The following is a 56,598-nucleotide window of genomic DNA, read 5'->3' on the forward strand; positions in this document are numbered from 1 at the left end:
AAAAAAAAAAAAAAAGATACTGTAGAGATGATCAACAAATGTTATAAATGGTAATTTGAAAATGTTATAAATGTTAAAATGGTAATTTATAAATGGTAAAATTGATAAACTTACTGTGAGTTTGATAGGGAAAGAAGAGAAAAAGCATAAATGGTTGTAAGAATGAGAAAAGGAATACTGATATTAATTTATAATTAATTGCTCTAATAGTTATAATTAATATAGATATTAAAAGATCATAGGAAGGTTCTAGATGTCAATTTTGTGCTAACATTTGAAATTATACATTAATCTCACTCTTCAACACAGATGTAGAAGTCTTAAGCCAAAATATTGGAAAACAATTCAGTAAGATAGAAAAAGGATAATTCATCATGGTGATGTTAAATTTACACCTGGTATTCAAATTTGTTTAGCATTTAAAATCAGTCAACTCCTACATAATATATTAAAGAAAATAGAAGACTTAGGTTCACACAAGTGTTCATAGAAGCATAACTCGTAATAGCTAAAAAGTGGAAACAAACCAGATATCTTTCAGAGGACGAATGGATAAGTAAAATGTGGTATATCATTCATACGATGGAATATTCATTCTGCCATAAAAAGGAACGAAGTACTTGATACATGGATGAACATTTAAAACATTATACAAAACGAAAAGAACCATCATAAAAGACTATATATTTTATGTTGTATGATTTCATTTATCTGAAATGTCCAGATTAGGCAAGTAGTTAGAGACAGAAAGAAGATTGGTAGTTGCCAAGGGCCAGGAATGTTTGGGGAAAATAGATACAAATGGGTTCAAGATTACTTTCTGGAGTGATGAAAATATTCTGGGATAGATAGTCCTGATTGTTGCACAGCTTGTGACTATATTATTATAAAAATTACTTATCTGTGCATTTTATTTTTATTTATTATTATTATTATTAGTAGTAGTAGTAGTTACAAAACAATGCAATAGTTATCCTTTTCACCCCTCACGTATAGTTAAAATGTCCATACTGCCTAAAGCAATATATAGATTCAATGCAATTCCTATCAAACTACCAAGGGCATTTTTCACAGAAATAGAAAATATCTGTGCACTTTCAAAGGGCGCATTTTATGCTGTGTGAGTTATATCTCAGCAACTCAAAAACAATGAGCATTATTCACCCTTTTAACAGAATAAAGGAGAAAATTAATATTATTTCAATAAGGAAGGCATTTGACAAAACCCAACACCCATTTTTGATTTTTTTATAAAGCCAGGCAAATCTGGAATACAAGGAAACTTCCTTAACCAAATAAGGGAAATCTATGAAACTTACTGTAAACATTACAGTTAATGGTAATTTGTGAATGTTTTCCCCCTTCTTCCTTCTCTGGTCTCCTATTTCTCCTCCTTCCCCTCATTCTTATTTAGAGTAGCAGATTCCTTGCTGAAAAACATTTAGATAAGCAAATTGTGTTTGCAGAGTACAGAAAAGGATGTCTGTTTAACTGGAGTGGGTGCTGGCTATTTTTCTAGAGGCCTCACAGAATAGTGTTGTCTTGTTGATAACACAGAGTTCTGAGTTCAGCCCTCAGTGTTCCAGCCTCAGAAATCCGACTCCTCACATTATAGTAAGTTCATTCCTTAGAGGCTGACTGGCACTAACCAAAATAGAAAGACTGAAGGAAAGTCAGAATGTTTATTTATAAATTTACTTTAAAAATATACCTGTTAAATAGTTTGGAATGCTTTCTTTGACATATGGGAAGGGAGCTCAGTGAACCTGGGAATGAGAACAAGAGTAGTTGATATAAATTGAACATTCAAGGACCATCTTTCTAATAAGATTCATACTTTAGTCACAGTGGCTTGTCAGAGTATGGATTGCAGTAATTTCCCTCAGATGCATAGTATATACTGAGCTTTGATGCTTTCATTTCTCTGTTTAATTTGCTGACCAGTTTTTTCTGATGAATACCTTAATTGTGATATGTTAAAACCTTCCATTTTACATTGATCCACAGAACTGGCATCAAATGCTCAAAATGTAGCTCAGAATCTGCCAAACAAAAATTCTTATGGACACAAAGGTATGAATGTTTAAATATTTAAAATATTTCCTTAGTTGAGAATTTTATAAAATGCTTACAGTATCTGCTATCTTCCATTTTCATCAAGGCTAGCTAATCCATCAGATGTTTATCATTTATATTTTTACAAGTACTAGATAAAATAATTATCAGCTTTTGATTATGGAAGTGTTTTTCAGATTGGTCTTCAAGGCACCACATATTTTTGCATCATTTTCCTTTTTTCTACATGGCCACCTTATATGTGCTTTTGATACACTATTATCAAGTTAAGTGGAACATTAAGCATACATCTCAAATTTATTGTTTTAAACTGAAAATCAATTAATGTCATTGAAGTTTTCATATATGTTTGAGGTATAGGCCTATAATGGGGACCAATCTCTTAACTGTAAAATTCTAATGTTCCAAACTAGGATTGGGACCTGACCCTGTATTCTTCTATATCTAAAGTCTGGTATTTGTTATAGTCTATTACGAGAGTCGGGTACTGCAACAACTTGGTCCTGGCTTCTGACATGTGGCTTTCTCCTCTTTTGCCTGCCATACCACTTTACCATGTTGCACTTCTTACAACTACATATGTGTCTGTGTGTGTGTAGGCTTCTGCCCGCCCAATTCTGCATGTCTAAGTTTGTGTTTTAATTATTTTCATAATACTTTTCTCTAAGTGGTAGGCCAGTCTCTTTACATATAATGTATAAGGAAGTATGTTTTAACTTAATACCATTGAATTGTACACTTAAAAATGATTATATAGTAAATTTTATGTTACAAGTATTTTACCATAACTTAAAATTTTTTGGAAAAGAAAGTGTGTTTTAAACTTTAGTATGTTTCTAATTTTTTATGTGTAGGTTTTTGTAATGCCTCATCATTGTTTCTTTCCCCTGGAATATCCCTTCGTTATGTATCTGTTTATTCATCTATTTTTCCGCCTTCAGTTTTTTGTTTTTTTTTAAAGATTTTTATTGGGGAATTGGGGGAAGGGGAAGTTGATGTCGTTTTGTTCTTCAGTCTAGTTGTGGAGGATGTTGCTTCACTGGCCCAAGTTGGCATCATCATTGCGCTCTGCTCTGGCGAGGCAGATCAGTCGCTGGCTTCTGGACGGCCGCTCACTGCGGCTACTGGCTGCTCACGCTGGCTGCTGGCTACATACGGTAGCCCATGGCAACCCACTGCCACAGGGACTGCAGCCTACGCTGTCGCTGGCGACTCATGGCAGCCCAGCTTCATTCAGGTTGAGCTGTTGTTCAGCATCTTAGCTGTGGAGGGCAGTGTCACTGGCCCTCACATGTGGGATCCGAACCGAGGCCCTCTGGCATCCCAAGCAAGTTCTTAACCATCGCGCCACTCGGCTGGCCCCGCCTTCAGGTTTTTTTGCTGTGCTTTATCTAACCCCATAGCTTTCTCCTACTATTCTAGCTTTCATTAATTTCTTTGCCTCCAAATTCCAGTGTATTTATCAGCTTCATGTAATTTACCATTCATGTGATTTATCCCTCACAAAATTTTTAATTGGCTTTCCAATGAGATATGACTTTAGTACCTAGCATTATGCTTAACATGTAGATTTTTAACCCAGTATTGGCTGGTTGATGATTGATGAGGGGGTTGTAAGGAAAATTCCACTATAAATGGTTTTCCTTTTATCACTTTAGATGCCTTGAAAGTGAAAGTTTTAGGAATGATTTTTGAGGCCTTGAAATTGTTCTGTGTCTTGATTAGAATATTCCTAAAACTGCTTAGTTCGAACCTGCTTTTTGTAGAATTTGTTAATCTTTAAATTAGAAAACTGTCTCCTATGATGAATTTGACAACATGAGCATAGGGCACGTTGGATGGAGGTGGCACCAAGAACACTAAACTGAGTTTAGTTGTGAACTTTTAAAACTTATACATGTAGTTAGAGAAAAGTCTGGAAGGAAATACATCAAAAGACTAGAGATTATGTATTAGTACTTAAAAGAACATCATATTGTAGAAAGAAGATAGAGTGAAAGGTGGGTGGACTGCTTGCCTTAGATTCATTTAGCCTCGCATACAGTGTGCTAAGTAAGAGACCTGTGCAGAGGTCTACAGAACAAGGTTCTCTAGCACCGGTTTCCAACAGAGACTAATTGTACTTTGTGTTTTTTTTCACTTAAACTATTCTTTCTACTTTTGTTAAAGAAAATATGTTAATTCAAAGAGATGTTATGAATTTATGTGCGTAAACTCATATTTGCTTTATGACATCTCTGGAGAAATTATGGAAACCATTTAAAGATATGAGGAGTGAGCCAATACAGAGGATCAGATTGCCAGTTCAGGTATTGAAATCTTTCTCTATCAAGCCTTACTATTAAGAGCTGAGCCTTGAACAACACAAGGGTTAGTGGTGCTGACCACCCGACGGTGGAAAATCCCTGTATAACTTAAGTTGGCCCTCTACATATGTGGAATTTCAACCATGGATTAAAAATGCTGTTGACCGCGGAACAACATGTGTTTGAACTGCACAGCTCCACTTACATGAGTTGTTCAAGAGCCAAAGGATACATGTAACGAAAGGCACACAAGAGCCAAAAGGCACACAAGAGCCGGGAGTGCATCTACCCACGTTCTTCCTTCCTCTAATATGCCCTGTGATCCACAATAATAGACGAGGTGTCTAAGTAATGTGTGTATGCTTTTCACACGGCATGTTTTCAGTTTGGAAACATCTCCCCTTTTTACCCATATAATGTCATGTCTTAGGTGATATTTTACAGGGAGCCATGCTCCATAAATCCATAGATTCTACATTTGTTTGCCTCAACCGATCCTGTTGTAAATTAGGGACATCCTATTGAAGGCATTCTATCAACGACTCTTTTCCTAGATAACGTCACCCATTTGTTTATGAGGTGGTTGGTTTTTAGGTTACTGACATGATTCCAAGAAAATTAGATCTGGCTACCTGCCTGTTTTTCTCAGGAGTGTGCCCCTCCTTCTCTCTTTCTCCTTTCCACATACAAACCTCATTGTAGGTCAGAAGTTCAACTCATTTCTTCCCATTGAAGGAACTGAATGAAAACATTCACAATCCTGCTTGCTGGGGGTGGTTATAGTTAATATTTTGGTGTATTTTAAAACCATTTTCTGTAGGTATGTGTTTGCACATATGCTTTAAAGTAGTGGGCCTATATTTATACAGAATCTCGAAGTACTAAAGTCATGATTTTTTTAACACCAATGTTTTTCTTTAAAGCTTAATTGTTTTATGGATGATTGTTCTCTGAGAACTGTTTGAGTATATCCTCTGTACCTGCTCATGAGGAATTGTAGCACCAGCCTTTATTATGAGCAGCATTAATGTTCAGCTTTGCTGGAGACCTATTACAAAACTACCCAGTGGAGCTAATATCTTATTAAAAAAAAAAAAGGACACTTCTCTAAATTTGATAATTCAGTAATTGACCTGAAAAGGTCCAAGGCAGACCTGCTTTTATTGAATTCTGTTCTTTTAAAAAATTCTTTATGTAAGGAATGATCTCATTGTTTAATGTACATGTTTGTGCTGTGCCCATACTATCTTACTCATGGTAGAATTGCCTGGATATGATCTACATTGAAGCAGAATTAATTTGAGATGTTGCTTTGAGTTTATGTGGATAGTACCTAGCCAAGTTGCATTTGAAAACATGATGAATTTTATTGAGAATAGATTAAGAACTTCATATTTCTTGGATTGTAAACTAAATTGCTAATGAGATATATGATAACATCTTGTGCAGTACACAAATAGAGAATCATTTGGAATCAGGTGATATTTGACTTTATGGTGTAAGCTTGATTGTTGTCAACAGGGGCCTGGAAGAATTCTGTGGAAGAGTGGACAACAGAAGACTGGACTGAAGATGTAAGTGTTTAGTATCCGATCAGACCCATCTTTCTTTGGATTCTGGTAGGGGCATGCATATTTTGAATAAAGCTTGACATATCATATGGTTGTTCTTGGCTCTTTTTCAGACATCTGTGATTACCATGTTTGATTTTTTTTTTTTTTAAAGCAGATGCTTCTCAGAAGGAGGTTGGTGTTTTTAGATTTTTAAGAAACTTGGTTTTAAAGTGGCCACGTAAAAATCACCAGGTGTTAAATAGGACTGAAATAATTTTGTAGCTTATGTTTGTTTTGTTTGGCCTGATAATCAACTAATGCTTTTGCCCTGGCCTGTAAACTATTAATTATTCTTTATAACACTTTTATTAAAGGGGAGAGTCTATGTTTTAGGTCACATTTGAAATTAACCTGAATAAGTCGTTCTGGTTCTAGGCCCAACTTCTTTCCCTTTCATCTAGACTGGCTCTTTTTTTGGTATTCATTTATTCCAGACATTTTTAAGTATACTATACTAGCTTCTGGGTAGTGTCAATCTTAAATAAGTTCTGGGTTTAGCACAAGCTGTTCTTTGATAAAAATATTTAATTTGAAAAAGAAAAAGAACTGAACTAGTGCTATACCATATTTTATACCATTTATCTGTTTGACTCTCAAGGTCAAGAACCAGATGCCATGTACATGATAGAGAGTTACAGCAGACATTGGGAGGGAGAAAATAAAGGAGTTACAAGCATTGACCTTCAAAATCACATAATTGACCCAGATTTTGAGATGATTTTTTCCCTATGTCCCATTTTGTATTCAAAAGTATTTAAAAACAAAACAAAGCACCAAACTGCAGTTACGCTTCCTTTCTTTTTTAGCAGCATTATATCTGGCTCGTCAGGAAGTGAGCTGGGTTGGGTATGAGGAAGGAGGAGAATAGATATGCTCATCTGATTGGGATTTATGACAGTTAGGATATATTTTCATTTCTGCCACATACTAACCGTAAGTTCTTGGAGTATGATGTCACTGGGCTTCTACTACCTGTAACATGAGGAAGCTGGACTAGATGGGTGGTTATTTGAATCACTGGAGGGATGGGTACCAGGGGTAAGAGGAAGGGAGAGCGAGCAGCCTGTGAGCACTTCTAAAGGTTTTGTGTTATTATAAGTTTTGCTGAGAGTTTGTTGGGAGAAAAAGATGTTCCTAGGTCTCAAAGCTTTACTTATGTTGCCTGTAGTCTGGGTCATAGGCAGGGTAGAAAATCAGCAGAGAGTCGGAAGGGAAAAGGAGTGGATTCAGATTCTAGCTGGGTTGACCTCTTGACATTGGATGAGGCACCTTTCCTTTCTGAGCCTCCATTTTTCATCTATACAATGAATATCGTAATACCTTGTCCTGCCTTACAGCGTTTTTCTGTGGGTCAGATGAGGTCTTACGATGAAAGTCAGCTAACAAGCAGTTTAAATGTACACACATAACAGAGATATTAATATTCTTCTGTATAGACCATATTGTATCATAATGTAATTTATAACTACTGAAAATAATTAGCATAGAGAATTTGGCCATCTTCTTAGGAGTTATCAAAAAAAAAATCTAAAAGTTTTTTGAGATGATACTAAGTAATGGTGATTGAAAGGTGAGTTGAGTAATCTAAAATGCAAATCCTAAATTTCTTCTAGAGTGTAGAACAATAATAACTATTCACCTCTTCTTCCTCCTCCTCCCCTTTTTTCCAAAAGAGATGAAGGAAACATTCCAATTTTCTGTGTTATATCAGTTAGATTGGATGTCAATGATTAATGTGGTTCTGTTTACCTTGAACTTACTAACATTTTGAAGACTTTAGATCTACCCTATCATTGCTTTTCGTTGAAGAAAAGAATTCCTCCTTTATTGCTTCTCTTTGTCTTAACTGTTTAATTTGTAAGATTCTTTAAGGCAAAAATGGATTCTTTGGGACTCTTAACACATTAAGGACGGGGCATTTAAATGTATAGAACCAAATCTGTGTCACCGATCCACAATGTGTTAAGATACTACGTTGGAATAGAGTTCAGTATTAAGCCCTTCTTGTTGAAATAGTAATCAATTCAGTACTTTCTGTTTTTATAGAAAATGAACACCTACTGTCTGCTCTGCTTCTGCCTGAATATTAATGTCCGAGGAAGTTGATTTTATATGTTGTGTCAGAGTTCTGAGATGTTTAGAACTAGTAAGAATTAAAGCAGTCTTTGAATAACATTTTCATTGTTTTTTTTATAGTATCTTATTAGATCAACATTTATCAGCCTTTAAAAAGCCCTGCCCCACTTTGAAATGTGAAAAGAGCCTACCTTTCTCTCAATAATGTCAATTGAGGTTTTAAAAAATTTTATCCTGTGTACCTTAAAAGTGCATTAAAACAATGCATGTATCTCAGAATAATTGAGTGAAAGAAGCAAAAAGGGGGGCATATTTTTCAAATCCACTTAAAATTCTACAAAATACAACCTAATCTATAATGACAGAAAGTACATTGATTGTTGCCTGGGGATGAATGTGAGTGGTGGAAGGGATTGATTGATTACCTAGGGACAGGAGCAAACTCTTGGGATAATAGGTGTCGTTCACTGTCTTGATTTGGTGATGGTTTCATGGGAGTACACATATGACAAAACTCATTTAATTATTCAGGTCGCATATTTGCAGTTTACTGTATGTGTTATATCTCAATAAAATTATTTTTATTAAAACAGCAAAAAAACTTCTGACTTAATAAAAAAGGAAATTGCTAGTAAGAGCTTGCTAATAAACAAAATACTAAAGCCAGCTATCTTTGGGGAAAGAAAACATCAATTATTTTGCCTTTTCAAACTTCTTTACTTTTTTTTTTTTTTTGGTGTGTATGGAGACATTGCTGGTGGTTTTACTGGTATTCTCATTTTGTGTAATGGAAAATAGAGGAGTGAGACTGGGACTTGAACCCTGGTCTGACCACTTCACTGTGTTGTTTCCCTGGTGTGAAATCCTTATTGTGGGCTTATCGATCATAAATTACCTTCAGCTTAAGAAAATTACTTGTCATAATCACCTGTATATTTCCTTTCCTTTAGACCACGTTTTGGGTGAACTATAATGAGAGTACAATGAGTAAAAATTGTCAGGAATTTGATATGTTTTTGATTTTATGTTTTTTAAAATATTTTTTCATCCCTTTCATACAGCTTTCTGAAACAAAGGTCTTCACTGCCTCATCTGTACCACCAGAGAATCACGTCACACCTGGGCAAAGGTAAACACTTTTTGCCACCATTTGTTATTCAAAAGCATAATTGAAATTTCTTGCCCCAGGAACATTGTTTTGGTTCTTGGGTCTCTTTTTATTTTTTTCTATTTTCTTGAATCTTTTTCTGTTTTCTCCCTTTTCTTGAATCTCTTTCTGTTTTCTCCCTTTCCGTACATGACTTTATCCCTCACCTACCTGATGCTTTGACAGAACCTTCATCATTTCCTAATGGTTGTATCCACTGATGAATTAAAATAGCAATTATGTTGATATTTGTGGCAGAGAGTATGTTAAACCTATTTAATGGTTCTTTTTTACTTTTGCAAACATGTTTTTTGACAGCTGAATGTAATACAAAATATCCTTTGGTTTCTTCATATAATACCATTATTTAGATCTTTTCAGGCTAATACAAACTTCTCATTTTGTATGGATTCTACAAGTTTTAATCTAATAATCTCATAGATTACAGAGAAGGAGCTTTTGGGGTAATACAAATGTTGTTAGAATGTGTAGAGAACTGAATTATTGAAAAGCATTTATTTACATCTTAGTTTACACAGAAACTCTAAAAACCTTTGATTATGGTTTCAAAATGCAGTGATCTAGGAGGATGAAAGTCATGATATATATGATACCTGAGAATTGAACTTAACATGCTCAGTTTCATGCTAAATGAGATGCTTGTAAGATTTTGTTATAGGGGAATAAAAACAATAAAAGGTTATGTCTTGCAATATATTGTTTTGTGAATTGCTCAGAATTTCTTGTTAAATGTATATAACTTCTTCATTGTAGTTATTTCTCAATGAATTTGAAAGAATCATTTTTATTAAAAAAATAAGTGGACTTCTTATGTGGTTATTTTTCAGAAGACAGTGCTTCATGTCTTCTGTTTCATGCATATATCTTATCAGTCTTTTGGAATAGAACTTGCTCTGTTTTTTTGTAGTAATGCAACTTTTGGGGGATGGGTCATATGTGATATAAGTACCCTGGATTTCTATCCCCGAAGTTAGGATATCATAAGCTAGAACATTACCCTGGAATCCAAAATGCTAGTCTGGAACTTCAACCTGGTTATGGGAAAGTGAGAGTGGTAGTGCATAGGGAGCGGAACTCAGGCCCAGGAAGTTTGCTCTGAATCAGGAATGAGTTGAATTATTTCACCTCTCAGAATCTGGTATGGTGAAAGTTTCATTTAGGAGAAGTGATTGGAAACTGGCCTTTGCAAGGGTTTAGTGGATCGAATTACCATGTTAGGTAATTCTGTGCCCCGGCAGGTCCTGTGGAGAAGTTATAACTCACTCACATGTCAGGTACTATATGTATCTGGAAGATCATTTCTTTCTCATGCTTTCAGGTTTTAGGCCACGGCTCTCAAATGGAAATATCTGTATTTCTGGGGGCATTACAAGAGTTGTAGTTAACAGAGTATTTGTTAATACAGTGTACATTTTTTCCTGAATATTTAAGAAAAAAATTATGAGATTTATACAAACCTAAATATATTATTGGATAGAAAGCAGAACTTATAGGAACATTTATGATAAATGTGAAACTGCTTCAATGGTTTACTGTGGCTGTGGTCCTCATTCCCAAAAATATTGGGTTCACTTTCCTTTGGGAAAATTTGAGACACTGGTTCCAAGTAATAAGAGGGGCAAAATATTCTAAAAGGAATGAGGTAAACTTCAGAAAATTGTTGACACAGTTGCTCTAGATTTTCAAATCAGTTGTCATTGTGTCATTTCTCTGGAAATAATCTCAATGTGCCTTTTTGTTTTTCTTCTCTGCAAAGTCCTGTGGCTTCATATGCTTTTTTTGGAGGCAATTGATGCCCACCTTTTGGCTCCCTTAAACTCCAGTTTCCACAGTTATTCCTCACTTAAATAATTTTTAGCATGAGCTTACTTTATATTGATTCACTTCTCAAATTCATTTGTTGGTAAGATTTGTTTATGACTTGTTCCTTCTTTGCTTTTTGTCTGATTAGCATTGATCTGGTAGCCTTGCTCCAGAAGCCTGTTCCTCCTAATCAAGCCTCAGAAGTCAACTCCTTTGAAACTTCCCAACAGCAGGGCTTTGGCCAAGCCCTTGTTTTCACAAATTCTCAGCACAACAATCAGATGGCACCAGGGACTGGCAGCTCCACTGCTGTCAACTCCTATGCTCCTCAGAGCTTGGTAACTCACTTTTATTTCAGTATGAGATTTTAAGGAATGTACCCATGAGCAAATGTATTCTAGAGTGACACGTGCCTTATAATTTTCTAAATATAAAAATGTCTGCAGTGTATCTCAGTCCAGAAAACAATGATGTCTTCATTTCCAAGCACATATCTGATGATTCCATGTGGAATTCAACTACTCTGAGCTTTCTGGATAAAGAGAAAAATCTTTATGATTAGTTGAAATATTTTCAATTGTAATCACTCAGACATCTTTCTTATTAATAATTGTTTCTTGGGTTTTATTTCAAAGCCTGTCTCTATACTTAAGATGTTAAAATTGTCATTTATTTTCCAATTTATTTAAATGCAAATGTTTGTCAGTATTGGCTCCAAGTCTGCGTAGGTGCTTATATTTTTTTGTATTTTTGGTTTTTTAGTCCATAAACTTAATGCACTTTTTCTTTTTCTTTTTCTTTTTTTTTTTTTTAAAGATTTTATTGGGCAATCGGGGAAGGGGAACAGACAAGTTGCTGTCCTTTTATTCTTCGGTCTAGTTGTGGAGGATGTTGCTTTACTGGCCCATGTTGGTGTTATCATTGCGCTCTTCTTGGGTGACACAGATTGGTCGCCAGCCACTGGACGGTGGCTCTTGGCAGCTCACTCTGGCTGCCAGCCGCTCACGGTAGCTAATGGCAGCCCACTGCAGCTTCACTGCAGCCTACGCCGTTGCTGGCGACTCACGGTAGCCCAGCTCCAGGTTGAGCTGTTGTTCAGCATCTTAGCTGTAGAGGGCAGCCTCACTGGCCCTGATATGTGGGATCCGAACCGGGGCACTCTGGCGTCCCAAGCCAACTCTTAACCAATGCGCCACTCGGCCGGCCCATGTTGTTCACCATCTTAAGCTGTAGAGGGCGCAGTGTCACTGGCCCTCATGTGGGATCCTTACGGAGGCCCTGCTGCTCAGAGCTGGTGTCCCAAGCCAATTCCTAACCAACGTGCCACTTGGCCAGCCCAGATCATTTCTGTTTTTGATCTTTTAGGTAGTTTTAAAAGTAATTTTTGACAAAGAACTACCTTTTCAGAAACTGAATGATTTTGATAATATAAAAATGCAGTTTGTCTGCCACTATGTTCTCTAGTCACAGGCTTTCATTCTCGTGAGATCTTGATATCTGACCTGACAGGATAGATGGGGAGGTGTAACATTGTCTTTTGTATGCTTACTTATAGAACGTATTTGGTGTTTTAGTCATCTAAATTAGTTGAAATAAACACACCAGTTTCCACGGTATCTGTTCAATACACAGATACCTTCTGTGTAATTCAGTGTCTGATTTTGGAATACTAACTTTTTAAGTAAGTGCTGTGACCTGGTTCTGGTCTTGTAAGCTGACCTCATGGCTGATCTTTTTTTGTGATCAAACCTATTCTAATTATTAAAGGTGATTACTGTTCCACACATTAAGAAAAAACTATTTTTGTTTTATAAGCTTGTCTTTATCATTTAATTCATGGTATTCCTCCTTAGTTTAAAAAAACAGTAGTATTTTGTTCGTGGATTTGTGACACCACTTTTTAAAAAAGTCAATTTCTTGGGCCGGTGGAGTGGCGCATTGGTTAGGAGTTGGCTTGGGACGCCAACTCTGAGCAGCAGGGCCCCGGTTCGGATCCCACATGAGGGCCAGTGACGCTGTGCCCTCTACAGCTAAGATGCTGAACAACAGCTTGACCTGGAGCTGGGCTGCCGTGAGTGGCCGGCGACAGCGTAGGCTGCAGTGGGGCTGGCCAGCTGGTGTGAGCTTTCGTGAACTGCCGTGAGCGGCCGTCTAATGGCCGGCGAGTGACTGTCTCACCCGGGAAGAGTGCAATGATAATACCAACATGGGCCAGTGAAATGATGTCCTCTACAACTAGACTGAAGAACAAAAGGACAGCAACTTGTCTGTTCCCCTTCCCCGATTTCCCAACGCTGTTCCCCTTCCCCAATTGCCTAATAAAATCTTAAAAAAAAAAAAAAGTAAATTTCTTAAAATCCAGAGAAAATATTTGCCTTTCTTTTAACCTCTTATATCAGAATCAGGAAGGATTGCTGGATTTATTTAGTGAGATCTTGTTGCATAGTAATATTTCATGTAGTATTTATTCATATGAGTCTTACTAATTCAGATTTTTGCTCTAGGTTATAGTTTTTAAAATCCTTGTGAAAATACTTGGTGTGTTTTAAAGCCTGGGGTAGAAATTCTGTATTGCTGAGGATTTCTGCTTTCTTTTCCTTTAAAGTCATCTGTCCTCGGTTCAGGATTTGGAGAGCTTGCACAGTCAAAAATGGCAAACATCACCAGCTCACAGATTTTGGACCAGTTGAAAGCTCCGAGTTTGGGCCAGTTTACCACCACCCCAAGTTCACAGCAGAATAGTACAAGTCCCCCCACAACCACTTCTTCTTGGGACCTCAAGCCCTCAGCTACCCAGTCCTCAGTCCTTAGCCATTTTGGTAAGTATACATTTTCTCTGGTGGTTTGCCCCCCAGTGGGGACATGCAAGACATTAGCAGAGCATGTTGATTTCTGAACACTAATGTGGAATTTGTCCAGAGATTTTTTTTTTTTATAGCAGAACATTGCAGAGTTTCTGAATTAAGTCAGTCAGCTTTGTATTGTATAAACAACTGCACTTATTTGTTGTTACTGTTGTTAACAGTAGTACATACTTTGAAGAGATGTATGAAAGCATGGTAAGGGCATGCAAATATAAAGAAACAATACTTTGAGGAAATGTCTAGACAGAATTTCCTGAGCTGTATTAGATAGAATAGGGTGTTGACAGAAGGTGGAATGTAGACAACATTTTAAATCACACCCCTTAGGTTGTTTTCTCATTCTAACGTTTGCATGTATCCACCACGACTTGGTCCAGCCTTACTATCTGTGGTTTATAATTTAAAGGCACCACGTGTAAGTTGGATGTTTTCTAAACTGTACTCCCAGAGACTTTGTGACATTAAGCCAACATTTCCCACCAACACACACCTCACTCTGTATTAAGGAATTTCTTGGCTGAATGAAATAACTTACTGGAAGTACCTGAAACTGTTCCCAGATTTGAAGTGATGTCTACCAAGGAAATTCATTAAAGACTCAATTCCTAAGATTCTTACTGGGGGGCTGGTTACGTAGGCACCCTCTGCCTAGTACATGCCAAAATTTCACATTCCCAAAAGGAAAGCAAGTGCTCAACATAAACCACGTTGTACAAACATTGAAGGCAGAGAGTCACTTTTATCGGTTAGAGTGTTGGCATCCCTTTCCTAGAACATACCAGCCAAGAGCCAGTCTTGCAAGCCAGCATTTCTGATGGCAACTCTAGGCTTCCTGTGTTAACTTTTTCCTACACACTTACTGAGTGATGATGAGTTTTTAGATTTGAGCATGCTATTTCCATATGCTTTACAAAGCCTGTCTTTTTCATAGATGCTTCTAATATTAAGTCCAAAAGTAGATTCATCTAAGATGGAAATATACTAAGTCATATGTTGGCAAACCTTCAACTGGATCTGCCACCTGTTTTATAAACACAGTTTTATTGGAACACAGCCATTTACATATTGTCTATAACTACTTCTAGTCTACAAAGGCAGATTTCAATGGTTGCTAACAGATGGCCTTTCAAAGCCTGAAATATTTACTATCTGGCCTTTTGCAGAAAAAGATCTATAGAGGTAGCATTTGAAACCAGTGATGTAAAGGTGTTTATTGCTCTTGGATATCTGGCTAAAAAATGAAGTTGTATCCCTAATACTTACTCTAAACTGAAGTGCCAAATAAGTCAAATACTGAACATAAATAGTGAATCTAGAACAGTAATAGAGAAAAACATAGGAAGATTTTAATATGCTCTATGTGAGGTAGACCTTTCTAGATACGATAGAAAACACCATAACCAAATCAGAAGAGACAAACTATGAAAAAATCCTTGAAAATCATATAGACAAAGGGCTAACTTCCTTAGTATAAAAAGAATAACTAATCAAAGGAGGACCAACAAAGTAAAAAAATGGTCAAAGAGGTATGGACATGTCAAGTTCATAGGCAAAGAATACCTAATTATATGAATGATGCCTAAATGAACTTAGATCATTTTATTTTGCATCCTTTATACCATTTCCCATCAGTCAAACTAGGAAGGATAAAAGTTTAGCATTAAAGTATGTTAAAAGCATTTGTTCTGTCTGTGGATAGGAATTTTGAAGTGTTAGTCAAAATTTAAAATATCGTTATTCTTTGAACAAGCAATTCTATTCTAGCATCTGATTTTGCAGGTATACTTGCATTTAAGCAAAATGTCTTACATAAAGATACAGTCATTGCAGCATTGCTTTTCCTAGCAAGAGATTGGATGGAAGACCTGAAAGTCCATTAATTTAGTAGTAATTAAAAAAAAAAGATACCTGTGTACACTGGATTACTATGTGGCCATAAAAATGAAGTAGCTCTTCACACATTAATGTGGAACCGTTTCTGAAACTTAAATGGCTTGTAAGGAAGCAAGCGATTATATAATATATAAAAATGTATGTGTGTGTGCGTGCGCATGTGCGTCTCTTTATATTTATAGTATGTGGGGATACAAGAAACTGGGTATAAAAAAAAAACCGGGTATAGTGTTTGTCTCTGTGGAGCGAATCTGGGGATGAGGTAGAAGGGTGATTAGTAGTCATCATATACATTTTTTTACCTCTTGGATTTTGTAATATTACATGGTACTTAGTGAAAAAAATTAATAAAATAATTTCTAAAAGTTTAGTAGAAAATCCATAAAGCAACAAAAATATAATTTTCTGTTAGCTGAAGGCCAGGTGGTGTGTATAGCAACTATCCTTACCCACTCCCTACCTCATGTGCTTTAGAATAAACTGAATCTTCTCTGTGCTTAAGAAATTTGCTGCAAACCCATTCAGGAATCCTTTTTCATTCATCATATGGGAGGGGCACTTACGGGATAGAGCTAGGAGATGGTTGGGAGAAACTGGTGGTGACTGTAACTCCTCACTGCCAGTGATGGTGGACAGCCCATGGGCCTAAATAATTGATTGTTGCTTGCTTTTTTTTTTTTTTTGTACCCCCCTCTTTACATATTTCATAGACTTTAAATCTCAGCCTGAACCCTCCCCAGTTCTTAGCCAGTTGAGCCAGCGACAGCAGCACCAGACTCAGGCAGTCACTGCTCCTCCTCCTGGGTTGGAGTCCTTTCCTTCCCAGGTAAAACTCCGAGAGTCAACACCCAGAGACAGCACCTCCACTGTGAACAAACTCTTGCAGCTTCCCAGCCTGACTGTTGAAAACAGCCCTGTGTCTGCCCACCAGCCACAGCCTAAACACATCAAGCTCCCTAAGCGGCGGATACCTCCAGCTTCTAAGGTGGGTATTCCATTGTAAAGTCACAGTCCTAATGGTGAATGTATTTTAACATTTAGCTCAAGTGTTGGGTTAGCAAGTCTGAGAAACTGTGAATGTGGTATTTTTCAAGCACATAGCTTACTGTTTTATGAGGAATTGGCTGTTTCTGAGTGAATGGGCTAATATCAGAGGGAGTAATGGGTTTATGCTGAGAGACCGAGACTGTTAATTCAAATTACAGGATCTGGCTCAAAGAGTCTGATGGTCTTTTGCATTTAGCTGTGTCCCCTAGATAGAGGATGAGTGGGTCTTTGCCAGGTAATGCTTTCATCAGAGGCCCACTCTCCTTCACTCATCCATGACCATAAGCCCCTCTCCCATATTGCTGTAAGAAGCAGGTGGTAGCACTGACCATTTTCCCGTTAGCTTTTAATTTTTCTTTGCTCTTTTCCCTTTTCTGTATTTAAAAAAGATCCTATTCCTTTTTCCTTCCTTTAGGCCTCTTGTTCCTCAGGCCTGCCAGCAGTGCCCTGGCTACCCAGTGCCCATTTGGCTCTGGGAGTTGGAATCCCTGACCTCTGTTCTGACATGGCGGCTTTGCTTTTTCAGATCCCAGCTTCTGCAGTAGAAATGCCTGGCTCAGCAGATGTTACAGGATTAAATGTTCAGTTTGGTGCCTTGGAATTTGGATCAGAATCTTCTCTCTCTGAATTTGGATCAGCTACAAGCAGTGAAAATAGTAACCAGATTCCCATCAGCTTGTATTCGAAGTCTTTAAGGTACACAACTTCCCACTTCTCTGGTTTTGACTGAATTAAGTCTTTTATTTGCAAGGTAAAACAAAATAGAGCCTAAGAAATCACCTGGTGGAGACAGTGCACCCTGTGGTAATAGGTTTGTACAGCCATCCCCAGTATCTAATTCCAGAACTTTACTTCCATCACCCTAAAAGGAAACCCTGTGCCTATTAGCGGTCACCCCAGTTTCCTCCTGCCCTCATCCCTGGCAACCAGTAATCTGCCTCTGGATTTTCTTCTCAACATTTCATACAACTAGAAGCATATAATTTGTTGCCTTTTGTGTCTGCGTTCTTTCACTTGGCATTGTGTTTTCAAGGTTCATCTGTGTTGTAGCATGTATGCGTTTTGTTTTGAAATAATATTTTATTGTGCAGACATACCACATTTTGTTATCCATTCATGAGTTGATGGATATTTGATTTGGATTGTTTCCACTCTTTGGCTATTATGAATCACGCTGCTATGAACATTCAGTTACAGATTTTAAGTGCTTTTGGTTCTTAGGAAATCCTCTGTTATATGTTAACTCTTATATTTAACCATTTGAGGAAGCATCAAACTTTTTCCATGGTGGCTGCAGCCTTTTACATTCCTACGAGTAATCTCTGAGGGATGCAATTTCTTCACATCTTCCCAACACTTACTTTCCTCCAGTGGAATATTTTATAGAGAAGCCCAGATTTTAGATTTTATTTTATTAGTTAATTTTCCACTTTCCAGAGTCCAAATTCTGATATTTGCTTGGGCTCCCTTTGTAAAGATGGTCTTAGATCTGGATTCCTTAAAGATTCTTCAAGCTGTCCCTCTGCCTGTCAATTAAATAGGTGCGTCTAGCTTTTTCGGGGGGTTGTTTTCAATCTTAAGTGCATTGTTAATGCATTTAAAGAATGCAGTAGTATAAATTTATAGTTATAGATGTGTTTACTTAATTTAGAATATGACAAAATGATGAAATAGTTCTACTTCATGAAGCCAGGTAAAGGGACGCAAATTTGTGTCTCATACAAACTTACGTCTAATTTTATTCTTTGTAGTGATTCTTTGAATACCTCTCTGCCAAGGACCAGTGCAGTACAGAACTCCACCTATACAACTTCAGTCGTTACCTCCTCCAGTCTGACCAGTTCATCCCTGAGCTCCACTAGTCCAGTAACAACACCTTCCTCCTATGACCAGAGTTCTGTGCATAACAGGATTGCATACCAAAGCTCTGTAAGTCCATCAGAGTCAGCTCCGGGAACTGTCATGGTGAGTGGTCTTTCAGCTTTCTTCTCGTCCTGTTTGGAGCTAAGCGTGTAGTTGGGGAAATGAAGATTTTTGGGTGGGATTTTTCTTTTATTAAAAAAAAAATATTTTTTTTTTAAAGATTTTATTGGGGAATTAGGGGAGGGGAACAGCACTGGGGAATCGGGGTAAGGGGAACAGACAAGTTGCTGTCCTTTTTGTTCTTCAGTCTAGTTGTGGAGGACGTTGATTCACTGGCCCAAGTTGGCACCATCATTGCGCTCTTCCCAGGCGAGGCAGATCAGTCGCCGGCTTCTGGACGGCCGCTCACTGCGGCTGCTGGCCGCTCACGCTGGCTGCTGGCTACACACGGTAGCCCATGGCAACCCACTGCCACAGGGGCTGCAGCCTACGCCGTCGCCGGCGACTCACGGCAGCCCAGCTCCAGGTTGAGCTGTTGTTCAGCATCTTAGCTGTAGAGGGCAGTGTCACTGGCCCTCATATGTGGGATCTGAACCGGGGCCCTCTGGCGTCCCAAGCCAGCTCTTAACCAACACGCCACTCGGCCGGCCCGGTATTTTTCTTTTAGAAGTTGGGTCTGGTTTTGTTGAATTTGCTAATAGTGAGCATCTCGTTTGAGACATGCATTTTAAGCACCATACATAGAAGTGTGTGAATGGCCCCAGAAGTTTGGTATGAGGACATACCCCAAATTGTTCATAGTGGTTTAGATGGGATAGGAGGGGACTATAATCTTTTTTGTAAGATTTCAGTTTCCTGTAAGTTAAAGACATTTAATCATTACTGGTGAGAGCTACTTTAAAAAGTGGATGGGAACATAAAAATATTAAAAACATGAATTGGCCTAGCAGAAATTTAGGTACATTTTCTAAATTTCCTTCTAAACAGGAGATATTTGTACATCTCTACTTTAGAGTGGTTTTTTTAGTCTCCTTCCCTTTTGTTGTTTTATATTTTAAGTTAGATGTTTTCCTCAAATGTCTGGTGATACATGACATTAAAAGAGGGCTCTGTCTTGGGGTGGGGGTGGGGGTGTAGGTTTTTGAATGTGCTTTGATGTGGGACAACATGGGTGGGCCATTTCTTTGTGGGTGGGAAACGCCTTTGTCAGCCCCCTTGGGCCCTGTGGTTGAGCTTGCTTAGATTCTGCAGGGACTGTGCTTCCAGTCTCTTCCCTGTAGGGCCTATGCCTGTCTGACAGTGTCCTAAGAGCCTAGTGGGAAACGAAGGCTGCCCTTGGAATGCTCGTTTTGTCTACATTGACTTGATTCATCTCCTTTTTACAGTGCTTTGGCCATGTGTTACCTTCTTGATAAAGCTTAGAGCCTTGGGAAAAGGTGGGAGGGAAAGAGGGGATCTGGTTCTGTGTAGTCTGTGCAGGAGTGGGCTGTGCATATCCTCCTACACACAGCTCTCACTCCACTCCCACTTTCAGGGTTATCTGGTATAGAGAAATACTGAGTTGCTTTGTTTTCTGGTTTTCCCTACTATTGGCTTAGGGTTTGGTTTTACAGGGTCAGCTAAGTCAGTTACCATTTTTTCATCTGTATTTGTCTTTCTGGGTTTACATATTTTTTTTAAAAACATGTATTCTTTTTTTTTTTTTTAGCTGAGCCATCTTGCCTGTTGGCAGCTCAGTGGCAACTCAGCTCGGGCCGGGCATCGAACCGCTGTTGCTCAGAGCTCAAACTCTTGCACAAGCTCTTAACCAACTGAGCCACTTGGCCGACCCCCAAAAAAACATGTATTCTTGATCTATCATCTTTAACAAGGAGCTTATTCCTACGCTTTCCAATACGGTAACCACTAGCCACCTGTAGTAGTTTATTTAAAATAAATAATTATAAGTTTAGTTTCTCCGACACACTAACCATATTTGAATGCATATCCAGATACAGTTAGTGGCTGTAATATAGGACCATACACATACAGAATATTTCCATTTTTGCAGAATATTTCCTTGGACAGTGCTGGTCTGTGCATTTTCTAAAACATCAGTCAAACTACTTGCTATCCAAGCTTAAATCTTTGTCATCTCCATGGCATCTCAATTCCAGCTCTAACTTTACCTCTTGTTTTGCTTGCACATATATGTCACTGTTTACCTCATTCCTTGCTTGGCTAGCTGAACCAAAACCCTTGTAGATTTCTGATCTTCCCTGACCATTTGATACTTTACTTTTGTTACCACCATTTCTTTTGCCTTGAATTTCCTCCACCACAAATAATGTGGCCCCTTTGTTGTGTCAGTTTGTCTATTGTTTATGTTTTTAAAATGATTTTGAAGGTGAAATGAAATATTCCTCAGGTCTGATGGCTGCTGTTTCCTGTTTTGAGTAGACTTCTTTGTATGTCAGGGTTTGTGTTGTTCAGGATGCATATGCTCAGTGTCATGTGTCTATATGTTCAGTGAGTAGTGACCCTCATTTAGAGGGAGGCAAAGGAGTACAACTTTGAATGCTTCTCACCCATCTTTATGTATTGGTGAGGTGTGCTGTTTCCCTTTCCTTGCCTTTAACCTTTTAACTTTTTATCCCCCCCCCTACCCCCCAGCAATTTTGTTTTATTGTTTACATTTCTTGTAAATAATCTCGGGCCGGCCGAGTGGCACGTTGGTTAAGAGCTGGCTTGGGACGCCAGAGGGCCCCGGTTCGGATCCCACATATGAGGACCAGTGACACTGCCCTCCACAGCTAAGATGCTGAACAACAGCTCAACCTGGAGCTGGGCTGCCGTGAGTTGTCGGTGACGGCGTAGGCTGCAGCCTCTGCTGCAGTGGGTTGCCATGGGCTACTATGTGTAGCCAGCATGAACGGCCAGCAGCCACAGTGAACGGCTGTCCAGAAGCCGGCAACTGATCTGACTCACCCGGGAAGAGCACAATGATGGTGCCAACTTGGGCCAGTGAAGCAACGTCCTCCACAACTAGACTGAAGAACAAAAAGGACAGCAACTTGTCTGTTCCCCTTCCCCCAATTCCCCAGCGCTGTTCCCATCCCCCAATTCCCCAATAAAAACCTTTAAAAAAAAATCTCAATTTAAGAATAAAATGTGTTGTAAATTACATTTCATGCAGAAATTGTAATAGATTTGGGTTAATGTAGAGGTAATGGCTGTAAGGTTTGTCTTTTCCTTTAGTCATTTTGACATTTGTAAGAAGGAAATGTCTGTTAGCAGCTTCTTTCTTCCATCTAGGGACAGTGTCTGAGCCTTGTAGGCTTCATTATCAGGCCCTCTCTGTCCTGTCTCCCCTGCTCAGTCTGGAAGCAAAAGTTTTCCTTGTGAGTCGGTTCCCATGAAATACCTTATGGTTAACTCAAACCAGTTGATTTCATGTTCTGCTCTTTTTGGGACTACCACACTGTCCCAAACCAGTGTTTCCCACCCACTTCAGAAAAGACAAGTTTAATAGTAACATCCCTTTTTATCTGAGAACCATTTTGCTATTAATATAAAATGTATTCCCTATAGGAAAGATATCTTTGTTATAATTTGGAAAGTTTTTCTTTCCTGCATGAGTGGTCTCTCAGGAGACAGAACATACATGAGACAAGAAAGTTTTCTGGTGCTCCCAATGTAATGAGAGTTCCTAAGTTCTTTGTACTGCTTAATAATTTTTAAGACTGTTCTCTTGCTTCCTGTGATTTGGGTCTTATGTTGTGACCTTGTTACTTTCCTAAATACCCAGTCTGATTCTCAAAAATGTCAGCTCCTTGAATTTATTAAGAATTTGTCATATTGCCTTTCCTTTTATGAAAACACAAAATGAAACAGGCCACTGTTCCTTGATTAATTTGTATTTCATATGTTTTTGGATAAATCCAAATAGAAAGTCATGTAGTTATCATTTGATTTTTGTGGGTTTACTTACTTTCTTTTCTCTTTTTTATAGAATGGACATGGTGGTGTTCGGAGTCAGCAGACAATAGACAGTAAGTGTATAAGCTAATTTTGTTATGATTGGTAAAAAAACAACAAAAAAACTAAATGTGATAGGGCAAACAAATTGATAGCTAATTCTGCAAAAATAGCCCTTTTAGGTTTTTTCTGATAGCTACTTCTGATCTATTGTTGGCACCCTTTCTTTGGCAAGGTTTAGAAGTTCCACTAGAGATTCTCATGTGACCAGGTTGTAGCTGGTGTTGTTATTAGAAATACCATAGCCCTGAAAGGAGGTGATACAGTCTCACATTCTGCCCTAGCCAGTCTACACCCAGAGTATTGTTTCAAAAGATGCTTTGCTCAGAGTGCATGTTCTAAGATGGTCAGAGGGCTCTCACTCCAATACTGTGAAGGACTTTTAAAGCTAAAATTGGTGTGCTAGTTCAGGAAAGACATGCTTATTGCCTATAGGTTCTGATGGACTGACTATTGCTAGGAAGAGGGATAAAATGCTGCTCCCTGTAAACTCTTGGGAGAAAATGAGGGGATTCCCCCTACTGCAATTCTGGTACAGCTCAGTGATCACTGGAGAGAGTGTAGGTGACTACCTGTTGTTTCTTTCCTTCGCTCTCGGCTACCTCATCTGTGATTGTTTATGATGATTTTTGTTGATCATTCAATGAGGCAAATGGGTATTGGGTATGGAAACCAGAAAAACTTTCTTTTTATTTACCATTATTTTTGGAGTGCGGACGTGGAACTTGACCAGACCAGGACTGGGCCTCGGGTGGAATTGAGAGGACACATGCGATTCACCCAGAGTTGGTTTTGGTATTGCTGGGCTACCAGGGCTGTTGGAGATACGCTGGTAGCTCTGAGAATGTGGGATGTCAGAGGAGGTCCTCACTCCACAAGCTGTGGTGGTCAGTTTCTCTTGTCCTGACATGGGGGTTGAGAACACATAGAGGCATACTAGATGATTTGGAGATTTTAAAGGAGAGAATGAGATACGAGATGTCTGGAAAACATAATGTACGTTTTAGATAGGCTTTTTTTTTTTTAAGATTTTTATTGGGGAATTGGGGGAAGGGGAACAGACAAGTTGCTATCCTTTTGTTCTTCAGTCTAGTTGTGGAGGACGTTGCTTCACTGGCCCAAGTTGGCACCATCATTGTGCTCTTCCCGGGCGAGGCACATCAGTCACCGGCTTCTGGACGGCCGCTCACACTGGCTGCTGGCTACACATGGTAGCCCATGGCAACCCACTGCCACAGGGGTTGCAGCCTACGCCGTCGCCGGCGACTCAACGGCAGCCCAGCTCCAGGTTGAGCTGTTGTTCAGCATCTTAGCTGTGGAGGGCAGTGTCACTGGCCCTCATATGTGGGATCCGAACCAGGGCCCTCTGGTGTCCCAAGCCAGCTCTTAACCATCGCGCCACTCGGCCAGCCCATTTAGATAGGCTTTTATCTCTTATGCTCTCTTCTTCCCCCATTATCTTTTTTCACCCACATACACTTGTTCTTTGAGAAGCTTTTCATGGATCTGTTAACACTGTGATCTAAGACCTAGGGAGGTGACTTTTGGGGTCTGAGTTTTGAGTCCGGGACATCTGTGGTGTCTTCATTTGATTCTGTAAGAATAGGTGTCACGTTTGGAATGGCCTGTCAGTAAAAAGCAAACCTCAGGCGTGTAAAGGCTGCTGTAAGGATTGGCCGGGCTGTGTGTTGACTGTGTTGCTGCCTGTGCTTATTTTCGAATTGTCCTTTCTCTTAGAAATGAATGTGTTTTCCCCTGGGCTCCCAGGGAGCGCTGCAGGAGGGTAAAATCGCCTCTGCTTCCTAAGTGGAAAAGACAATGATGCTTTATTTCCAAGCACATATCTGAGTTGTATGTGTGGATGGTACTGAAACTGAGTCTTTTCTGCAGTTAGCATTGATTGCACTCATGGTCTTCTAAGAAGCCCAGCGTGCTCAGGTTGTTCTGTTCAAGCACATGTGGAGGAAATAAATGCTCACTGTGCCTTTGAAAGGAGGTATTGGATGTGTATTCTTGCTGCAGATTTGAGACATATGTTACTTCACAGTGTATGTACCCTGGGCTTTCAGCCCCCACCTGCTTTAACCTGGCTGTGAGCTCTCACAAGATCAGCCTGATTTGATAGAAGCAAAGACCTCGCTAGCCCCGGGTGGTCTTGCCCACCCGATTTTCACTGGTCCTTGTTGTACCTTTTGAGGAAATTTGCCTCACGTTATAATTATATAAATCAATCTTAGAGCCTCTTGCACTTTTCGGGTGCGGCTTAGGGTCCGGTTCCTTTAGTTGGGAGAAGTATGTCTACATCATAGGACAGTTTATGATGATAAAGATGTCATTTCCTACTCTTTGCTTGAATCCTGTGCATCTGACCATCGTGTGTCCTTTTGATCGTATCTAACAGAGAAGAGACTGGTGACATGCTTGGGCATTTTCCATGGGGAATGTAACTTTATATATGTCTAAACCGAGCCTGACATGTCCCAAAACATATATTTCAGACGTTCATGGTTGTTTCTGGAGCTAACAGATCTGTTTCTTTCAGCTACTTCCTCCGTTCCAGCTCCAGAGACAGCAGACCCTCCCTGCGCGCCCCCGCCTGTGGGCCCCCTGCCCAGTACCACCTCCTGCGCTGTGCTTCTACCCTCCGCATCCCAGCACACTGCCACTTTGCCTGCCTTGTCCCAGCCTGGTGACCTGTCCAGCAGCTCTCTCTCTCAGCTTAGCAGGTATGGGGAAAATGTGGGTCCAGAATGAATGGTGCACTGGGGCACATAGTCCTGGAGCCCTTATAGAAGGCTCTTCCCATGAACAAACCCCGCTTGCTGTCCCGAGCGTGATGTCCTGGCCTTTTGCAGTAGTGCTCTAGAGTAGGTTTTGGCTGCATGGGGACACAAAAGCACTGGAGATGAAATCTGGCATGCTTGTAATGCCTCTGCTGTTACAGAGCACTGGGCTTCCTGGGAATGGGCTGGATCCAAGGGGTTGCTGCTAACTCTTCCTTGACCTTCAGAAGGGTGCCCCTAGCTGAGCCTTTCCTCCCAGCTTTGGCCTCTCATGAAGAGTGAGAATGATGTTGGGTTTCTGAGCAGGTCTCTGATTTGCACTTGTCATGGCTTCAAAGATCAAGTCATTAGACTAGGGTGTAGGAGAATGGGATTTGTTTTGTTCTCACTCTGTGTCTTTTGAGTAGTTTACCTCTTTTCCCCTTTAGCCAGGAGCAAAAGCACCTGATCTGAATTCTGGATTTGATGGGAATTCTGGCTGTGACTCTGGCAGGTGGGGTTGAACATAGGAATTTTCTTCCTTCACACACAGATATAATGGGGACTCCAAGGCTGGCAGTGTTTTTAGTGCAATCCTGTTCTTTTTCCAGTCTAAAGAGCAAATGGTCATAGCCGACTGAAGTTGGCTCTGGAGGTTTCCCTAGCTAGTGACCCCTTAGGTCATTCTAACCACCAGAACACCTGGAGTGGGTTCCAAGGTGATGGGTGGCAAACTTACATCATCTAGCCCATGTAGACACGTAGGCCCCACTCCTGTGGAGTGTCTTGGTGAGGTGGACACACGTGGTACTCTTGTTTTGTCTTCTAGTTCACTCTCCAGCCATCAGAGCAGCCTCTCCTCTGCGCATGCGGCCCTGTCCTCCAGCACGTCACACACAGTAAGTGTTCCCTGGGCTCCCTTATCCTTCCTGCTCAGTGAGCTCAGGGCTCAGTCTCCTGCTGGGTGGCCTTCCGCTCGTGGGTTTTAAATATCTGAGATAATCTCGAATTCCTTCTCTGTACTGCCTCCATTGAAGTACATGGTTTGAGCTTTTGATTTTCTAGGTACCATGGAAGACATCTTACTTCCTCATTAAGTTCATGCCTCTGTGAAAGAATTGTTTCTCCAGACCTGAGATGTGATGGGCAGGGCTGTCAGGTGGTGAATTTGTTCCCAAGAATTCGCGGAGCTCCCTGCCCGTTATGGGAGAACTTTCTGTCTAGCAGAGGTGATTTATTTTTGGGATATGTTATGTTGAGGTATTTGCAAACTTTTTAGAGGGAAGTGGGCTCATGGCTAACTTCATCTTGGGCTCCACTAAAAGACAACTTTAATCAAGAGCTTTTTTCCTGGATAATCCTCTTTCTTTGTGAAGGCCACTGTAGATAAAATTCTTGAAGGGAAAAGGGAGAGCTTATGTGAGAATATTCATCTGTTGCCATGTACACATGTGTATCTCTCTCTCTAGGACTCACAGCCCTGGTTCTTAACTCCAGTCAATGTGACTGCATTCTAGTTCATATGTGGTCATGGGGACTGTCCTGGTCGTGGCATTAGGTATTCTGGTCACTCTTACTTCGGGCCATCTCAGGCCATCTTCCCCAGCTCAGGCAGAGACTGGGGAGGCTGACACTGAAGAAAGAAGTCGAGAGTGTGGAGAGGCAAGAATGGAAGCAACAAGTGGGTGCCAGCTGCAAGTGCAGATGCGAGAGAGTAAGCCTAGGTGTTCAAGTGTGGCTGCTGACCGAGTGAAGTTGGAAACATGGTCTTAGTGGTAGGTGTCAGTGTAGATTGTAGTGGGCTGAGGAATGAGTGATTCTGAAATGGTCAGGAGGCAGGGTAGTGGGAGGGTGCTTAACTAACAGCTAGAGAGAGACTTGAGCATAAGGATCAGTGGAGAGAAAGGTGCTTGAAAAGAACAGAATGTCCCTCCCAGAGACAGGAGGCTTCTGGCACGGCTGAAGTGGGTGGGTCCCCAAGCAGAGAGGGTGGTTTGGGGGTACAGATGAATGGGAGAGCCAGGAAATTGGGGAAATTTGTTTCCTCTGAAGAAGAGATTAAGTCGTTTGCTGCAGAATTGGGTGAAGGAAAAGGGTTCAGTTTTCACTTCTTCCATCATGATCTGGCTAACATTGTGGCTTTCAGACTCTGCTTTTCCAAGTGAAATGTGATGCATAATTCTTTGTTGTAACACACACACAGCACCATCTTCGTAGCAGAGCACAGTGGATTCCTCTGCCCACCTACCTCTGCCGCATTTGGCCCGTGGGAGCTGTGAGCGGCCGGTCGTGAGCACTGTACAGCCTACCTCCTGTTCCCCGGGCACTGCTGTGTTGGCAGCCAGTGCTCTCGTTTGCATGGGCTCGCTGCACTCTGTCTTAGCAAGAAACTCCAAACCACACAGTGCAAACGGCTGTAGCCAGAATTACCTTGTTCAGGGACTCCTGCACTTTGTCAGTGTGACAGAACTGCCACATGGCTAACATAGTTATAAGATTCATTAATAAAAGATAGAAAAGCTTTTCAGCATGTATCTTTTTATGTTTCTCATCTGCTTAGTTCTATCCCCCTTCATCCTATTTGCTTGATCCTCTAGAGCAGTGGTTCTCAACCTTCCTAATGCCACAACCCCTTAATACAGGTTCCTCATGTTGTGGTGACCCCCAACCATAAAATTATTTTCGTTGCTACTCTATAACTGTAATTTTGCTACTGTTATGAATTGTAACGTAAGTATCTTTTTGTTTTCCTATGGTCTTAGGTGACCTCTGTGAAAGGGTCGTTTGACCCCCAAAGGGGTTGCAACCCACAGGTTGAGAACTGCTGCTCTAGAGATTTTTTTAACCAATAAAATAGAAAGTGTATACATAGTCATTTCCCCTTTGCTCTTTCTTTTTTACTTACAATATAAATGGGAGTATTCCATATGTAGTGTCCTTCAAGGTTTTCCCCCACTTAACAGTGTATCTTTGAAATGTTTCTATGTTGCAATGCAGTTCTCTGCTCTTTTTCCACAGCTTTCCTACATTAGTTATTTAATCAGCACTTTACTATTAGAACTTCAAGGCTGTTTTCAGTTTTGACACTACAGTGATAACCTCCTACATGTGTCGTGTCATTATGCAGTAATATCTAAGGGTAAATCCTAAACGTGGGATTGCTAGGCAGTGGTCCTTGCCTACAAATTGCCACATTGCCCTGCACAGTGATTAACCTATTTACGTCCCACTGGCCATGAATGAAATGTCCTATTTCCCCATTGCCTCATGAAATGGTGTTATCGAACATTTGCATTTTTCTAGTGTGTTAACAGAAAAATGATCTGTCAGTATAATTTTTGTTTTAAGATTTTTATTGGGGAATTGGGGGGATGGGAACAGTGCTGGGGAATTGGGGGGAAGGGGAACAGACAAGTTGCTGTCGTTTTGTTCTTCAGTCTAGTTGTGGAGGATGTTGCTTCACTGGCCCAAGTTGGCACCATCATTGCGCTCTTCCCGGGCGAGGCAGATCAGTCGCTGGCTTCTGGACAGCCGCTCACTGCGGGTGCTGGCCGCTCACGCTGGCTGCTGGCTCCACACGGTAGCCCATGGCAACCCACTGCCACAGGGACTGCAGCCCACGCCGTCGCCGGCGACTCACAGCAGCCCAGCTCCAGGTTGAGCTGTTGTTCAGCATCTTAGCTGTGGAGGGCAGTGTCACTGGCCCTCATATGTGGGATCCGAACCGGGGCCCTCTGGCATCCCAAGCGAGTTCTTAACCATCGCGCCACTCGGCTGGGTCCCCACCATCTTTTTTATATATCGGAAACCGTCATATTATATTTCCCTTTTTGGTGAGCTATTTATATTGCTTGTTCATTTTTCTGTTAGGTCCTTGATGTCTATCTATTTCTAGGTAGTCTATATTCAGGAGACTAGTAGGTAGCCCTTGATGATGGAAGGTGCAGATATTTTCCCTAAGCTTGTCATTTTAGAAATATTTTTTATTTTTATTTATTTTTAATTTTATCATTTAAAAAAAAAAGATTTTTATTGGGGAATCAGGGGAGGGGAACAGACAAGTTGCTGTCCTTTTGTTCTTCCGTCTAGTTGTGGAGGACGTCGCTTCTCTGGCCCATGTTGGTATTATCATTGTATTCTTCCCGGGTGAGACAGTCACTCACCGGCCATTGGACAGCAGCTGATGGCAGCTCACGAAAGCTCATGCCAGCTGCTGGCCAGCCCCACTGCAGCCTACGCCATTGCCAGCGACTTACGGCAGCCCAGCTCCAGGTCGAGCTGTTGTTCAGCATCTTAGCTGTAGAGGGCGCAGCGTCACTGGCCCTCATATGTGGGATCCAAACCAGGGCCCTACTGCTCAGAGCTGTTGTGCCAAGCCAACTCAACCAACGCGCACTCGGCTGGCCCATTTTTTATTTTTATATAGTCAGTTGTATCAGTCTCCCTTTCATGGTCTATCATAGTTAGATTTCTCTTACTTTAAGGTTATGAAGGAAATCTCAGTGTTTCTTCCTGACCTTCGTGTGCTGTGGAAGGTTTAGTGCAGCTGTGCTTTTCTGGGCTCATTGGATGGACTGAGTGAGCCATTTAAATGGGGTGGAGGCCAGTTACTCCAGCAGCTTGCTGCCCTCACGGATCTGGGAGCTGAGGGTCAGCCGGGGTAGGAGAGGCTTGCTAGATGACCCTTAAGTGCCTTTCAGCAAACCAGGAGTGAGTTCTTGAGCAAGCGGCTCTTGGTGGTCAGCCTGGACTCGTGCAGAGGAACGTAGAGCCATCTGGCTGGGCTGGGCCGGAACAGCCTTGACCCTGCTCGTGGGCTCCTTCACCCTGGTTCTGTCCCTCTGGGCTGAAGGAGCAGGAGTCCGGGGGAGCCCCAGGAGACCATGATTTTAGCTGTCTTCACCTTGCTGAACCAGTTCTGGATGTTAGGGTCCTAAGGCGTGTGCTCAGGTGGGCAGGGCAGCCTGTGGGGCTGAGACCTGCACAGAGCCGTCTGTGTGATAGGAGGCAGGGTACATGGTGGCCCCCTTTCTCCTGAGGCTCCCTTTTCTTTGGCTTCTCTTCCAGGAGTTTCTAGGCTTATTTGTTCTGCACACGTTTTGGTTTGGAGGCAGGCCTCGGTCTTCTAGAGCCTTTCCCTGCCTCTTCAGGCCTTGCTTTGCTCAACCAGGTACAGCTCTTCTACCCACCTCTCAGCCCTTACTACTGTCTGGAGCTGGGCGGCTAAGCAGGATTCCTGCAACTCAGGCTCTTCAGAGCTTTCTGCTGGATTTCACCCTTCCTTCCTAGGTGTATCTTGTCAAGTAGGCATAGGGACAGGTGATGCCCTTTAGGTAGGCCCTCGTTGCCTGAAAAGTGTTGTTACGTTCTGGAGCAGAGGCCTCTCTTGGCCACTCGTGACTTCCCCATCAGAGTAGCTAAGAAGCCCAGTGGAAGGACACCCCTAGAAGGCTCTGACTTGGACTGAGCTGCCTGTGGCCTCGTGTCAGTTGCCCTGAGATTACTTGCTTTTCTGCGAGGTGGGTTCTTACCTCATATTCAGATGGTCTGTGTTCACTTAAGATTTATTTGGAGTTTCTGTGCCTTGTTTCAGATACCAAAGCATGAGCAATAGTAAGAATTTTTAGGAGGGTTTTGGTCATAAAGTTCAATTTTAAATAGTCTTGATACTTAGCTGATGTGTCCCCATGGCCTAACCTTCCTGCAGTGTGAGCAGCCGCAGTGAGCGCTGAGCACAGAGCCCCCTCGGTCAGAGCTTTGAGGCTGCTGGCCCAAATGCCAGGCCAGATTCTCTTACACGCGTGTGCCTTGCCCCCAGATCCACATGTCCTGGCTTTTTTATTTTGCCAGCATGCCAGTGCGGAGAGCACCCCTTCCCTCCAGTCCTCATCCACCTTCTCAACGGCGACAACCTCCGCCTCGAGTGCCATGTCCTCAGGGCTCAGCTTGCCGAGCAGCAGCGTGAACACCGTGAACAGCGCCCCCAGCAGCAGTACCAGGGCCACGCCCTTGGTGACCTCAGGTGGGTATCCAGAAGCCTTTCCCACCCACCCCGAGCCCCTCAAAGGTGCAGCTTGGCTTCCCAGGGAAGTTGCCCAGAGGCGGGCAGTGCATCTTGGGCCGCCACACACATGAGCTCAGTCTCTGCAGCCCTGCCATTGCTTGCTTGCCCGCTTTGCTCCACTGACCTCTTGAGGCCTGGTCCTTTCAGCACTGATGTGGGGCTGCATGAAATTGGGTCTTTTGGGTGGGATCCCCTGGGCAGGATTCCTGGCAGCCTTTTTGCTTCTAGCTTCACAGTCTTTTCTGTCCTCATTCATCCCTGTAGCTGCAATTACATGGTGACATGGAGGGGCCAGGGAGCAGCTATCATTGTCTCCTTCTGGTCATTTTGTGTGATTGATTGCCTGTCAGTCAGACCTGGGCAGTTCGTGGGCAAAGCAAACTGGTTTGGTAGAATCTGCTAAAACCCCCCTATGACATGTCCTGTCCCTCTCCTGGCTCTGCTTGGCCTTCTTTCTGTTCTGAGGAGGCAGGTTATTCCTGTGTCCAGGTTTGCGCACTGTAGTGTGACCTTCAGGAGTGGGTGAGGGACAGTGTTTCTGTTCAGGCATAGAATCCTCTGACATTGAAACAGCCTGTAATGTGGGGCGCGTGCTTTCTGGCTCCCCACTTCTCAGCATGGCCCTCTGTATCCCTCAGCTGCTGTCCTTCCCTCTTGGCTGCAGCCCCTCCTGTGACAATGAGCTCAACACCCCCACCCCCTCTAATAGCTGAGGACTCTCACTCTTTTGTGGTGACCACTTCACTTTGATTTTGTTTTTACAGGCAAAGCACCCCCCAACCTGCCCCAGGGGGTGCCCCCCCTGCTGCACAACCAGTACCTCATGGGTCCCGGAGGACTGCTTCCTGCTTACCCGGTGAGTGCCCGTCTCCCCTGGCCTCAGGGGCTAGCACTTGGCAGGACCGGGTGAGGTGGGCTGTGGGTTGCTGCTGCCCAGACCCCTGGTATTGCTCTTCTATCCGGACTCCATCAAGGCAGGGTTGTCTTCTCACAGCAGCTCATCCAGGTCCCCTCCTGAGTGTGTCTTATTCTCCAGCCTTGTTTAGGCCCCCACACGTGCCTGGGCTTCCCAGGGGATGGTGTGTGGTCCCTAACACCCATTTTGGTCCTCACACAGATCTATGGCTATGACGAGCTCCAGATGCTGCAGTCACGGCTGCCAGTGGTGAGTGGGACGTGGCAGTGGGGTGGGTGGTGATTCAGGCTCTTTCACATGTCCTTCCTCCCTTGCCACCCTGCCTGGCCCTCAGGACACTCGGCCTAAGTACGTCCCTCCGCACCATCACTAAGGAAGTTGCTTCTATTTGGTGCTTGTGCCTGGTGCTCATCCCTGGGGAACTTAAAGACCACTAGAGCCTGGGGCCCGAGTAGGCAGTGCCCCTACTAAATGTGGGTCGCTCTTCCTTCACCTCCTACCTTTTTCAGAAAAAGAACCATATGACACGAGACGTGGGGTTGCTTGCCTGCCCCTGGAGTTTTTATAGTCTTTGAAGTGCCATTTAGTATCTTTGACTTCTAACGGTGGCCATTGGTAACACTTGTGTTGACACCATTGCTCTTCTGCCCCCAACTGAGGGAGCGGCTAGAGCTGAACTCTTTCAGGGCCCTTGTGGGTCTCGCCGGCCATCACAGTTTGTAAGAATGCTGGCTCCACATTCTCCCTGGTTGCTGCAGCCTCACACTGAGGCCAGGGCTGCCTCTTTATTATGATCCTTGCTTTTTTTTTAAAGATTTTATTGGGGAATTGTGAAAGGGAAACAGCCAAGTTGTCCTTCAGTCTTAGTTGTGGAGGGAGCAGCTAGCTCAGCTCCAAGTCCAGTCGCCATCCGGCCGCCCGTTGGCAGCTCCCAATCGCTCAGCTCAAGGTGCTGTGTTCAATCTTAGTTGCGGGTGGGCATAGCCTTCTTGTTAGGTGCACGTGCTCTCACTAGCTCAGCCGTCCTGCCTCAGCTCGGGCGCAGCTCACTGGCCCATGTAGGAATCGAACTGGCAACCCTGTTGCTCAGAGCTTGCGCTCTTAACCAACTGAGCTGCTCAGCCGGCTCCTGTGGTCCTTGCTTTGAAATTGAGGCACTAGGCTTTCCCTGCCCGCGTGAACAGGACGGCAGTGGAGAAGGGCTGTGGGAGGGCTCCCTGCTCTGAGTCTGCAGGCCACTGGGTGTCTGGGTGTTTCCTAGACTCCTGGTATTTTTCACAGCCCAAGGCATCTGTGTATCATATTGCTGGGAAGTAAAAAGTTGTTTTGTCCCCTCCACTGGATGTGGTCTTTCCTATTCTCCAGGGAAAAGGTGTTCTCCCCATTGAGGTGTCCATCCTCAGACTCCTCACCATTGGTGTTGCCCCCCTGCCCCCCACCACAGAGAACTCAGGGAGCTGCAGGTATCACCTCACTTCCTAGGCCGTGGCTGAAGCTCTCGTCTCTCAGGAGAACTGTTTTCCATCTGCGAAGTATTTCCAGAGGCAGAGGCTGGTAGCTGGGCAGTTCTTCCTCCATGTGCAAGCCAGTGGCCCATTACACTGCTGCCCACAGGGCGGCTGGACTGTCCAGCTGTTGCCCACATCCCCCGAGGACCCCCAAAGGATGTTGAAGACATGGCAGGTTTCTAGGGTGGTCAAGAGAACTTAGGGTCTGTGGGGAAACGGGAAGTGGCCCTCGTCCCCCTGATGCTCATGAAACCTCACAGCCATCTGGCCCCGGAGCCCCAGAGCATCACAGATGGAATGCAAGAGGTGGTCCTGAGTGAGTCTGCATGTGGGTCCTGGTAAGACCCCCCAGGAGTGGCTCATTGGGACCCCAGCTCTGGGAGTCATCTGCCTCATATTCCGTTTATCGTTTTGTGCCTTAGAAGAAATTGCTTCTGGGTCCACCATCTGAAATACAGTGCTTTCATTTTCCCTTTGGTTATTTCCTAGCAACTTTGGCACTTTCGTGCCTAGTTCCCACCTTTGGATTTTCTTTTCTTCTGTGACAGGCTGTTGTCCTGTATGCCCCCCTGGACTTTCTCTAGGCCTGTCCCTAGTTGTGTTCCTACTAGCTCTGTGTTTTTCTAGCCCTGCCGCCTCCTGGGGTTCTGGGCTGAGGATGCTGAGGGTTTCCTGGAGGTTACCTGGAGATGAGGCTGAAGGAGAGTGTGTATGTGCCATTCCCAGCCAGGATGGCTCCTTTCTGGTTGTGACCAAGTAACTGTTGCCCACGAGGAAAGCAGGGGGGCTCTCCCTTGGCTCAGAGGCCAGGGTGCAGGATGTTTGGGACTGCAAAGCCCTGGATGTAAGGGTCAGAGCAGGCCTCCCCTTTCCCATAGAACTCCACTGTGTTTTGCCCTCTTGGTGTCCACACTTCCCCTGGTTCCTGTGTGGTATCAGTGTTGCATGGCAGAGTGGGTGGTGAGAGGCAAGTTCAGCACCTCACCTGGGGTCCTGCTTATACTTGTGCCTGCCTGGCATTGCTGCCCTGACCCATTAAACCCTTTAGGCACCTCCTCTCCTGTTGACTCTTTCAGGTTTCTACAGTCCAGTCAACATTCCTAGCTGCTTTTTAGAATCTCTCCCACAGAAAAAGCCTGTAGAGTTGGTTGAGCCTGTGGCATTCACCAGCATCCATCTTCAGTGCGAAGTGGATGTGTGAGGTTGGGCCCCCCAATGGCTCTGCTCCTGGGAGATTGAGGAATTGGCCAGTGTGTCTGCATGCTGTGTGCTGTGGGGCGGCCACATTGCACAACTCCAATGGGCACCATTTACTTTACGTTTTCTATGAATGCTGCCCTCTGGAGCTGTGCATGTGATGTCCCTGCAGTCTAGCATTTCCCGGGAGTGTGGCGTCACTTGGAGCGCCTGTGCTGCCTGCTGGGCCTGCTCTCCTGGGAGTGGGGGGAGGCTGCTCTGCTTATTGAGCCTCCCGGGTCTCTCGTAGGATTACTACGGAATTCCCTTTGCTACGCCCACAGCCCTTGCCAGCCGAGATGGGAGCCTCGCTAACAACCCATATTCAGGTTAGTCTGCTCAGGGCACAGGGAGGGGGGTGGGACAGCGGATTGGCCTAGAGCTAATGCCCGGCACCTGAAAACAGGCAGAGGGCTGCAAGAGGCCAGCTAACTTTCTGTGGTTGAGCTGGCAGCCAGACCTACTCCTGTTCGCAGGACCCAGCCTGGCTCTTTTCTTGGTTGGATAAGGGGCAGTGATTAGAGTCAATGCTCCTCTTCTCGTAGGTGATGTCACAAAGTTTGGCCGAGGTGACTCTGCATCCCCTGCGCCCCCCACCACACTGGCTCAGGCACAGCAGAGCCAGTCCCAGGCCCACCATACAGCCCAGCAGCCCTTTCTGAATCCTGCACTGCCACCTGGCTACAGCTACACTGGCCTCCCCTACTACACAGGCGTGCCCAGTGCCTTCCAGTACGGGCCCACCATGTTTGTGAGTGTTTGTGGGGGTTATTCCAGCTCTGGGGAGCAGAAGCAGGGAGGGAGGGACATGAGTCCACTTAAGAGTCTCAGTTGGGGTTGGCCGAGTGGCACGTTGGTTAAGAGTTGGCTTGGGACGCCAGCTCTGAGCAGCAGGGCCCCGGTTCAGATCCCACATATGAGGGCCCCAATTCCCCAACAAAATCTTTAAAAAAAAAAAAAAAGAGTCTCAGTTGGCTTTCAGGAATGTTTTAAGCTGGGGGCAAGGCTACTTGCCTGTTTTTAGATCCCACGTGTTATACTAATGGACACAGGTCCCTTGTGATTGTACCACCTGCTGCCTGAAGCTGAGCAGGGTTGGGGAGTGGGTTGTCACCTGACCCGCCCTGCCTGTGCTGTTCCTCCACTGATGCCTCTTTCTTGCCCCACCAGGTCCCTCCGGCCTCAGCCAAGCAGCATGGTGTGAATCTCAGCACCCCCCCCACCCCTTTCCAGCAGGCCAGTGGGTATGGCCAGCACAGTTACAGCACAGGTGAGGGGTGCTCCCAGCACGGAGAGACATGGGTAGGACAGGCTTGCCTAGCTCACACATGCCTCTTGTACCCTGCCATGCTAGGTTATGATGACCTGACCCAGGGGACAGCAGCGGGAGACTACAGCAAGGGTGGCTATGGTGGATCATCGCAGGCACAAAACAAGTCTGCAGGTTCTGGGCCTGGCAAAGGTAGCGTCTCCCCCTCCTTTCCAGGACCGAGGCCCAGAGTAGTTGTCTCCTCCCTGACACCTTCTCAGGCAAGGCTACCCCAGAGTGCCCTGGATGTGGGGGAGGCTCAAGCTGGCCAGCTGTTGTGGGAATAACTGCTTTTCCTTCTAGGCGCGTCTGTGTCTTCAAGCACCACTGGCCTACCTGATATGACTGGTTCTGTCTATAAGACTCAGGTGAGGGAGGAACAAGGGGGTGTGTAGGTTGGTGGGAGGTGCACCCCAAGCTGGCCCTCACTGTTTTTTTCTTGGTCCTGTAGACTTTTGACAAGCAGGGATTTCATGCAGGGACTCCTCCCCCGTTCAGCCTGCCCTCGGCCTTGGGCTCCACCGGGCCCTTGGCCCCTGGAGCAGCCCCTGGTTATGCGCCGCCACCGTTCTTGCACATCCTGCCCGCCCACCAGCAGCCGCCTCACTCACAGCTGTTACACCACCACCTTCCACAGGATGCCCAGGTGAGCCCAGGGATGGAGGCATCGCCCTGCCCTGGGTTGGGGCTTCTGCTCCAGCCTGACAGCCTTCTTCTCCTCCTCCTCAGAGTGGCTCGGGTCAGCGTAGCCAGCCCAGCTCCCTGCAGCCCAAGTCGCAAGCCTCCAAACCTGCCTACGGCAACTCTCCATACTGGACAAGCTGAACCCTGAAGAGGGGTGGGATGGGTTGGGGCTTACCCTGGGCAGAACACGTGGAGCCCCATTCTGGGAGCCCGGTGCCCTTTCCTAGAATTCCTGAGACGTGTAACTGTGTCAGCGGAGCCTCTGTGGGGAGCCTGCCTCCCAGTCTCGCCATTGTATGTAATGTATTTATGTATGTATTTGTAAATGTGACAGAAGTCTTTGGGGAGGGTAGGGGGGGTGCTGCAGCTGCTACTCTTAGGTCTGTTCTCCCCACTCAAGCCCCTTCTCGCTGTAGCAAAATAAGCCCCTTCCCCCTTCTGCCTTCAGGCCTTCCACCCCTCAGCCAGCAGGCTGCTAGGGGCAGTGTCTGGAAGGGCTACTTTAAAGCAGTTGGGTAATGGGGCCAGGTACCAATGAAGAATCACAACTTATCTTGTGCCTGTGTAAACCATTATTTTTCTTCCCTGTGTAATTACTTTATCCTTCTGTTTTTGCGAAACTGGTCCTTATGTCATTTGTCATGTTCTTTTCCTGCCAAATCTTAATCTGGGGATAGCAGAGATATCCCCTGTGCTCAACAAGTGTCACCTGTTTGTCTTCATAGAGCAGGGGCATCTGCTTCTGGTCTGGTCTGGTCCCCACAGACTTATCTTCCTCTGGCTGACAAATTTAATAATATTCTAATTTTGTGCTCAGAGATGTCTGGCTAGTCAGCTCCCTTTTAAAAAAATCAAAGATATGCTCAGTGAGAGCACGTCTCCATGCACAGGCTCCTCTATTCCAGTTGTCCTGAACCAGGTGGGCGACTGCTTCAGGGGTTTTCTCTCTTGCCCAAACTCCACCTAATAAACTTCTGAGAGCATGCACGGTCTCTGTGTGGTCTGACTAAGGCGTAGCTCAGGGCAGAGGCCGTCTTCATTCCGGTTCCAGGGACTCTTGGACTTCACAGGGCTGAAGTAGAGCTCATGTGGTCCGTTTTTCTGACAACAGGTGAGAGCTTAAATCGGTATTCTTCTTTGCTGGGTTCTTCTCTTGCCTTGGCCCCACACAGCATCCATGGAATGAAAAGTTAAGTGATACAGCTGGAAAGACAGCAAACCCTCCTGACGGGGCACAATATTCTTGCAGCTCCGAAATAGACTTACAGGATAGGCAGTCTCTTACGGGGCCTGGTCAGCAGGAATACCAGGGCAGGGTAATTTCTTTTCCAAAGGAGCAAAGGTAAGAACTGAGAACACAGTTCTAGTCTTGGGAGAGTTTGAACAGCTAAGGCTTTCCTCTTCATCAACCAAACACAATTAATGGGCAGTCAAGGGCTGTGGTGGAACAGATGACTACTAAGTCAGCGTGGTATCACGTAGGTAAGTGGGTCCTGGGCTAAATATCTGCTCCAGAAAGGTCCATGCACCCGCTCACCTGCGACCAGGATTCTGACTTCCCTGTCAGCCAGTCCAGCGCCTCCTGCTTCTAGGCCACCAGTCAGGGAGATGCCGGAGACATAACTATTCCTGTGTGTGGCAGGAGGCAGGTGTCCCCACTTGTCTGTGGTACAACTAGGCTCCAACCTGGCAGGCACGCAGCTCAGGCCTAGGTGTTACCTCATTTCAATCCTAAGTAACCCCTTCAGACGAGGCTAAATAAGCAAACAAAATGAGTGTTGCTTTAAGTATTGGTCAAGTAGGTATGCCAGAGCCAGCCCAGAGTCGTACTTTTTTTTTTGCTTTCACTTCTAAAATTAATGGTCATTTCATCAGATGGGACACGTGCTGCTGTTAACCCACAGCCTGGGATCCTGACCAGAAAAAAACGTAAGTGTTTGCAACCTGAAACTAAATGGGAACTTTTATTAAAGTAAACTAAGTGATCTGCCTGATCCCTGCTTTTAGCAGGAAGTTTGGAAGATAAGCGACAATGAAAACCAGTGGCCTCCTAAGGAGGGCAGTGGAGCACTCCTCCATCCCTCCCACTGACCTACTTGTACTGGCAGATTGTGCCCTATTTCAGAATTAAGGTTAACAAATGTGGCTATGTCTTTAATAACCTTTCTTGAAAGATAATAAGGATTGGGGATGTTTATTATGCAAGGTGAGCTAAGGCAGAATGCCATAAAAGGCAGGTCAGCAAGATTTGTTTTTTGTTTGTTTTAATTTTTCAGTTGAGTCCTGGGCATAACCTGCAAGGGAACAGTGGAAATATTCAGACCACCTTTTAGTTTTAACATGAGAAAAGAAAGAAGAGGGTCATCCCATGGGGAAGTAGCAATACAGGTATATTTTATTTCACATTTTATTAGTAGACAGATGGGCAGAAAAAGACAAAATAAACCACTAAAGGAGAGGTTCAACACAAACGCATCAGATAATCTTTTCTCATAAGTTAAACTGAAGAAAAACATCTACAATTTCAGCTAGGAAAACTATTAAAGTCAGGTGTGTCCTGCTGGTTTCAGAATAGTTGAAAATTGCATCTGAATCTTTTTGTAAATGTAAACCTTTTTATCAGGATGGGAGGGGTGGAGAGTTAATTTTCAGTGGAGAACTACACATTTTCCCCTTCAATTTCATATATATATGTCCCCCAAAATAAGGAAACCAGCAAATAAAGAAGCAAATAATTACCAAGAGGAAAGAAGGGACTACAAAAAAAGGTCTGGCTAATAGAAAAGAACTCTGGAATGATATGAAATAGAGGGGGGAAGACTTTGAGAAAAACAACGGAATCATGATATTATACTTTCTCCACCCAGCCTCAAAAAACACAGGCCTGAAAAGCACCCAGAGAGGCCTCCTAGAATCAAAAGGAATCTAAAAATGCAGGGTTTTGAGTTCATGTTACACCAAATGATCAGCACAACTGTAGTCACAAGGTTCTGGCTTGAGCCTGAGATCTCCACTCCTAATAAGAAAAGTGTTACATGCTCAAGTTTTCTTTTGCCACAGGATGTGTTATTCTCAGGACAGAGCTCTGGAACCAGCATCTGGGTTTTACAAGTTAGTGTGAGCTATCAGAATGTCTACCTGTTGGCAAATCAACACACCCCAGTCTTTTCTGGAACTGATTGTACTCTTTTATCAGAGGCAAACCCAGCCCTCAATAGTAATACCCCAAAGGGCTGAGAGGTACAACCACCTGGCTCTCTGGCTCCCTGAGTCAATGTGCAACGGAGGCCAACAGGGCCTAATGGGACAGGGCTGAGCAGCATAGCACCTCCCACAATGCCAAGGTGCCTGGCCTGCCCTGGGAGAGAAATGCTTTAGCAGTAAGGGAAAAGAAAAGCTTAATTTTAGGGCTCCAAAAGAGTAAGACCAAGCTACTGGCTGTAAACGTGTGTGGTGGTGGTGGGGTTTTGGGGGCATTATGAGAGACTTTGGGCTCCAGAATATTTGCAGGTTATTTGGAAGCTATATACTTAAGAAGCGTGGGGAGTAAAAAGCTAGTTTCAACATCCTTCTGTGAAGAGTTTGCAGTCAGAGTGTTTGGTCACAAAGGGCTGTTCTCTGAATCTGACTAGAGTTACTAGATTCAAGGGTCCAAATGACCCTGACCCCATGTGGTTTGGACAGATTCTGGGACCAGGCTCAACACTGTCCCATATGAACCTTAGCATATTAAATGTTCTCACTAATACTAGACCAAACTTGAGAGGCCAGAGAGGCTTGCTGGGAATTAGTCAGCAAACATTTGTAGAGTCTGAAGAGTGAATGAAAACCCTGAGATCAGAAAGGAAGGAGGAGCTAAGGAAGTAAGCATCACCTACTCTGTCCTAGGATCCATCCTACCCTGTCCCTCATCAACTCTTGTTTTTTCTGAGCTAAGATCTGAAGAAAAGGAGTTGACACTAGTGCACAGGGATCGAAGTAGGATTATAGTCTTTGCTGTATTTTCTTTCCAAAACCTGTGATTTTACATTATAACGATTTTCCCCACTGAAAGAACACTGCCCTCCTATGAACTGGCCCACTCCCATAAGAAAGTCACCGCCAAGTTCTGAAGTCCCTGGTTGGTGAAGGTTGATGGATCTCAGTATTGACTGAAGTAACACATGATCAAGACCCGGGAAATCAAAGCTGCGGCAATTGCTTGGCAGGAAGATCTAGTGTCACCAGACAATGCCTGCAGCCAGCTCCCTCAGCCCAGGGCAGGCTCCGTGCACAGCTTCTGCTTGTAATCCGCAGCCAGAGTCCATTGAAAGGAGAGAAAAGTCCAGGTCACATCCACTGAGGAAAGGTAACCGGTCACTCATGTCTCACATATATCCACAGTTATCACTAGCTCAATGAAAACCAAAATCTTAACACATGCACCTAGTATTAATACTGAGTAATCAAGACTGTCTGCTTAAAAAAAAAATCCTCATGGTAAAGTTGTATCTTTTAGGGAAAGGCCTTGTTAAATACATAAAACATGTTTTCATGTTTTCTCTCCCAACAGTGGTCACCAGTAGTTTTGACTTTTCCCCCCAGCAGCATCGACCAGAGTTGGCATAGTGATTTTTCACTGTGTTGCCGTCACTAAGATTCCACGCCACTAATCCCCACTCTCCCCTGACTCCCTGGGGAGGGAGGGAGACCAACTCTGCCTTTAAAATAAATAGCAATCAAGTGCTCAGTTCTATGTAAAGTATGAATATTTATTTCAGGCTTTAGATCCCAATCGATTTCAAAAAACAAAATCTGATTTCTCTCCTCAGAGTACTGAGGCCTCTGTGTTAGGATGATTTCCTGAAGGCTGAAGGGGCTCTGCCCTTAGGAACACATTTCATCAGGCTTAGCACAAAGTCCCTGACGCCCACTGTATCCCAGACTTAAGACAGGAAAGAAACGAAATTTACCACCATGGGGCTGAACAAATGCACACACACTAATGTAAATGGAGCAGCTAAACCTTGGCAAAATATTTTTTTAAAGTTTGTTTTGTGGGATTTTGTGTTTTTTTTTTCTTCCATTTTCTTTTGCTACCCAGCATATGCAGCGCTTATGAACTCCCAATGGGTTCTCAGCTTTAAACACATTAAACGTCTTGTGAATGACTAATTCTTCAAGAATCTAAAAACAGACCAAACGTGTTTTGCTGTGAACACTTTGTAGACACAAAGTGAGGCAGGGGTTTGGATTGAAAGGAAAAAAAAAATCAATACAGTGATGAAAGGGTAAAGAATGCAAGAATTCGGACATACTGTGGAGGATTACCTTCTCTCCATTAAGAGGTCCATAAAAAGGAGCGAACTGAGATCCATAGGGGAGTCAGCAGGAGCTGTGTTTGTTTCCCCACCCCCATGATAGGTTGTTGCTGAGGGGCCACTGCCAGGTCCCCACTTGCTCCCCTCCCTTTGGCCTGAGACGGCAGGGCAGTACAGGGGCATCCATGGAGCACGTCACGACTCCTCATTCCCAGAATCATCATCATCATAACAGTCGGCATCTTCTTCCTCCTCATCTTCATCATCAATGTCATCGTCGTACAAGTCGTCATAAAGCAAATCTGAGCTGTTGTCATTGGAAGGCACTTTAGTTTTGATGCAGTATTCCGCCAGCGTCGTGGGGACTTTCACTCCATCCTTTTCTGCTTCGGCTTTAGTGGCTGAAACCTGTTTCCTGCAGGGAGGATATAGATTAGTAAGTCTTGGATTTATAATTGGCCTTTCTAAATAATCAAGATGACTCAGGTTTCTGAACTTTAGTACCTGCCTGAAAGCACCTGACAGCCTCTGCTACACCACTCTCAGCCTATCAAGTACCGTTCTGAAGGACACTTAATAATGACCTCAGATTTTTTTTTCACCTAGTTGTTTTTTTAAGACCTGATGCCTCTCAATTTCCTGAATCAGAATATACATTCAAGCAATGTAAAACTACTTAAAATTTTCTTGACATGCCATGCTATCGTACACCTGTTTTTGGCAAACATGTTTCTCTCCCTGAAGAGGCTTTTTCCTTCCCTTTTTTACCTGAAAAATTCTTATTTGTGAGGCATTATCTCTCCTAGGAACCCCATAACATTATACATTCCTTCTACTGTATCTTCTTTAAGCCTCTCTTATTGTGCTCATTATATCACATGGTCAGTCATCTGTTTGTTTACAAATGTGCTCCCCTGGGAGAAAGACTGTATGTGCTCCTTAATGACCTAGCACAGTACCTGACACAAAGCTGGTGAATAAATGTTCAAAGAAAGAATGACAAAGAAACCCTTAAATTAAGAAATATGAAGAATACAAATATCTTGGGAGTATTCATGCATTCTTCACTTATTAAATCCTACCTTTCCTTGAACATGAGGCTCCCATCCTGTTTCATGAAGCACTCCCATTTTTCAATCCTCAATCCGCTCCCGCTCCTCTAAATTTCTATAGGTCCTTACTATTTATACTAATTATCTTCAGTCTTTGGTATACACCAGTAACCTTGGTGGCTGATACAAAACACTGATGTCTAGATTCTATCCTCATAATCCCACGGAATGGCTGTGGATTTGGGGATGGGGGGTTGCTCTAAAGATGTTTGCAGTGGGCAGAAAACTTTGACTACTGCTGATCTATATTATTCAGCTATCAAATGACATGCATTTAAATCTCTGCATGGTTTTGGGGTTTTTTAAGATATCACATGGTATGCTTTTTGTCACTCAAACCTGAACTTAAATATCACCTTCGAGGAGGCCTGTTCTGACAACCCAATTTAAAGCAGCCATCTCCTTCGCATTATCCCACTTATCACTATCTAGTATTTTTTAATTTTGATGATGATCCTCATTTGTATCATGCTTACTAGATTTATAGAGAGGGACACTATTAGTATAAATTCTAGTGCTTACTAAACTCCTATGCACATAATGTGCTGGAACTGTCCTTGGGACTGTCTTTTAAGGGTATAAACATACAACTGTTAAGAACTGAATTTATAACAATCCAAGTACCAATTCTTGGGTGACTATTTTGAAAACCTTATGTATGTCCTACTCAGGATATAACCGAGAACCTAACGCCGTCTACTTTTTTTCCTTTTACACAGATGGGAAAACTAAAGACCCAAAAAGTTAACTGATAAAAAAAAAGGTCACAATGAAGAAGTGTGGCAGAGCTAGGAGTAGATTTCAAGTCTCCTGATTCTTACTCTAGGGTTCTGTTAGACCGTATACTGACGCTGCTGATAATGAAGACACCCAGAAGATACTTGCTGCTATGGTCACAAAGGCCAGTAAATAACAGGGCTTCGTTAATAAAAATTTTGAAACAAAAATACATGGAATGTCTGGAATACATTGGGTGCTTACTACACTTACTGGGCATATGGAAATCCACAATCATCCCTAAAATGACTAGGAGGGAGTTTGCAAACCTGACTGGCTCAGAACCTCGAAGTTCTGGCCGAGGAAATCCGAGCTGTGGCAGTGCTACCTCGTAGTGTGTGTGTGTGCTTGCTCAAAAGCCAGACTCATTGGGCTCAGGCACAAATCTCCTCCCAGACAATCAATCTAATTGAGAGAAATGGAAGTTCAATTTAACCCCCTGCCCTGGTTCTAGGACATTACTTTGGTTCTAAGTATAAAGACTTGAAAGCACCTTACCTAATGATTTCAGCATATTCTTTGTCTTTTCCTTTACTGTCCCTCCATTTCCTGAACATAACTGAAGCATCCACATTGGCTGGGGAGAAGGTGTTGGGCTCATTAAGCAATGAGATTACACTTAACAGGATAGTCCTAGAAACAGGAAAAAACGGTCAGCTGTAAATACTCATAGTCACAGGATTCAAAAGTATTCTTTTAAGACTACAATATTTGAGACCTTAGGGAAATGGAAATTGAGTATCATAAAATTTTGTTTTCAGTACTCAGTTAACTGGGAGACAAAAGCAGAGGCAATAGTAAGTCTAGCATAGGATCTTAACAGGGCATAAAACTAGAAGGCACTGCCTTAACTGGCTACATGTTCCAATCTGCAAAAAGTGGAGGTCTGGAAGCTTTTCAAATTAACACTTTAACAATTAAAAGTGCAATAGGAAGAAGAAAAGCAATTTTATCTAGCTTCAAGACAATCTTTTCGTGGAAGAGGGTAAAAATGATACTACTCCATACATCCAATTCTAATCGTGGCTGCTTAGAAGATCTAAAAACCAGTATTACATATAAATGTATTTCTATTCCATACTTTTAAGGGAAGAAAGACAGAGTTAAGCAGAAAAATAGAGGAGATACAAAAAAAGTCTGAATAACAAATCTTTATTCAAAAATTTTACTAAGTACCTACTATGTGCCAGAGGCACGAAGTGAGATGTTGGGTGTACAACAGTGAACAAGCTAGATGTCATCCCTGCTCTCCCAGGGCTTATAAGTCTCGTGGGAGTTATTAACAGGCAATTTTCATCCACAGATAAAAACTAGACACCTTAATCACGGGGAATAAAGTTTGTTAGATAAAATAAGTAGAAGAGCACAATAGGCTCCCAAAATATTCCAGATTATTCCCAGGCTTTTTTTCCCTAAAAGCTGTGTGCATGTACGTAAAGAGAATAATGGGAGGAAAAATTAAATTTCTCTACCTTTTCTCATTGGTGCGAGGTTATAGATTGTGTTGTTGCAAAATAGCCTTTTGCTCCTGGCCCCAAGCAAAAAATAAAGGGAGGGAACCAGGCAATTAGATGTTTGATTTGATGAAACCTTTTCCTAAAAAGGGTAAAGAGTTTCTGTTATGTGATTATACAATATTATGACAAAGGTACTTTTAAAGAAAACTTCCCCATCCAGTTAAAATCCATCTCTCTCTCGCTCTCTCTCTCCCTCTCGCTCTCCCTCTCTCCTCTCTCTCTCTCTCTCACACACACACACACACACACACACACCTTTCTATTACGTTAAGAATAATTCCTTGCCCCTCCTGCCAAGATCCTTCTGGATGTCTCCAAAAATTACATTAAAATAATTCAAAGAAAGTCATCCCTGCCAATAATGGGAAATGGACATAACACCCCAAAAGCAAAAGAAAAATGTAGGTAGAAAATTCCATAAGGGTTGCTTCAGAAGAAAACATAAAACCTGTTAGAAAGATAAGCAGGATAAGGACAAAGTGTGGTATAAAGAGAAAAAAAACCTAATGGTTTAGATCAGCACTGTATACTTCCAACCTCCTGTGATGATGGAAATGTATAATCTGTGATTTCCATATGGTAACCACTAGCCACATGTGGCCATTGAGCGCTTTGAAAGGTAGCCTGTGCAACTGAGGAACTGAATTTTTAATAATAAGTTTAAATAGTCACATGTCTAGATGAATCATATTAATTGAATCAGGAAATTTTCCCGACGAGTCAGTTTCACTAAGTTGATTTTCTTATGTCGTGTATATTATTAAAATACTATATTGGGAAATACAATTTTCAAAAAGTGAATCATCCATCCACTTCTCCCAAAACAAGAACGTACTTCTACCATGTACTCATAAACTGAAATCCATGATGCTTTCAGAAGCAACAGGTTCTATAGTGGACTGTGATAACAGTTAACCCAGCAGGCTTTAATTCCTCCATTTGGAATGCAGAATCTTTTTTTGTATGGGGAACCCATTCCATTGGTCAGGTGGGTTTAAATCTCCTTCCCTTACTATCATGCCACACCTTCAAACAAACCACCTATCTATATCCACAGCAGTAGATACCGTACCACCAAGTGCTGGCCAAAGGAGTCTATCCATCTTGTCAAGATGGATTGGGGGCTTTGCATGCAACCCATGCTGGGGCAATCAGAACCCGGTGGGAAATACGATGGTTCTAAACTAACAGCAGAAAAGCAATTTTTATTCTTGATTGGACTGATAACTGAGAATATGGAAAGTGTAAAGCTGGTGGCCATCTTTGTCACCAAGTGGTGAGAGCCTGCCTTATAACAAAGCCAATATATAGAGCAAAACAGAATTGCTATTTTTTTCCTCAAAGATTAGAATTCAAAAGAATATAATTCAAAAGCAACATCCTATTCAAAACTTCCCAACCAGTATGTTGTGGATGGGTTACAGGTAAATTATGCCTGTATTGTTCACTCAGGCAGTTGGGTGGGTCAAACCAGGAACAACTTGAGTCTCTGGAACATCAACTTTTGGCCAAAGGATCATCTTCAGTTTACTACACTGTGATCTACAAATACTATCATTCCATTTTTTTCTATGTTCCATGACTGGAAAAGGTTTGGAGAAAATGTCATATGTAGTTTAAATTGCCTAACCCTTGTACCAAAATAATTTAACACAGGCATTACACTTGTAGCATAGTAAACAACTCTGCTAGGTTAAGTATTCTAATTTTTATAGAATGGAAAAGCCAAACTGTTAAGACAATGCTGGCAGAATGTATAAAACATGCTTTCCTTTGTTGCCATCTTTTGCTATTGTTTGTTTCAGTGTTTAAAAATCTATTCATTTTTAAAAATTTTTCAGAAGAAAAAAAAAACCAGAAGGTACAGAGGATTAACAATATGTGAAAAGAAGGGAAAGAATGACCAAATAATGCAACTATCAAATTAATATTCCCCAATGACTAGATTACTCAAGCCCACTGAAGGGACTGGTTTCCTGCAGATCATGAACAAAGGGGAAAGGATCAGGAAAACAACAGACACTCTTTCTTAGTCTTATTCTAGCCATATGAAGTTCACAGTTCCAAGCTCTGGGTTTAGCAACAACATTGAGTTGTGTTTGTCTATTTAGACAATATTGTGGCACTTGGGCATAAACTTTCTGGATTAGAATAGATTCTGAGGGTCCGTCCCCAGACTCTGTGCTCATATAAAGAAAAACTCTGGGGCTGGCCGAGTGGCACATTGGTTAAGAACTGGCTTGGGATGCCAGAGGGCCCCGGTTTGGATCCCACATATGAGGGCCAGTGACACTGCCCTCTACAGCTAAGATGCTGAACAACAGCTCGACCTGGAGCTGGGCTGCCGTGGGTCGCCGGCGACGGCATAGGCTGCAGTCCCCTGCTGCAGTGGGTTGCCATGGGCTACCGTGTGTAGCCAGCAGCCAGCATGAGCGGCCATCCAGAAGCCGGCGACTGATCTGCCTCACCCAGGAAGAGCGCAATGATGGTGCCAGCTTGGGCCAGTGAAGCGACATCCTCCACAAATAGACTGAAGAACAAAAGGAGAGCAACTTGTCTTTTCCCCTTCCCCCAATTCCCCAATAAAATCTTAAAAAAAAAAAGAAAAACTCCGTTGCCCTTCTCTAGGTATAGAACAGGTTTGGTTGTCCAAATCCAGTAGTGTTAACGTGTGAAAATAAAGAACAGACCTAAATCAGTAAGAATTTGGGATACAAATGAGGGACAGAGAGTTTTTAAGTGTTTTCAACTTATTGCACAATTCCCATGATCACCACCATTCTCAGAGTTACAGGTACTCCTAGAAATAAATGTGCTCCCTTCACCTCCACTTTAAGCTTGGGCAAGGGGCTATGGGTATGAGTTTTTAGGACAGAGGATCTGGGCCAAAATACAAAAATGCTCAGAGGAGAAAGGAAGTACAGACAAAAGGATAGGCAAAAGCACTCCACATAGTCTTCAGGTTCATGTTTCAGATCATTTTGCCTGCTTCAGTGTCTTTGTCAGAGATGGTTTAGCTATCTTCTTTTGAATAAAAAGTAAGTTTGTAAACAATAAAAACACCCAAAGAAAATGAAGACCAACTAATTTCCCTCTCTCTCTGTCTCTCTCTCTCTCTCTCTCTCACTAGCAAACTAGCAAGTTGTGAAGTTCTACAGAGCTAGGACATGTTTAAAAAAAACCAACAAAACTAAAAAAACATTTAACAGAGATAGGAAATCAGAATTATGCATCTATGACCCAATGGGTAATATTGTATTTGCCCCTTTTCAACATATAGACAGTAGTCAATGAGATGGGTCTGCCCTTTCTCTGTTACCCTCTATGTCACCACAAGTACAACTTTAGCAGGGAGGGCAGAAAACTGGCCCTGTCACACAAGCATAAGACCTGGCTTGCGGATCTGCCTAGAAACTAAGCAGGAAAAGTATGGAATTTTGCAGAATCAAAGATTGGCATTTTTCCTCCAGTGTATACACATACCCTCCAAGCAGCATGTGAGCTAGAAAGGGTTCATTTTTAAAAACCTAAATTTACTTGACTCTTAAAACATACATATTCTCACACACAGATGGAGATGCAGAAAGAGACAGAGATACTGACTGATTTGAGATTCTTAGGTTTTACAGGCCTCGCATAATTTGATGGAAAGTGATATATGGAGAAGTGAAGCCCAGCGCCTAATCCTTCTAGTTGACCTGGGTCCTTTAATCTCTCGTTTTCATTATTTCAAAAGATGGGCCAGTGACACCAGAAGATGTCCTAGTTGAAACTCAGTCCTCATTACGATTTCAAGATGGGAGAAGAATTTAAAGACGATGTGTGGCAAAGAAGTCTCCTGTGACTGAGAAAATATGGTAGCTGAATGGGTCACATATTACACATAGTTTTTCTTTATGCTGGTAAAGCAACTAACAAATATAACAGTTCCTGCTGTGCAGTCCTGGAGCTGCTGCAGATTGGCATGTACCTGAGAACACATGGTAGGAATGAAGGTCTCAGATTAAAATATCCAAAAACACAAAACCAGAACATATTATTTAAAAAGGAAAATTTAAAAATACACAAAGTATGTATATGCACAGAATAAAAATGGCAAATCAAGGGCAGTGGGATCTAATGTGCAAACATCAAAGGAGCAAACAAAATCACCCTGGCTCAGAATGGGCTTTACAGGAGCCCCAGGAAGAACAGGGCTATAGCCATCTCCCTTGACCTTGACTACTTTGCCACCCACTGCTTAGGGCAGTCCCTAACTCCCTGCCCTTTCAGTGGGTTATAGGTAAGACTAGACAAGAAAACATCCTACTTGCTCCAGAGACAGAGACCCTTCTACATGAAGCCGTGTCCTCTGGAGTGAGTCCATAAGTCTGGTTCCATGCTTTATCTTCACAGTGGCGAAGAAAACACTATGTATCCATCCTTCAAAGCAAAGCAAATCCCTACACCAAGACCACTTTCCTATCAAGAGCCTGGAAAAGATATGACAGTTCTGGAGATGGTGCCTGAGAGAAAAAAGTTGAGAACTTTCCTGCAAGGTCTGAGAGCCAGCACCCCCGCCCGCCCCCAAGTTCCCACTTGGTTCTGAACAAAGCATGGATTAAGGCACATGTTTCTGCCACCAGGAAGAAGAGAGAGAGTGTTGTGATTAAGGCACATGTTTCTGCCACCAGGAAGAAGAGAGAGAGTGTTGTAGGCTCCTAATCACAGACATGTGGCAGCATCAGGGGTCCCTACCCTCCCAACTCTTTGCTGACTAATGCCTACTCCTTAAAATGTCCCAATTCCATAAGGAACTCTCATACCCTTAAACTTAATCCTGGGCACATGAATACAGGGCTGTGGATCTCTTCCAGAAAGAGAACTACTGAGCTTTTAGTAGACTAGTTGGTTGATGTTCTGGATGCCTACAGTTGTAGCGTAACACTTTTTCCTTGCTTCCCCCTTTTGCCAACTCTCATTACACACTAGGTCTTGTGATAAAAATTGACTTAGGCTCTTAAAGGTAACTGAAATGCCTTATTCTTCAGGTTACAAAAACCTTCCATGTACAACTTTATTTTCTGAATTATGTTCATTGAGGTGCTGAATGAAAGACCAGTGCAGGTGGTCATGGAGAAGGCCAAACAAGTGAATATGGAACCACTTTCAGATAACCCTGTCATGTAGGAGTCAGGATCTTACAACAGGCTGAGCTGAACTTAATGCCACCTCCACTGCTGTCTTGCTACAGCCACCCATAAACTGGATATGGAGCTCAGAACCCTCAGTCTAACAACTGCTGACTCTAGAGAATTTAGCAGCAAAGAATATCGGGGAAAATACCTAGTACCTCAAATCTTGCCTCTTGATATTTCAGTGCCATAAATGACCTGTGAGAAATATGTACAATTCACAAGTCTAAGAAACCCCTTGCCTCACAACAAATAACACAGAAACAAGAGGGAAAGTATTCCACATCCACTCTAGATATTGCTTTCTTGACTTTTCAGAGTTCTCAGCACCACCAGGTGGTTCCACGCAGATGATGTTTCACAAGGCATACAAAACACTCTATGTTCCCCTAGAAATTCACAAACACCAAAACCCTCCATTCACTCTCCGACTCCCAAGATAAACACATTGAAGGAACATCCAGTGATTACAGAAGCTAAGACAAAAGTCCAAAAAAGGAACAAATGATTTCCAATGCAAATACCTTTTAGAGCTGTGTATAAAGACCAAAGGGGCAATCTGCAGATAACTAGTTCTGGTTGTGAAGCCTCTAAACAAAAAAGCAGGGTAGGTAATCCCTGAGGTGGAGTTCAAGGAATGCTTCTAAACTGGGGTTCACGTGACCTGAGAGCCAAATGATGCTGGTACCCAAAGTGTCAGAGGTAGTTTTAGATGGGCAGATTAGAATGAAAGGAGTCCCCTACCCACAAAAGACTGGATTAAATTAGGAACAAGCTCATCTCAAAAGAAAAAAATGGTCATAATATTTAAAGCTGAGATAAGGCAAGTAATACAGTCTGTGTGTCTGTCTGTATTTATGCAGGAGAAGACAAAAATCAAGTAAGGTTCAAATGACCAGCTACAACTGTGTGATGTGTAAGGAACATGAGAGATGAAAAAGTAGTTATTTTGCTAATAATCATAAAAGATCCTATGTAAAACAGTGGTCTTAAAGCTAATATATACATGTCCGTGGAGGTACATGAAGTATCATATCAGTTCTCCTTTGCCAGTCTCCCCTTTCACAATTGCCTTTTACAAAAAAAATGCATGCCTCCCACATATTCCTATAGTGGTGATGAAACATCAGGGGTACAAAACAGAAAATTACAAATAGAGCCAACTGTTTTTCCCTTTTTATAAATAATTTTGTTAAAAGCATACAGTGATGTCTAAAAAGGAGTATTTTGGCATGTGATAGAATACAATAAATTCAGATACATATAGACTGGGGCTGCTGAAGTATATTTTCATTAAAACGAACTCAATTATCCCAACTCTGATTATTAAGAAATGCATCATTCCTGAGGGGGGTCCCTCAGGAATGTAAAAGTAAAGCAGACAGTATAAGCAATATGTGGTGATTCCTTATTTCATAAACATAATAAACTATGGCAAGGCTCTGTGCCTGATCGATATATCTGAGAATTAGAATTCAGAGGCATGATGGTTGTCAAGGTGAGGTGTATCAACACATTTATTTGAATTAAAAAAGGGAGGGCCGGCCAAGTGGAGCATTGGTTAAGAGCTGGCTTGGGATGCCAGAGGGCCCCAGTTCAGATCCCACATATGAGGGCCAGTGACACTGCCCTCTACAGCTAAGATGCTGAACAACAGCTCAACCTGGAGCTGGGCTGCCGTGAGTCGCTGGCGACGGCGTAGGCTGCAGCCCCTGCTGCAGTGGGTTGCCATGGGCTACCGTGTGTAGCCAGCAGCCAGCGTGAGCGGCCAGCAGCCGGAGTGAGCGGCCATCCAGAAGCCGGCGACTGATCTGCCTTGCCTGGGAAGAGCGCAATGATGGTGCCAACTTGGGCCAGTGAAGCAACGTCCTCCACAACTAGACGGAAGAACAAAAGGACAGCAACTTGTCTGTTCCCCTTCCCCCAATTCCTCAGCACTGTTCCCATCCCCCAATTCACCAATAAAAAATCTTAAAAAAAAAAAAAAAAGAAAGGGAGTCACTGACTTTCTGATTTAAAAATATACTGGCAAATGTGTTGAAATCCAAAATACATCATTTTCTGTACCCTTTCTAAGTATATTAGATTGGATACCATAGCTAAAGGAATGAGTAAACAGCATAATCAATAGTTATTTGATATGTCTTGAACAGACAGACTCTTTGGGATACACGTCCCAGAAAGTGTGAAGTAAATAACTTGGTTAAGAACTTGGTAAGAAATCCTTCTGCAAGTCAGAAAGCTTCCAATTCTTTCCTTTTGACAAAAGTGGAGATCCTAATCAAGTTACTAGTTTTCAGATCATTAAAAAATGATTAACAAAATGATTTCATAAATAAAGGGGGAGAACAGATCAATCTGTGCAGAAGAATGTGAAATAATTTATACAGATATCCCAGCCTCAAAAAGATATAATTCCCCACTCCTTGAAGTGTGGGCTACACCTATGACTTCCTTTCAAAAAGTATACAGGATGGAAAGGGAGAAAAGACTAACTTCACAGTGGAGAAACCCTAAAAACAGAGTCTCAGCCAGGTAATGAATATTAACATCAACAGTGATAAGTCACATTGATAGTATGCACCCTTGATATAACATGATGAAAATGTACAGTTGATCCTTGAACAACACAGGGGCTGGGGGCGCCGACCTCTGCACAGTCTAAAATCCATGTAGAATTTTTGATTCCCCCAAAACTTAACTACATTCGTCCCTCAGTATCCATGGAGGATTGGTTTTAAGACCCCCCCATGGATACCAAAATCTGTGGATGCTCAAGTCCCTTATATAAAATGGCGTAGAACAATGGACGCATACAGTTGGCCTTCCAAATCCATGGATTCCTGAAAATACTGTTTTTGATCTGTGGTTGTTTGAATCTGCAGATGCAAGACCCGGGGATACGGAGGGCTAATGGTATATTTATTGAGAAAAATTCTGTGTATAAGTGGGCCCGTAAAGTTCAAACCGTGTTGTTTAAGGGTCAGCTGCACTTCACCTCTGTGGTTTTCCTCCTCAATATTCATAACCCCAGCCTAATAATCAGAGAAACAACAGAAAAACTCCAATTGGGGGACATTCTACAAAATACCTGATTGGTACTCCTCAAAAATGTCAAGGTCATCAAAAACCAGGAAAGGCTAAGAAACTGTTACAGTTGCCCAAGGAGACATGCCTATGAAATATAATGTGGCATCGTACATGGGATTCTGGACTAGAAAAACGACATTAGGTAAAAACTAAAGAAATATGAAAGAGTATGGACTTTAGTTAATAATGTATTAATATTGGTTCACTAATTATAATAAATGAACAATACTAATGGTTAGATAACAATAAAGAAAACTGGTGAGTGTAGGGTATATGGAAATTACCTTTACTTTCTTCACAATTTTTCTGAAAATCTAAAGCTGTTCTAAAATTTTAAGTTATGTTAAAAAAACATCTTTGATGACAAACACAATGAAGTATCACATCCACCAACTAGAATGACTATAATAAACAAACAAATGAAAACCCCACAGATAATGTTAATGAAGATGTGTAGAACTGGAATTCTCACACACTACTGATGGGAATGTACTAATTAGTGCAGCCACAAAAACATGCTGGCAGTTCCTCAAAAAGTTAAACATTGAGTTACCATATGACCCAGAAATTTGATTCCCAGGTATATATCCAAGGAAACAAAAACATACATACATGTAAAAACTTGTATACAATGGTCATGTGACCAACCCCAACCTATACAGACTAATACTAAAGAAACAGATGACTAAATATCCATCTATCAAGACAGATAGAGCAACAGATCAATCAATAAATAATCAAAGGAAATCACAAGAAATATACAAGACTTCCAAATCTTAAGAACATCCACATATGTATATAAAACAAAGAAAAAACGGATGATGGAAGCTCTTTTAAAAGTAATATATAAAGTCAACTTTGTTTGTAAGGACTAAGACATTTCTGCAAAAAATAGTAAGAATTCTAGAATAAAGAAGCAAACAATCCAAAACACGTAAGTCATGAGATCCAAAGATATAGGATGGAACTTAAGACAACAAAAGAGGGAGAATACAGACTAGAAAAATTCTTCCAAGGTGACCATAGAGAAATAACTAACATATGCATTGATGCTTCATAAATACAACTCTTCAAAATGATGCATACACGCTACTTGAAGCTCTAGCAGGAGACAAAATGACCAAGTATAAAAAGGGTTCTTTTGTACTTGTTAAAAGATAATATCCAATCTTAAGGAACACCTAAAAGTCAGATTATTTCTTATGTAACCCCTTACCTGACATTCTGAGTAGGATTCCACCTTTCGGAGGGCAGTTCACCACTCTGTGGGTCATCTACAGGTGGATGAAGAATTGAAATGCATACATCTCCATTCTACAAAACACAAATATCATATTCAGTAAATACTCAAAAATTATATAAAAAAGGAATATCAGTTCTGCTGAAATTTCTTTTCTCCTACAAAACTTGTTTTCTTATCATTAGGTGAGAAAACATTTTGCTTTTTCTTCACATTGGGAATCAGTGTTAAGAATTAAACTTTTAAAAATTGTAAATATTCATTTTTGACCAATCTGCAAGATATAATTTTTAGTTAAAAACAAACACTATGTCTGTAGTACCATCCTTCTAAAAAATCATTTCAAAATAGAAATAGACAAATACGATAAATCAAGATTCAAGAGTCTTGACAAGCAATTAAATATCTCTATTTTCAGATACATCTGTACCTAAAGGCCATAAAAAGAAACAAACAAAAATCTGTCCTTGCTTAAAATCTGCACAGAGATGCTATAATCAACTTTAGTATCACTGGTTTTAAAAATTATGGTTTCTATAAACTGAAAATATGCCTCAAAACAACTTAACTGTAATACTCTCAGTATACAGATAGAACTCCCCTATAAAGTTTTAATATTTTGGTTTGTAAATTTAAATTATAGGACCTAACCCATAGTACATTTAAGTCAAACACATATGAATTGCTTACCATATGCAAAACAGACTTCTATTCAATAGAAAGGATTGAGTAAGATAAAGTCGCCTATCTCTTGTTCTAAAATTAAAGATTCCAATTTTTTAAAAATTAGAAGTATAACTATATAATGTGCAAAAGTCTTACATATACAACCCAAATTTAGACATACACAGATACATAACCACATCAAGATATCAGAACATTTTTAAAAGGACGGTAAAATTTTAATAATATCAAATAATATATTGTAGAGTTTGGCTCAAATAAACTCTTATTTAAAATTTAAAAAAATGTTCTACAACTCTTGTATTATTATTGGATGTCGTGAGAATGATAAAAAAAGATAACAAAAGGGCCGGCCAAGTGGTGCGATGGTTAAGAACTGGCTTAGGATGCCAGAGGGCCCCGGTTCGGATACCACATATGAGGGCCAGTGACACTGCCCTCCACAGCTAAGATGCTGAACAACAGCTCAACCTGGAGCTGGGCTGCCATGTGTCGCCAG

General features: G+C 42.3%; 2 protein-coding genes across 2 annotated transcripts in view; one reads left to right on the plus strand and one right to left on the minus strand.

The window, feature by feature from the left end:
• The first annotated feature begins 2,061 nt into the window (after nt 1-2,061).
• UBAP2 (ubiquitin associated protein 2) lies at nt 2,062-38,190 on the plus strand. The gene is made up of 20 exons (XM_019624463.1): nt 2,062-2,073; nt 5,904-5,956; nt 11,191-11,380; nt 13,648-13,861; nt 16,510-16,784; nt 17,373-17,542; nt 18,598-18,811; nt 22,701-22,740; nt 25,269-25,452; nt 26,318-26,387; nt 31,339-31,510; nt 32,317-32,408; nt 32,670-32,717; nt 35,463-35,541; nt 35,758-35,963; nt 36,383-36,482; nt 36,567-36,674; nt 36,825-36,889; nt 36,973-37,167; nt 37,251-38,190. The coding sequence occupies exons 1-20, from the start codon at nt 2,062-2,064 to the stop codon at nt 37,344-37,346; spliced, it is 2,583 nt and encodes an 860-aa protein (XP_019480008.1). The 3' UTR covers nt 37,347-38,190.
• A 1,406-nt stretch (nt 38,191-39,596) lies between these two features.
• UBE2R2 (ubiquitin conjugating enzyme E2 R2) overlaps nt 39,597-56,598 on the minus strand; it is a 96,595-nt gene continuing 79,593 nt past the window's right edge. The window contains exons 3-5 of the mRNA XM_019624462.1: nt 55,392-55,489; nt 44,893-45,027; nt 39,597-42,920 (exon numbers count right to left, since the gene is read on the minus strand). Coding sequence (XP_019480007.1) covers nt 42,701-42,920; nt 44,893-45,027; nt 55,392-55,489 — 453 coding nt within the window. The 3' untranslated portion in view covers nt 39,597-42,700. The remainder of the gene's footprint in view (nt 42,921-44,892; nt 45,028-55,391; nt 55,490-56,598) is intronic.

The sequence above is a fragment of the Hipposideros armiger genome, unplaced genomic scaffold (genome assembly GCF_001890085.2).
Source record: "Hipposideros armiger isolate ML-2016 unplaced genomic scaffold, ASM189008v1 scaffold_591, whole genome shotgun sequence".
Classification (NCBI taxonomy): domain Eukaryota; kingdom Metazoa; phylum Chordata; class Mammalia; order Chiroptera; family Hipposideridae; genus Hipposideros; species Hipposideros armiger.

Bases quoted from the DNA above. Each gene is read 5' to 3' on its own strand.
- UBAP2 (XM_019624463.1), top strand. The intron at 31,511-32,316 runs GTGGGTATCCAG...TTGTTTTTACAG, and splicing joins CACGCCCTTGGTGACCTCAG to GCAAAGCACCCCCCAACCTG. The intron at 35,964-36,382 runs GTGAGTGTTTGT...TTGCCCCACCAG, and splicing joins AGTACGGGCCCACCATGTTT to GTCCCTCCGGCCTCAGCCAA.